This window comes from Enoplosus armatus, chromosome 12, assembly GCF_043641665.1.
Source record: "Enoplosus armatus isolate fEnoArm2 chromosome 12, fEnoArm2.hap1, whole genome shotgun sequence".
In the NCBI taxonomy this organism is placed as follows: Eukaryota; Metazoa; Chordata; class Actinopteri; order Centrarchiformes; family Enoplosidae; genus Enoplosus; species Enoplosus armatus.
The window spans coordinates 16,734,751-16,793,046 of NC_092191.1; the positions used below are offsets into that span (position 1 = coordinate 16,734,751).

At 42.1% G+C, this 58,296-nt stretch overlaps 4 protein-coding genes across 8 annotated transcripts; 1 reads left to right on the forward strand and 3 right to left on the reverse strand.

Annotated features, from left to right (window-relative positions):
• Window positions 1-408: 408 nt before the first annotated feature.
• On the reverse strand, window positions 409-30,643 carry slx4ip (SLX4 interacting protein). Its single transcript, XM_070916449.1, has 8 exons — window positions 30,564-30,643; window positions 28,645-28,690; window positions 21,866-21,955; window positions 21,469-21,595; window positions 11,248-11,325; window positions 9,341-9,429; window positions 1,297-1,403; window positions 409-1,201 (listed from the first exon to the last, which is right to left on the reverse strand). Exons 1-8 carry the CDS (start codon window positions 30,641-30,643, stop codon window positions 409-411), a joined length of 1,410 nt encoding a protein of 469 aa, XP_070772550.1.
• Window positions 30,644-33,777: 3,134 nt separating this feature from the next.
• On the reverse strand, window positions 33,778-35,827 carry srd5a2b (steroid-5-alpha-reductase, alpha polypeptide 2b). Of its 2 annotated transcripts, none has more exons than XM_070916289.1 (5): window positions 35,553-35,827; window positions 34,445-34,608; window positions 34,209-34,310; window positions 33,976-34,126; window positions 33,778-33,844 (listed from the first exon to the last, which is right to left on the reverse strand). In XM_070916289.1, exons 1-5 carry the CDS (start codon window positions 35,825-35,827, stop codon window positions 33,778-33,780), a joined length of 759 nt encoding a protein of 252 aa, XP_070772390.1. The 2 variants fall into 2 exon arrangements, with proteins under 2 accessions (XP_070772390.1, XP_070772389.1); XM_070916288.1 differs by having other exon boundaries at window positions 33,778-33,877; window positions 33,949-34,126.
• A 3,501-nt stretch (window positions 35,828-39,328) lies between these two features.
• memo1 (mediator of cell motility 1) lies at window positions 39,329-45,185 on the reverse strand. Of its 3 annotated transcripts, XM_070916073.1 has the most exons (9): window positions 45,125-45,185; window positions 43,556-43,637; window positions 43,387-43,455; window positions 43,090-43,202; window positions 42,464-42,575; window positions 41,414-41,556; window positions 41,195-41,271; window positions 40,922-41,026; window positions 39,329-40,150 (listed from the first exon to the last, which is right to left on the reverse strand). In XM_070916073.1, the coding sequence occupies exons 1-9, from the start codon at window positions 45,183-45,185 to the stop codon at window positions 40,019-40,021; spliced, it is 894 nt and encodes a 297-aa protein (XP_070772174.1). In that variant the 3' UTR covers window positions 39,329-40,018. The 3 variants fall into 3 exon arrangements, with proteins under 3 accessions (XP_070772174.1, XP_070772175.1, XP_070772176.1); XM_070916074.1 differs by lacking the exon at window positions 43,387-43,455; XM_070916075.1 differs by lacking the exons at window positions 42,464-42,575; window positions 43,090-43,202; window positions 43,387-43,455.
• A 1,621-nt stretch (window positions 45,186-46,806) lies between these two features.
• Window positions 46,807-50,724, forward strand: LOC139293953 (spastin-like). Of its 2 annotated transcripts, none has more exons than XM_070915658.1 (16): window positions 46,807-47,120; window positions 47,211-47,294; window positions 47,373-47,459; window positions 47,576-47,742; window positions 47,833-47,966; window positions 48,083-48,176; window positions 48,270-48,344; window positions 48,480-48,551; window positions 48,661-48,736; window positions 48,845-48,936; window positions 49,061-49,140; window positions 49,234-49,276; window positions 49,404-49,483; window positions 49,571-49,641; window positions 49,745-49,785; window positions 49,894-50,724. In XM_070915658.1, exons 1-16 carry the CDS (start codon window positions 46,997-46,999, stop codon window positions 50,017-50,019), a joined length of 1,446 nt encoding a protein of 481 aa, XP_070771759.1. In that variant the 5' UTR covers window positions 46,807-46,996; the 3' UTR covers window positions 50,020-50,724. The 2 variants fall into 2 exon arrangements, with proteins under 2 accessions (XP_070771759.1, XP_070771760.1); XM_070915659.1 differs by having other exon boundaries at window positions 47,376-47,459.
• Window positions 50,725-58,296: the final 7,572 nt, after the last annotated feature.

Below are 58,296 nucleotides of genomic sequence, written 5' to 3' on the forward strand. Positions count from 1 at the left end.
TGAGAGCCATGACGTACTGCATGGCTCCTGCCTGTCTGAAATCCCCAATCTTTAACACAAAACCAAATCTAAACTCCAATTAAAGATTTTTGACTTTCATTTGCAAGCCTCTCTTGACCACCACTACTTATGGGTGGAGGCAAAGTCTGTTTCAAGTATTTGACAAAGTGTAACTCAAACGCTCATGTATCAATTGCCATAATAAGTTCAGCATTTGATCTGTGTGTGTATGTGTGTGTGTGCGCTGCATGTACGACACGTGAAAAGAATAGATATTGTAGTAAAATGTGACACGTGTACAAATGCATGTCATGTGAGGAGACTGCATGGGGTAAACATGTAGCCTGACACAATATCATCTCTATCTCTGTGGCGTCAGGCATCTTTACTGTAGCTTGTCTCTCCCCTTCAGGACCTCTTCAGTCGTCGTAATCTAGAGGTTCTGGGCACATTTTCACTCCCCTCCTCTCCGAGTGTGGATCTGGAACTAATAGAGGAGCCTGAGGATGCAGGCTTGACAGATAGGCCCCTCAGACTTGCGGCCAGCCTGTTTTGGTTTGTCTGTGCCGTGTTATTGCTTGTGAGGGGGAGCCTCTGGGCCCGTTTCCCTAGAGTAAGCAGCTCTACTTCCAGTGTGGTTTTCTTGCACTCGGAGACTGGGAAAGCCTTGGACTCTGCCTTGGCTTCCACTGGAGGAAGGGGCGGCAGAGGAAGGAGGTCATGCTTGGATGTTTGTATGGAGCACTCGGTGGAGTGAGTTTGCATTGGGGCTGGAGGTCCTCCAAGGCACGTCCTCTTGGCCCTCTGTGGGTGAGGGTCTTCCCCTGCATCGCTCGGCTTGCACCTCTTGCTCTTGCTTGTCTCCTGACTAATTTTAAGTTGGCAGAAAACAACTGAGGCCCCACTTGGGTTGATGCTGTCTGGGGGACTGTGCTCAGTCTGCTGCTCTGGGGTCAGGCCCTGCTTTTGTGTAGTCACAATCTGAGCCACGGCCTCATTTAAGGCACTGGGGCAAGGAACCTTGTGGTCTGCCCCTGGGAGGGCCTTCTGTCCAGAACTGGACACAGTCTCTTTTGGGCTTGATTCTGACTCTCTAGCTCTAAATTCCTCTCTTTGGTTTTTGGGACAGGAGGTCTGGTCAATCTGCTGCTCCCCCTTTCTGGAACCATAGAGCTCTCGCTGGACACTAGCTTGCTTGGCTCTGAAAAAGTTAAAAGGATGAGAGGATATGAACAGATACTTGAGTGTCCTCTCTGACTGGTGGGGTTGGAAAGTTCTGCATTAGATCATACTTACATCTTTTGAAGCACAGTCTTCTTTGTTTTTGTGGGGCTGTTTAAAGGCTCTTGGGTTTCTCCCACTCTGGAAAAATATTCGGATCTGCTTTGTTCGCTCAGCTCAGTCTAGAGAGGACAAACAGAATCGGTGTAAACAAAAAATATTATTCCTGGCATCCCCTGGAAAGGTTTGGCTCCACAGCAGACTGCTGTCATCATCTGGCTTTGTCAGAAATTCAAAAACATTTACTAGACTGGTGTAAAATTGATAATATAATGAAGCAAATTAAAAGACAAAAAAAAAAAAAAAAAAAGTTTATATAAATATATCCTCTTCTGATCCTGAATTTTAAATGGTGTTGTCGCCTCACTATTTGAACTATGATACAGTACAAGAGGAATGTTTTCTATAATGCCTTTAGAGACACTTAGTAACCCCCCAGCTAGTACAAAGAATTAGTCCCCCACTTAATACTGTCCAAAGCAACCACCTCAAAGGCTTCAGAAAATAATCACCGGCTTGTTATAGTGTGACGTGTGTTTCATAGTCTCCACTGTCTGAGGCTTGGAGTGATGCTTGCAGCCTGAGGCAGAATTACGAAATGGTGAAACCATGTTGACAAGTTAAAACAGCGATTAGAGAAAGATCATTAATGAGATGATGGAGCAGGGCAGAGGAAAAATACAACTGAGGCATGTAAATGGAAAAATGCTAAAATGTGGTGAAACGCATCTCGGAGGACAGAGAAAATAAAAAGTGGAAGTTAGTGGAAGTAAACTCATGGTTAGTAAACTGTAGCAGGATTTTGAGTTGCAGGTTCACTGGTTTAAACACACGGTCTCTCTTCACTCTTAATAACTACCATTTATGAAACTGTAAGGCTTCATGTATGAATACTTATTTGTGTCAAACCGTCACTCCATATGCTAACATACACCTGAGCTTCGGTAAAAAGCACATTCTTAGTTGGCTAAAATGGTTAACTATGGGTTGAAAGTTCAATATACCCACATACTCAGGGGACCCTCTGAAGCAGAACAAGGAACGGACCAAAGATTGGATCTCAGCAACATGTGCCCTCAACAGGCCACTAATGAAGGTTAATCACGGGTCTTTTCCTTGGCTGACCTCGAACAGACTCTGGATTTATGAGAGAACAAGAGACGCTGCAGTCAAATTGAGCAGAACTCAAAAGGTCGAGAGTCTGTCAATTTATTGTAAATTAATTTTAGAAAGTTGGTGAATATCAGAGTGGCTCTGGTTTAGAGATTGAGCCGAAGTACAGTTGTTTAACCAGAATAAGGTGAAGAGCTTCATGATTTGAGGAACACGCTGTAAACAAGACTAAGAGTCTACAATGATGCTGGCAGCTCTATGAGACTACTTGTCTCAAGCTAACGTCAGCATGCTAACATGCTCACAATGTTTACCATGTTCACCATCATTAACTATATCATAGTTGTAGTAGTATAGTAGTAGTATATTTCACTGGTAAGTAAAACAATTGACCTGCTGGTGGCGCTAGACCGACTAACAGACCAACATTGCCATCCATAGAGCTAAAAACACTATAGACTACTGCAGTGAGAAAATACTGCCAGACAGAAGTTAAATCTTGGAAAATTTGAGGTTGTAGCCACTATGTTTATTTAATATCAGCCATTTTTCAGATCATTATTATTCCATAAACTGGTTGGTAAAATGATCAATGTGCACTCTAAGACGGGGAAAGCCAATGTGGTAAGCTCTGGCATCCACCAGTTGCTGTGAACACAGAGAAAAAATCATTAATGTCCTCTCCCACATGTCACGATACCAGTGACAACATATGACCCGACACAAAAGGGGGGAAGAAGTAATTGTCCCAAGCTGCAAGGGCAAGCTGGGGCATTGTGGCTTTGCACTGGGTGTTGAGACCTAGCAACTGCACTCTGGTCTGTGGTGTGGTGGACAGAATAAAGAGGCCAGACAGAGGGAGGGGAGTGAATAAGGAGGCCGGGCAATAGGGAAGTAGGCGGAGACGACAAGAAACAAGGGACGAGATACTACGGAATGAAAAAGAGAAAGAGAGAGCGTTTAGAGGGGAGCACAACAAAAGAAGAGGCACCCCCCAGAGTAATATCGGCTGACCTCAACAGTCTCTCCAGCATGCCCACAAACACAAGAATCCTCACACAGGAAGTTTCTCCACAGGCTGCCCTTTGTGTAGAGATGGAGTCATGCTAGAGTGTGGGCAGAGGTTCAGCCTTCACGCTCTCTCATGTCCAGAGCTACAGCTAGCCTTGGGTTTGGATTGGGGACAGTGACACACATTCAAACTTGTATTTGCCTACGCACTCACACACCCACCCCAACAACAACAATTCTGAGAAAGAAGTGGGTGCCATCATTTGCATTGTAATGCCTTGATATTTATTCTCATCTGTTTAATATGAATAAATGCTGTTTGAAAAGAAACTTGAAAGAAAAATCAACAAGAAGGCAATGGGAGGTTCTCTGGGAAAGCTTAGTGCCTTACTGTTCCTGTCGGCACGACTTCAAAAGAGCGAGAGAGTGAAAGAACAGAGTGGTGGAAAGGAAGAGGCAAGAAGAGAGGAAGAGGTTGGATATACATAGCAAGCAGAAGGAGAAAGACAGATAGAAAGTCAGACAGAGAGAGAGATGGTGCATGAATTATTATCACCAGGGGTCCAGGGCTTGGACATTCTGTATATAGCAACTAGAGAAGAAAGTAGAGGGATTAAAGGTAGAGAGAGGGGGGAGAGAAAGAGAGAGCTGGTGCATGAACAACATGAGAATTATCACAAGCTATGTGGATAAAACAGTATCAAGTATTGTGTGGGAACCGAGGTGGCCTAATCTTGTACGGAATGATGCAAACTCGCAATCGCTGGAGAGCGTCCCATGAAAAAGGAGGGAGAGGTGGTGGTAAATAAGAACTTCTACCCGCCACCACCAACTCTCCCTCAGCAACAAGGATTTAACCCCCCCACCGCCAGCAAGTCTGCTCGCCCCCACACAAAGCCGCAAAACACTTCTTGTGATGCAACACGTAGAGTAGACCAACAGTGCCCTCCCCGGCCCCGGAGCCTCCAAAACAACACGGCTCCACCACGGGAGCTGCAACGAGACAGCACATCTGGATGTCAGATTATAGAGATAAGCCTGGCAAAAGGGCAAGGAGAGCAGAGAGAATGAATCATTTGGTTTAAAAGGATACCAGTACCGATTCTAATAGCTTGCCCCAACTCTAAATGACTCCTTGAAACGACTTCAAAAAGATAACCAACTGCAGGCTCCATAAAATACAGGGAATGAACAGTTTCTCCACTGCCATCTAAGATAAGGTAGGGACACAGATAGGAAGATTATGTCGGTTATCTTTTAATGCAGCTGCCCTTGAAAGTAATGCACTGATATAAAACATAATGTTATATATAGAAAAAATTGTCTCTGAGTAGTTTAAAATACTCCACTGCTGCTGGATGACAAAACCTCTCTTGGTATCCAAAAACATTGCTTATTTAGAATCTTGAAGCTATGTTGACATATAATCTACATAAATGCCCATGGTCATTCATCTGTACAATACAATAACAATTCTGCTGGGTAAAAACATCCAAAACAGTCTTTCAGGAACCAAGAATAACAGGCTATTTTGCAGCTAGATGACCATGCATTTAAGTTCATCCAATGGGTTTGGGAGGCCTTTCTCAACCCATCATGGAGGCATTGCAAACTTTTAGTTGAAGTTAAAACATGAAAATTACCAGAACAAAAACCCAACAAGAAGTCAGAAAACAGACCAGCATGGAAATCTCCAATCAACCATCAACTCATATTTGCTTGTGATCTGCCACAGTGGAAGCCAGATTGTTTGTTCTTGGATTACTCTGTCTTTGTACCTCACCTAACACACACAAAACCAGTGAGATGGCATCTTATGAAGCCAGTTCTTCACTCGTCTGTCACAAAATAATGATTCATACCACTTGAAATGCTTGAATCCCTAAAACTATTCGAGTTATAAAAATGGAATCATTATTTCCACTGGAGAGCCTTGAACAGTTTTGTGATGGCACAACTGAATATATATTGTCAGTAAAACTGTTGGGGCAGAAATACCTCCTGCAGAGATGTTCGTGAAAAACCTGTCCACAAATTCCACCCCTCACCCTCCACCCACCCTGCTCCCACAGAGGAAACATGCCGTGTTTGTCTAAGCTCACCACATCTTCCCTGCAACAAAGTCAACAAACATGCATGGGCACATACTTGTCTAAAATAGGGGACAGTTCTTATCCCTGAACAATGGCAAAAGTTTTTGGATCCACCCATGTGTAAGGATTAAGACAAGCTGTTAACTGTTTGGACTCACTTCATGCAAATCAATGAAAGCAGCTTAAGACAGGATGGAATGAAGGGACGTGATCATGTACTGTAAGAGATCACAGCCATGTATTTGGCCGTGGCGGAGAGGAGATCAGCAGACACTGGACGCTTGGGAAAGCACTGTTGCTAGCTGTTGCGAGCTGTGAAGAACAGAGGCGCGCTGAGGTCATGAGTAAACACACAGGCTCGTCCAGAGCTCAGAAGAGGGGGGGGCTGGAAACACATCTGCTCTGCCTTTGATCCAAACTTCTGCGGCCCAGCACGCCACTCACCTCAGCTGCCCACTCTGTGCCTGACTAGAAAACAATGGCCACAATCCTAAACACTAGCTCTTCCTTCCCATGCTGCCCTCCTCACTGTTGGTGCTGACTCACAATAGGAGCAACTTTTTATGAGGGACTTGAATCTTCAAATGTCAAGAAAAAACATTGTCTATAACAGATGCCTTTCGTTTGCTTCCCACGGTCTCGTGCAAACGTAGTAGTTTCGCTGGCTCTACCTCTGCAGAGCAACAGTCAGTTCTAGGTTTCTAGGTTGTCACAGACCAAGTACATCAGGCTGATATTCGTCTGTTAAATAGATCAGATATCAGACTGTTAATGCCGCCCCCACGGATGTGGTGGACGTCAGGATTCATTTTACTCAACAGTCAGACAGTCATGACTATAAAGGTATCAGTATATTCAAACTAAAGCACTTGTCTGATGGTCGAACAGCATCTGAAACCCTCTCCCCCATTTGTTTCCGACGACGAAATTGTGGGGGGCGTGTCCGACTATTTCTGTAACTTTCAGAAAGCGACAATCACGCTGACTTCTCGCAGCGATTGGCCAGGTGCGTGGAGGTGAGAAAGTAAACAGGGTTGGAACTTTTCTACTAAGCTCTCTTTTTTCCCTCATTTACAGAACAATTTCTTCTTCTTTTCGTGTTTATAACAAAGTGTAACACTATGAATGAATGAGGAGAGACAATGTTTGATGGAACAATTAGCACAGCTGGCTTTTCAGGTTTTGCCTTGTCATACAAATGGTTTGTTTCGAGCATACCCCCACCTTAAAACTGCAAATTAGCTTAAACCTGCTTGAACAACGAGCTAACCATTAAACCTACATGAACTGATATTTTGGCCACTTGGGGGGAAACAACCTGTAAATCCAACATTGACATATTATCACCTGTTAAGTTGTTATGACAAATTTCTTGTTAGCAAGTCCAACATTTACTCTCCTTTTAGCTTTGTTGTTTTTTACACTAACTCCTGAGGGGAATATCTGGCTTACTTGCTCCTGGATGCTCCAATATGTTCATCTGCTAGTTGCTCAATTTGTCTGTCTGCTGTTTGGTGCTGGACGTGTAGTGTACATGGGGGTTTATCAGAGCTTTTTGCTGAAAACAGACGCCTGCTGCTGCTGGAAATGGTGCTGATGAGAGATATGAGACTGAAACCGTAAAACCAAAACAATGTGCTGAAAGAAAACGCATGGACAAACACGCAAAGTTTACACAGTTAGCTGATGATTCTCTGTGGGTTCGTCACTATGAGAAACCCCTTTGACATTACACATAGTCATTTGATTCATTGTTGATATAAAATGATTGAATATGTCAACAAATCTAATTTGTTTGTGTTAGCAATGAGAGTTTTATTCTCATTTGATGGTCCCTGTTTCAGATAAGATGTGGTAAAACTGCACAAAACATCAACAAACTGTAGCCTCAACCCAAAAATCTGGGTTTCAGTATTGACTTTGAGTACCGAATCAATAATAACTGGTATCCTAGTTCCTTCTACACGACTGGAAATGACTAAATCTCACCATCTCCTCTTCTAACTGAACCACAGCTGAAAATATGACTAATAAGAGTGCACAGTATACAAGAGACATGCAGCATGCTCAAGTGTGGGAGAGAGACGTTGGCTCTCACAGGACAGAAGGCCAACCATGATGTCACCTTAGTTCCCTCACAACATAACCCCTTGACCTTGTGAGAAGTGCTGATTTGATGAGTCTACGTTTCCACTGCGGTTAAGGATTTTTGTTCAACAAGTCACACAAACTGAATCCTAACAACAAAACTGAAACCTCCCTAAATACAGGGAAACGTGGCATTTATTTGGGACCAGCAGGCTGGTGCTGTCAAGAGTTGTGGGATAAAAGACCCCTTCTTAAACATATGACCAACTGTGACACAGAACTCCGAAGACCCCATTATTTTTAGACAGCAACATTATTATGCAGAGCATCAGTTGTGACTCACTGCATAAACCTTTTTCGTTTAGATTTTCAACTTTCTTGGCAACATTTTCTTGCGAACACTCCCTTTCTGACAAATTAGAACAGAGCGAGGGACGTAAACAAATAATTGTTTTTGTCATGTGAAAAACTTTAGTCTTGCAGTCTGGTATCTTTCCCTTACAAACCACGTTCGAGGTTGGGCTAGCGAGAGCTCCACCGCAAGACTCCCACCCTCCAATTCCCTCTGCTTGTACTGTATGAGCCCAGAGAACCACATCCTGAGGAGAGGAACGCAATCGACAGCAATGCCTCCTTGAACTGGAAAATTGGTTACACAATCTGAACTTTTCACTGACGACTGTGTTGCTCCACTAAAAATATTACAATCACTGCTTTCATTGGAAGCCAAACTGTGGAGAGTGCAGAGACGATTCGAAGGGAAACAATAGCAAAAACCCCATAGAAAAACAGCAGGCCACTGATCATGGGATGTGATGGGAGAGATGTCTGTCCTTGATGTGAGTGCCAAGGTAAGAGGCTCCACCACCATTTCCCAGAATACTCTGGGGAGTTTGGGATCAAATGAGCACTGACCAAAGGATAGTTGTCTGTAATATGAATGGACAAAAAAGAACTGCAGTAGTAGGTCTTATGACATGGGCAAGAGTACAACATAATATACAGAGCATGGACTCTTACAGGGAAATACCCACTGAAACCAACTTTATCTCCAATCAGTCAAGGCACATGACATTTAACTGCAGACAATCACATTAACTGAAACCTCCCTTAAAAACCCAAACAATGTGTGTGTAACAGAATGATAACAGTGTTGTTGCAGAATATCATATATTAATTATACATTATTTTAACTGTTTAAGTGTTTACACTTAAGCGAGGTGGTTAAAGGGTACACAAAATGGTGATTTTTATATAAGATGAATGTTATGTTTTGACAATGTCGATTGCAGTGCCACAACGAGCACATTTTTCCAAAAACAGATCTTGAGTGTGTGAGTACTCAAGAGCAATGTACAAAATTAGTTTTGGCTACACTTTTGACTACCCATTAATGTTGAGGTTTACAACAATCCAATGTTTGAGTTTGAAAAACAAGAACTAAAACTGTACAGCTGGGGTGAATTGGCAGAATGTGGGAGCAGTGACTTTTCAAAGAAGGGGTGACTTTGCAGCTTTGGACCCCACCTCACTCCACCCAACCCCCTGCCATCCTCTGTTTCCCCCTCACTAGGTCTCCGAAAAAGCCCTGATCAGAGTCAGTGCCCCCTCCCACCCCCTCACATAAAGAGGATCAGCATATATAAAGTGAGAGCACAATTTGGCAACACGTCCCTATAATAACACACAGACCCATGCAGGACTTTTTGCCAGGCGACTGGAAGAGGAAATAGAGGAGTATAAACAGCACTCACCGCGGCCAGGCTCGGGTTTCCATGGTGCGCTAAGGCATCCTCTGGACAGCTCACACACACAACATAGCGTTCGGGAAACACACGCAAATCTGAAAGCAGGCAGAGAAACAACACAGACCATGCTAGCTAATAACGTGGGCTCACCTCTAATTATGAGTCCAAGTCAGACAGAGGGAATTGTGGTGGAGGTTTGAATTTACATCTACAAACACCAAGTATTTACTATCCCTCAGACCAAGGAGAAAATGGCAGTTTACAGATAATTGCTGAGCTTTATGAGCCGCGGAAGCAGCATGAAATATTAGAAAATCTTATATTAACAATGGCTCTTGGGAGTAATATGGCTGTTTCATCGGCTTCAAAGGCAGAGACCATTTACAAAAAGAATACTATTACATGTATCATATCATAATAATAAATCTAACTGACCTCAACATATCCCCTCAGCTACACGGCCAAGCTGGCCAATATCTGACCTATGGCTTGTTACATAGCCTCCTGTATGCACAATTTGTACGTTACTCTTTCTTCGTCATGTGTCTCATGACGAAGAAAGAGTAACGCTTAATGAAAAATACTGATACAGTAGACGGTATTGATGAAGAAGTCACTGAACAAATGAACAGGCTTACTGGCAAAATTACAATATTCTTCATCTTGCATTCTTGATCCACTTAGCCTACCATCTTCTGTTGAAAGGTTTTACTGTAGTGTTGAATTTAGTCCGTAAAAGCTCATATTCCTCCTCAGTGGCCATTTTAAAAATATTGGTTTTGCTTCAGTTGTGTGGATTAGTGGTTTATAAACACTATGCGCACACTTTTGTTAAGTGGGCACAGAACTTGTATTAATGTACGTACCTTGTGTGGCGTATGTAACGAGGATGACTATGGATGACTAAGGATGGCTGTGTCAGGGGGTGGGTTTGGATATTGACGGATTGCTCAACAACTACTTGCCAGATGAAATTTGCTGTGGAAATTCTTGGCCTTTGAAGATGAATTCTCAGGCCACTATCTCAAAAGTTTACACATATGATATTTCATAATCTCACGGGCAGACTGCCATGAAATTTGCTGAGCACATTTATCCACCAAATGAAATAAACCATTTTCATTTTAATAACCTCATGGCTGTTCCTGTAAGGCTAACCTCAGGACAAACTTTACCCAACTGATAATAGCCTCGGTGAAAAAAGTCAGCTAAATCAGAAAATACCACTACATTCTGATTTACTAATTATAGTTAAGTCCCATTGTGTTTTAGCCTCATAGTCTACCCAGTTGGAATTTAAAATTTGCCATTTGCAATATATAACTAACCAATCAGAATAAAATACTTTTTAACCATCTGTTTTATAGCTGATTGATATTTTTACATGACCTGATGACCATGTACAGCTAACTCAGTGGACCAAATTACACAACCTTTGACCCCAGGAGACAGGGTCTAATTTGATGTGTAACGGACCTGCTGAGTGAAGCCGTCATCTCAGTCTACAGCAGGTCAGTGCTGCTTTAACATCCAGGCCCTTAGGGAGCAGATATTAACTTTACTGACAGGAAGAGAGCCATGTTAGTCCCATGAAAAGGTGGCCAAGGGTCACAGGCACTAGATGGGCCATGGAGATAGATTCTCACTGCCCTCCATAGACATCCCTCCAATCTTTCTCTCTCCCACTCTCAGTAGCCTCTCAAGGGAACCACTTAATGGCTGCCTGTTCTCAACAACACCCTGAGCAGGTAGGGACAGGACATAAAAACAAGTGAGGGGGAGAAAGATCAACATGCAGACCACAGATGACTTGCTCTTTCTGTGGGAAATTTGGCTGAGTGTGTGTCATTGAGATGGCTATTTCTGATTAATTTCACTGGGAATTGATTCATTGAAAACATGTAGTTACATACCGCCGTAAAGCTGCTTGACAATACATCTGAGGTTGAAGTGCCGTTTGATAAAATTGGCGACCAAGTTGAAGTTTTTCCCTGTTAAAAAAACAAGAGAAATACAGTTAAGAGCACAAAAGAGCAGAAAGACATTTAAGCAAAACCATTGTACATGTGACACCATTTCCGAGGCTTGAAATCTGCTTTTGGATGGGATTTTCTGGATGGTGCGTGCTGGCATCGTTGTCATTCCCTAATACATCGATTTACCATCATGACACAAAACAGCCACTGTTGGCATTCAAATCAGTTTTGCTGACGGAAACTGTGATGTTATTCAGACAGTGAGATAAAGTGGTTAATCAAATGACAAACTGTGCAAATATTGTTGATCCAATATAAAGCCCTTCATATGATGAGCTCCACAACCGGCACTACTACCACCACATACTGTAGAAGTAGGCTAGGCTAGAACTTAAAGTGAATATAGGACTAGAGATCAAACTTGTGGGAATAAGCAGCTCTTCTTCCTTAACACAAAAAACAATGCCCATTCCTACATATTATGGTACTGTTAGCTCTGTATGGCTCTACATGCTTAGATACATCCCATCAATTTCCTACTAACCATAACCTTCTGCTCAGTCTACGGGCCAACACACTACAAAACCATTCATTCTCTGTTTTAATTTAACTGACCTCCCAGTTTGGCACAAGCAGAGAAACCACGGCCCAGGCCTCTGCTCTATTTGTCATGGAATGTTTGTCATGGTATGTAAGATGTGCTGGGCAGAAACAGTGGCCTGTTGCCTAATCTGGTAGGAATTTGTTGACTTAAAGCAAGGGTCTGGCTAACACGCTATCCAGTTGTTCTTTGTAAACAAGACAACAGTGCTGGGAAGCTGACAGAGCATGCTCACCCTTTCATACCTTCTTGGTACCATTTTCCTCTTCTAGATACAGTGGCTGTACCCTGCTTGACTTTACCACCACCTGTCTATTATTTCTTATTCTTATTCTCATATTGCTGTTGCCATGTGAAAACCTCATTAACAGCTAACTATGGGGATTTTAGTGTTTTAACTTCAATTAAAGGATTATATGTCTTCCATAGTTTGAGAAAATCCTGACCTCTTGCACCCAAGGCTCTTTCAGAACTCCCTGGATAATGTCAAAAATGCACCGTCATCAAGCTAAAAATGAGTCTGTCTTTGTCTCTGAAAAGCTGACAGTCTGGAAGTAGGGACGTTTTCAGCCTTCGGCAACAACACTGACAGTCACTCATCAATAAAACTTGGAAAAACCTGGACAAGTCTCCACAAAAAGTTGACCTACAAGTAAGACAAATATGTCCCACGTGGTGGTTTAGCATGAACACACAACACGCAGAGCAGACAGCATGTTAACAGCATTGGCCCACACATAAGTGTGAAGGGGCCTTTGTGAACATTGCCCTTTCTCTGTTAGCTGATGTCATCTCAGCACCAACTCAAAGCATCTAATTATCGTCTTCAAAAAGAAGCAGTCTTGTCTTCTTTGGATAATGACATGCAATTACAAAGACAGTTTGCCACAAAACTGCCACAGGTATACGCTTAAGTCCACTGGCCAGTGATTAATGGCACCACCTCTGCTTTCTTTTTCTCTGTGCTTGTGGCTGAATTCGCAACCAGGGTCACTACTTCAGCAAACACCATATATACTTGCAAAAATATACAAACATACAAAAATGAATGGAGGAATAAATTAATAAAACAAACAAACCAAGCCCTATCTGTCAACTAAGAATTAATAAAGTTAAGCCCAGTTAAAATGAAACTAAAGTGAGAAATCAAAGGGTTATTAAGGCTTTAATATTTTTCTGAAGATAATATAGTAAAATTATTACCTAGGTGACAGGCTATAACACTTGTCAGTTAAGCAGCTATGGGAATTCATCTGATCCTCAAAAGTTATTAAGTAGAAATTTAGCCTCCAGCAAAACTCACATGTTAGACAATGTTGGACAGCTTAGTCAAGATTTGAGGAAAATACATTAAAATCTCTCAGAGACAGAATAAAAACGAAATCTCTAATCTGCGTAATAAAAAGGAGATTTATGAAGAATAAGCATTCATTTTGTGTAAGACTTGGCATCTAATGACAATGCTCGTTTGGGCTTGCTATGCATCAGTTTCACAATGAGTCTGTTGATACCATTACAGTCAAGCGCCTTATTTACATTTTAGTTTCATAATAATAATAATAATAATAATAATAATACATAAATCTATACCAATGATCTCCTTTATTGAGGTGGTATTTCCCAAGATAGGTTTCTTAGGCCAGTGATTGTTCATTGGCCCCATTATTTTGCATTCTAGCCATCTAATCAGGGACACCAACTCAAAGCCATTAACACACTGTATGGTATGTTATGCAAGTTTGTTGTTAACAATAGCAGCATTCCTTTATTGGAAAAGAAATCTGATACTGTTGTTCTTTAAATAGAAAAGTAGTGATCATCTATCATCAATCTGGATGTCTAACCGGAAAGGAATGCAGATCTGTATCTCTGTTTTGTTTTCTCTGCCCATTCTGGGTCCAGGAGAGACCAGGAAGCAAGCATATTTCATTGCACATTCATGGCTTTCTATGTTTTTAGAAGCTTTGATTTAGTCCGTTAGTCCGACTCTTTAGCCTCATGTCTAGCTCTACAACTATTCTCATTGCTTTCCCTGGTGGGTTGAGCTTGCCAATTCCCAGGACAAGTTTGATGGGGACGTCTGGACACAGAGTTGGGAACCAGTGCAACGCCATGGCCCGAGACATCAGCTGTTGCTCCAACTTTATAACGTCCTGCACAGCGCAGAGTTGCTCTTGGCCCTCTGCCCGGGTTCTCTCGTGCTAAGCTTACATTCATGTTTTTCTCTCACAAACAGTTTGCTAGAGCCTCCTCTGGGAATGAGTGGCCCCTTTCTGTGGCAACTGTGGCCCACAGTGGTGCAATACCCAAATCTGCAGAGTAGAGACTTTAAAGGGTTTCATTTGTACTTCCTTCAAGAGAAGATGGTCTTGCTTAATTGTTTTGAAACCCAATGCACAACAATATTATGACAGGTCAAATCAAACAGCAAACAAGACAGCACGCCATGTTTTCAGAAATGTGGTAGATAATATTGTAACTGCTTGTATGGGGAGACTTCTACCATCTTGTAATATCCCACAGGACAACTGCAGAAAAAAGGCACAGACTCTACAGGGCTGGTGCCAAGGCTAGAATACTGTACTTTCGAGACACATACACACACACACACATACACACACATCCCTGCAGCTTTCACCGCTTCCTGGGAAAACAATGAGAGGAAAGAAAAGTCAACAAACCAAAAGGCATCCAGAGTGACTAGGACTGTAAAATGGAACAGACAGGGGTGAGAGGCATTCAGACCAGGGTCAAAGGCAAGACCCCATGGAACAGACTTCATTAACTTCAGTCATATCCTGAGGAGATCATTAAAACAGCCATAGAAAACATAGCCTACTTCTTTTCGCCATCCACATTCCTGGCAGCCCATGCTGTCGTGACTCCTGCAGGAATCCATAAGAATTTCTGCTCTGATCTGGAGGCTTTTCTGGAGCTCCTAGCAGGTCCTGGCCACAGTGGATCCAGGGCCTTTAACAGGAATACTCCAATGAGTGTCTTCTCTCTTACGTGATTACTCTGAGCTTTCTGCAGTAGCCTTCTTTAACATAACGTAAAGGAGAAACCAGATTTCCATAATCAGGATGGACAAACCAATTTCTTGGTCATGTGTATGTTTAACTGGGTTTCTCGCATTATTTTTTATAAGAGCAGATGCGCATGATGATACTTCCGACAGGATCATCGTGGCAATAGTGCCAACTAATGAAAGGAAACATCTAAACTGGTGGCGATGCATCTAGTATGTAAATGGTTACATCCAAAGTCTGACTAAAATTAAAACTGAAATGAATAAGTTAAAAATTCAGGCTCATGTGCAATAAGGAAAAAATGAGGGGCCTCTCAGTCAGTTGGTCCAAATGTTTCCACCAAGAAAGAAAAAAAATTCTTCAGGCTGCAGTATTATATATCATTAATACACTTAAATTATGCCAGCACTGCTTCAAAAACATGGCACTGAGAAGGAGAGAAATCTGATTACCCACCAGCTGCATGTAAACGCAGGTTTTACAGTAACCTGGTTATTGCAGTGCATGTAAAGGCATTCTCCAATTTCCTGCCGTAACCTGATTTCTCCCATTAACCATGTTTCTAGTGTGCACGTAAATGTAGTGACTGTATGTCAGGAGAACTGCAATTCCCACGCAACCCCTTTATGAACAGGAGTTGAATCAGCAGGACAGTCAGACATCAGTGCCTGAGAATCCTGCTCTTTTGACATTTCTGCTTTGATGTGGACCCCCTCCTTCTGTCCTCAAGTGTGGGTGGAGAGTTGGGGCTTAGAGCAAGAGAGAGAGAGAGAGGGGTGGAGTGGTGAAGGATGAGAGAGCATGAGGAAGTTACCCACATGTAAGTGGGGGCTTTCCTGGAAGGACATCACTCTCTGTGTGTAACTGTAACTACGGCCGTAGTGGAGCACTGTGCCTTATCATCCTGCACAACGTCCACCTGAAACAATATTTGCACATGAGTGTTCAATTTAACATTTGGGTGACCCCTTCATCGCAGTTACAAAATACGCCGCAGCATGGTAGCTCAGGCCAACCCATAATGCAGCATGTGACTAAAGTGGTGGGGAGCATTTTGGAGCACAGAACAATTATCAAGGGAAGAAAATCTAGTTCTCAGAAACATAATCTGATGAGAGAAATGCAGTCACAATACAAAATGTCATATTTAATCATCATTATATCTTAATTAGCCCAAGAGGCCACAAATCTCTCAAAAATGCTGCCACTGTTTATATTAAAGAGCATTCAGAATGGGGAGGATGCAAACTGCTTATTTTGCATTGAGCTCCTTGGGATTCATGTTGTGCAGAGCAGTTTGTGGACTTGAGTTATGCACTGTGCTAGCCTTTTAAAACTCAGATCAAGGTCTCATTGGAAGCGAGCTGTCTGTGCTTGCTGGGTCCTCTGCAAATCTGATAGTCTGTGTTTATAAATCCAAATAGATGAACCATGGCACACATGGCGATTCTATCTAAGTTTTGCTACCAGTGACTAATGATAACATGCGGGTAAGGCCATGAAGAAAACTTTTAAATGTTTAAATGATGTAACGCACTGAGCTTATGTGAACAAAATGCCTGGAAACCATTAAGGTCTACAATTAAACTGTGTTGCTGTTGTTAAGGCCATCCGAGGCTGGCCTTTCCTGATAACACAAGGGTTAGGGTTAGGGTTAGCAAATTTGGCACACAGCACTACAATGACATCTGTCCACAGGAAAAACCACAGAGCTCACAGGAGCACATGGCATGGGCCCGTTTCTTTAAAAGTGAAGCAAAGAGCAGAGAAAAACAACGATATCCTCTGAAACGTTTCAGTAATTCCTAAAACAAGGCATTCTGGTCAGGCTGAACACTTAGCATGAGTTCAAGAGAGAGTGTGTGCCATCTCCCAGACCAGATTGTGGTAAAGGGGAACAGTCACATGAATGTGATCCGTGCTCAGGCTCAGGCTCAGGCCCTAATTATATGGGAAAAGAGTGTGGTGTGACAGCTATGGCGGGGATTGTGGTTGTGTCCTAAGAGACTGCAGCTGACCCTGCGGAGGAGGAGAAGGAGAAGGAGAGAAAGTGAGAAAACATAACTAGACGACATGAGGAGAGAAGAGCAGACACGGAGGGCACAGGACAGGAGAGAGTGCATAAAGGACAAAGAAAGAAAAAGAAAGAAAGTGTGTGTATGTGTGCAATAATGTGTGTGTGTGTGGGGGGGGGTTAACAGTGGAGTCAGACTGTCCTATGTGTTGTTGCTGAGTAAGGCCGGGGGCTTACAGGAAGGATTTAAAGAGCCACAGCAACACCACAAAGCACCAAGGGGAAGGGGGTTGCCCGGCAGGGGCCAGGGGAGGGAGGACAAGCGGGGAGAGGGGCAGGCTGGCTGGAGTGGCTACTCTGATCAGGATCCATTTCCAGCCTGGGCCTTGGAATTCCTTTGTTCCTGTCACAGGTCTCCGTTTCCCCCTTGCCTTAATCCCAGCCTGCCTCACGCCCAGTAACACAGAGGAGGGCAGGTAACTCTGCCACAGGCATGCCTCTCTATTTACAGACCAGTCCCCACATAGCCGCCACTCACATAAATAGTAATAGCTGTGGTAGCACTCAGAAGAAACAAGGTGGGTTAATGCAGGTTGTCACTGCAAAAATGCTTCTGTGTCTCCAGAAAAGTGCTGTGAGCCATCACTGAAAGAGACTAAAAGGTTGGCATGCATCAATTCTTCCTAAAATGGACATCTAACACACATGTAAATATTTGTGCATTTTGTACACAGAAGGTCTCCATCATATTATGACTGAATAGGTTTTTGATAAACTGTTTTAGCCTGGGGCTGTAGCCCTTCAAAGCCAGCGAAGCCAAACAAAGCTAAATCTATGACAGGGCAGTGCAAAAATTAACCATCTCCATTTTAGTCGCTACACATCCTCCGCATTCTTCATTGGGAGGGAGATGGTCACTGGTAAACACATTCTCCAACAGTAAAGCTATCCAGCAACACTTGTGCTTTTCCCGCAATGGCCGTGGCCAGGCTGCCTTAAGCCCCCTTCATAGGGCTGCCAAGAGGAGTCAGTGGTACACTGTGCAGCACTCGCAAAGCCCTCTCCCACGGCTATTAGTGACCATTCATCTGGGGAGCCTGGGAAAATGCCTCTCCAGTCTGCCGTGGCCATGGGGAAACAGGCTGGCAGGTGTTCCCTCCCCCTAAGCCCTGGCACCTGTGCAGGGAGAGGAAGAAGGAACCAGCTCTGCCATGGGCTAAAACGGATTCTAGGTGCCACTTTGCCGTGGGCTCCTCTGAGAGTCTTCCTACCAGTCAGAGGAGTTAAACACCAGGCTAAACTATACCCGAGCTCTGCCTCACATGGAGAGATCAATGTGGCTGTATCAATACTAATAGTAGGCGTCAGACATCTGGTAATGTGCTTTGGCAGTTTGAAATGGCATGTTAACTAAATCCATGCAAAATGGGCCTTCTCAGTTTACACTCTACACATACACACAAATATATACACCATTATGGACTACAAAATCAATGTACCCATGGGGTAAAACAATACTAGACCAAGAACTAATGAATATCAAGATATCAAGAAGAAGACACAATCAGCAGTTTAAGCAAATAAAATCTAATCTAATGCAAAAAGCAGTGGTATATATAGTAGTAATGTGTGGCAAACAATCTCTTGGGCTGTACAGCATGTTGTGTTGTCCAAGAGGGCCATGTCTGAAACTAATAGGTTTTCTTTGTAGGCTTGTTTTCTGCAAAGCAGTGGCATCTTCATGAAGACAACTGTGACACTTATGCTGTCCTTACTCAAATATCATATCAAATGACAAAAATGTATTCCTCAAAGCACAGAGAACCTATTATCCACTCATTTTCAATCTGTAATTACTCTGAGAAATGTGGGTGTGTTCAACACGGTCTACCAGGGAGAATGCAAGAGGCCTCTCCCAAGCTCCCCTTCCCTGGGTTCCTAAAGTCTAGCATGTCCATTCTGCTTGTCCGGAGCCAAGATGTTTGGTGGGAAAAGTTCCCTCTGTTCATCTCTCTAAAAACATAAATAAATCACATCACTATGAGCTAATCATGAAGTCTCAAGTAGCCTGGGTAAAAAGAAAACGAGGGGGGCTGGGGGTTGACAGTTGGAAATTGGCCTCTGCAGCTGAGATTTGAAGAGATGGCTTTGGATTTATGTTGGCAGAAGACATGGGATAAGCCCCTCTCTGACATGTTCACTGGGTGCTATACACACACATATGCACCCAGCACAGCATACATACATAAATACAATAACCCATAGAGATAACTCAAATGCAAACACTTGCACTAGAGGACCTTGGAATGTTAAAAGCTGTTGATGGCTCATTTGAAGTGCCAACAGCTGAGGCTGTTACGCTGTTCTTACTGCTGTCTGTTGGCGGAAGCCCCTGTGATTTCACACTGGCACCAGCTCAAACACCACCTCATACAAGACCCACAATCCCCCTCCCATACCATCCCACACATAGCACCACACTCCAACAGCCTATTCTTGGCCCAGACATCAGTGCTACCCCGCCTGACACCTTTCTCTATATGCAACAACATGCATGTACACGTGTTCCAGCACATACACACGTCTCACTCCAGGATATCCAGCTTAATTCTGCTCTCAAATAGCACAATGCTGCACACAGATGCAAATAGGTCTTCTGCTGAAACAGATACAAGCAGAAAACCAGCTTCCACTCACTGCTATGGACAGTCTGAAAGTCCTGTGAGGATTAGCAGGTTAGTGTTTGACCTGCTTGCAGAATAGACGACCCCTATACTTAATACCCACCCTGAGGTTTGCTGGACTTCCCTCCCTAAGCCTATAGTCTGTCCTCCCCTTTTTATGGCTCCGGCCTGCCTGCTTACTTCTCACAGTCACAGTCTCCACCTTTACTGCTCTGCCGCCTCCCTCACATGGGACAATGAAAAGACCAAGAATGTCATTACACTCACTTAAGACCTTTAATAGGACTAGAGCACATGAACTGTGTAGGCCTGTTTTAGGCGCTATACCTTTTCATGTTCTGAGAGGGGAAAATTCTGCGATGTGGTGTGGAGTCATGTTCCACTGGTTACATTCTTTTTGGCAACGCTGCGAGGAGCTTAATCATTTTTACATGCATATTTCACTGCTGAAATACTGATAGTCCCCTTGTTCACACAGTGGAGTGAATGTGTGCGTGCAAGTTTGTGTGTATGTGTGTGTGGAGCCTCAGTCTGTGATCTCCATCATTAGAGATGTCTGTCTCTCCTCAGTCTGTCCTGGGAAATATGAGATAGGCTTTTCAGTAACCTTACACTGTCAGCCTGTTCACACCTAGCCCAGGGGGAGGATATATCTCTCCAACACACTGTCGCTCCTTCTGATTCTCACTGGTTCCGACGTGTATGAGCGCTGGTGTGCATGCACACACACATGCATGCAACCCGTGTGCCTGCTTATGACGACTATATGTTTATCGAGAAAATGACAGAAGAGGAATAACGTGTACGCATGCACCTGTGTATGGAGACAAATGAGCGCATGGACACACAGTTTTAGAGGACGAGAAGACTAAGTGGAGGGGAGTAGCGTGAGAGGCAGAGCTGCAGCCATAGGAGAAACTTTATGGGGCCGACTGCCCTGTAATCCCACTCTCACAGTCAGGCCTGCCCTGCTGAGTGAGCCCAGTTTAACTGCCCTTAACTGCTACCTGTGACAAACCTGTCTGCCTTACAACACGCAGCTGGGGGTTCCTCTGAAGCTAGGCTTACAGTGCTTCAAAGGCATGTGTGTGGGTGGCTGGAGGAATGTACTTGCATTGGATAAATAGGGATGATTTGAACTGGCTTATTCACATTGGAGCATGACTTATTGATTTTTCCCTCTGTGAATATGTATCGAGGCAACTGTTTTTGGTGTCATCCAGTTAACTACAAGTACAGAGAGTACAGGTGTGCCAACATCACATTAAACAGAAGGGTAACAAACATTAGCCATTTTAATGGACTTACATTTCGTGCCAAGTTAAACACTGCAACACAATATAAGAACTGCTATCAGCTCTTGCCTCCAGGTCACACCCTGGGCGTAGAGAGCCACCGTGTCCCAACTAGTTCTGTTGTCTTTCCTCCCACACTCTCCTCAAAAAGGTAGGCATGAAATTCTTTTTAAACTGTTTTGTAACTGCATTCCCATCCTCCTCTGAGCTCACCTCCATGCACACGGCCATATCTCTGCACTGAGATCCAAGTGCATAAATAATGGTTTTAAGTTCATAGCCAAAGTAAACCATTTTACTTCACTAAGAGCTGACGAAAGACACACCTAGGACAAGGGAAGACAAAGATGACTACATTCCAGAGGAATGAGCAACAGTGAAATCAAAACAGAATAAATATAATGTGTATTAATTACCAAATAACAATTTAAACTAATACTCCAGGTAAACACATGAAGAAGCAATGTTATATATTATATATATAGACTATTTGGCTCTATTGAAGTGTAATGAGGGTCACAAGATGGTGTGGTACCTTTCACAAAAAAGGCTGAAGCAGGTGTCAGCTCCTTCTTCTGTTTAGGCTGTCTTCTATTGTGGAGGGACTCTGAGTACTGCTTGACCCTCTGGTCCACAGCATCTCGAACCAGGGCTGTGACCTCCTGTAAACAGTGTGCAGGTATTTCAGTGAAGTGACATGTTGTTGAACTGCTGAGAGAACACATGGTTTGATGAGGACAGTAGAAGTCTTGAGTGAATGGCCAGTAAGGCAACTCCACAAGTGAAAACCCCTATGAAGAATAGACAGAAGGCTCAAAGTCATTTCAGATTCCACGCTGCTGCCGTCTTTTGAAAAGGCCCCCAGCCGAACAGAAGCCATATATTCACCCACACACTTATTCACACCCACGCCCTTCTCCCTGCATCTGTACCTCAATGTGGTCTGTAGTAAACCAGCTGGCGTCCTCTTGGCCGCCCAGGGGCAGAACGTGGAGATCCACCAGCACAGCAAAGTTCCCACACTGTAACACAAAGAGGAAGGACAGCCACAGGTTGCTGAAGGGCATTGAGCTTACGGACAACAAAGGAAATCAGAGTGTGGGTGATTGACAGCGAGACAAACCACAACGACCCCCTGTGTCCTCAAACATCACCCCAGGCCTCTCACAGCGGCCCCCTCCCTCCTGTCTCTCTGTCTAGCCATCTCTTTACCAATCTCTTTACAAAAAAGTATGGCCCTTGTCTGTCTCCTCATATTTCCCCTCACTCAGCGTAAAGAATATTTTCTTGCTCTATACATTTTGTAATGCAGTCACTGTCTCAGGTCACAATAGGCTGCACAAAACAAGTTTGAAGATGGACCACATAAATGAGGATTATACTACTTTGTCTGAGAGTGGCGATAAAACTCCATAAATCTACCTTAAAGTACTACATGTTTCTGCACTTCTGCACTACAACTTTTGAGTGCTGTAGAAAGCTGAGTAGAGGGCTGCGGAGTGGATTCCTGAAGCACTACGTCATTGTGTCAATGACAATAAGCTACAAGGGACAGAGAGGCCAGAAATGCCGCGGCTGGTTAAGTTGCTGTTACATCTTTCTCAGGCTAGCCTGATTATGGTTTACACATGAGTGCAAAAGCTGCCCGCTGCAGAGAGCAAATGGATGTGGGTCTCGTGTGAACTTCGCCTCTCCATGGACAAGGTAGTAATGGATGGACTGAGACCACCCACAACATGACAGAGGAGCAACAAGTACTGCCCTAAAACCCAGGGTGATAATGCAAGAAAAAAAAAGAAGCACCGAACTGAATGGGGTAGCAAAAATACAGAGTTATATAAAGACAAAACCTGACACAGATTTCAGGCTCACGGCGTAGAACTTGGAAAAGAGTGTGGACAAACAGAGGAGGTTATTCATTTAGTAAAAGGGAATACATATGCAGACTACTTGTTTTGAGCCAGGCTCGTCCCCTGGGCTGAAGGATAGCAGACAGAATGACTAAACTCTACAACCCAGACTTGAGAGATGTTCCTACGGCCTCGCTCTTAGGATGACACGAGAGAATGAATTAACACGGTGTGTAGGGGAAGGCTCCCTGCTACTTAGGTCCTAATTCCAGACACAAGCCCTACACTTTCCAAACACACTCCCGTTGTCTCCTCCTCTAGCTTAAAAAGGAGTCAGGTTAGCTCCTTCGTCAACGAATAAAATAAAAGTTGGGCTGCGAACTTTTAGTCAAGTGACATTCAAAGGCTGAATACTGGCTGTGAGCTAAACAAGCTATCAAATATTTTTCTTTTTTCATTTTCTTTTCTCATTGTCTTTCTGCGAATAATAATTGTTCTTCTGCAGAATATGTCGATATGTGTGCCAAGTTGTACTTGAGCATGTCTCTGTGATCCTCTGACTCATCACTCCATATCTTGAAATAACTGAGAACAAGACAGAGTACAAAAGATAACCACAAACAGAAGATTCCTTGCACAAACTCTGCAAAAACGTAAACAAAGGTTATTGTACAAAAACATGCTTTCACAAAGACAAGAATCCCATGGACCAGAACAGAGCCCCCCCTTATGTGCAAGTTCCTCATGTATAAAATGTGTGCACGTTGCCTGTCAGTATCAGCTCAACCCTACAGATCAGTATTCTCTCTATCCTCTGCCCTTTGTCTCACAAGCGGTCCACGGATGACTGGTGGCCTCAGCTGACTGCCTCCAACAATTACCAGTGTGTGTGGGAAAGCCTAGCAACAGAGGGTCAGACCTTGTCAATCAAAACACAGGGACAGACCAGCGGATGAGCCCCACAGTGGTGTCTTGGGGTTGGACTTGACACATGCTGGATGGGTTTTGCTATCCTGACTTTAGTCTCTGACTTTTGAGACCTAAGAATGGCTTTACAAAGGAGTATAGGAACTCTACCACTATGTTACCAGTTGATCGGGTATAATGGCCCTGCAATAAATCCTGTGAAACCTATAATGTTCAAGTTTGTTGACAGAGAAATGTTAATTCACCTCCATGGTCATTTTTGAGGTCATAGTTAATGGTGGTGTGGCATTGGACTGCTTTATAATGAGAGGACAGGGACCACAAGATCAATCTTCTAGGGTACATGGCTCAAAATTACACAAGCTAATGCAAGCTCTAAAGAGCGACACAAGCTTAATTTGATCAATATCCTGGAACACAGAGAGCAGTACAGGGAGTGCGGTCCTTATGGAGGGACACAGCAGGGTGAATCCCCTAAAGTGGTTTCTGAGCTTCTGATTGAGTCTGTGTTTTGGGCAGAAAGCCAGACATCTAGCAAGCCTTAGACTAACTTCCTTTTATCACATTAGAGCAGCAGACAAGAGTCAACTGGACATTAATGATAAACATTGGTCTCAACACAAAAACAGCATGTGATGCCCTGGGCTTCTCAGAAACTGAGAATTTTGTCAGGAATGCAAACTAATGCAATCACACTAATAAAAAAAACTATTCATTTGCTCTGCAAAACTGGCAGTTTGGTGGAGGCGCAAATTTCCTGTGTCAATCTTTTGAATCAAAGCTGTGCCGTTTAGGTGCAGCTACTAGAGCTTTAACAAAGGATGTTTGTGTTGAGTGTGGCAGATAAGACAAAGAAGCAGCAGAATCTAATTTTACACAAAGGCTCTGACTACAATCACATCATGTGGTCTAAATTTGTCAACTCCTCGCACAAAGAGTGACCTGTGGATCTTTAAGCTGAACTCTGTCATGAACTATGACCTCCACGTATCCCCCCTTGAAGCTCAGCTATGTCCCCTCTTTAGTGCGATCTCTGCAAGCAGCACAATACTTTGTAAAAGCAGTAATACAGACCACAAGAACCTTAAACCCCATATAATTCAGTATGCTCACTGAAAGGGAAAGATAAACAACATCAAAACAGCAAGATAAACAACATCAAAACAGTCCTCTGAGCAACACTACCACATATACCTTTCTCTACAACACTATCTCTACAGCGTCATAAGCAGCACCGGAAAACGATTTAATTAACCTGACATATTCATTCATCAAATTCATGAGCGATCCCACTTTGTGTACTTTGCATTTAAGGCAAAACTCTGAGCAACTGTCGCTGTTGTTGGTAAGAAAGGTTTGATAAAGGGCCAAGTTCTAGAGGAAGTTACTCTTTTCATACATACTAAAGTGGGCCAGCACTGCTTTGTTCTCCGTCTTGCACAGGCTTTTTAGAGTTATGAACAGAGGCTGAAAGCTGAATGAGAGGCGGCAAGGAGCGCTACTTAATACCAAATCCTTTATTGTGCCATCTTTTGTGTGCTGTCGCACAGTGAATGAATAGGACTGAGTCTTCCTGCAGGCTAAGCTCAACTTCTCTATCCTAATTCTCCCCACTGCCAATCTGATAACCATGACCTGCAGGAGAAAAAAGGGTTAACAAAGACAAAAGCATTAGAAACATTTGAGCCCGAAGCTGCCCACAGTCCACAGCACAACATGAGAAAATTCCTTCATATTTTCTGTCTGTAAATAAACAAATCCTCCTGACTCAAACACACTAACGGCTCCTTTCCCTTTCTGGCCTTCGGGGCTCTGGTCTATATCACTCTCAGTTCCCAAAACACTCTCTACCTTCCCTTATCTCTCTCCCAGACCCGGCTCTCCATCCTCCCGCCTGTGTTTCTCCAAGTTGGGCACAGGGCCCAAACGCTACGAGCGGCTTCACCCGCCTCCCCACCTCGCTGCCCTTTGCCATTGCTATCGCGCCGTATAAGAACCAGACCTTCTCGGACTGCACTTAGCTCAGAGGCTAACACTAACCAGCCGCAGATGTTTACATTGGGAGAGAAGGGGCAGCAGATGCGGTCTCACTCAATAAAACTTGCATCTCTCCCACTCTCCCTTTGTCTCTCTCTTTTTCTGACTCTCTCCCCCTCTTTCTGCAAGTCTGCAAATAACCCAGGGGAGCTCTTTAGATCTGTGGGTGTGACAACCTTGCTCTTTATTTGCCTCATTCCCAGCTCTCTCTGTGCTGTGAGTCACCTGGGTTTCCCCTTTAAAAAAAAAAAAAAAGTCTCTTTTCCAATTTTTCAAACTGCCAGACACAGAGCAGTGAAGCTTGAGACTTGATTATTATTGAGGCGAATGTTATGTACAGTTAGTCCGCGCTGTGTTTTGTATGCAAAGCTCCCGTCATTCAGGTGAATGTTAGCACACCTGACTCCTCTTTATTTGATGATAAAAAGAGACACAACCCAAGAGTGGAATTCCAGCAGCAAGAACAGACAGGAATATCTCCAGGTAACACTCGGCAAACAAAACTCGGGCAGACCCATCCTTGAGAAATTGGTAGATAGAGAGAAGTAGCAGGCTGAGAAGTGTTTGGCCTCAGTAGGAAAGGTGAATTCTGTGCAACAATGTAGGGCAATGCTGAGATGAAAGGTTTTTTTTTTGCCCTTGTCAGCTTCTCTTGTGAAAGATTCCCCAAGTTAGATAGTGTCAAAATGTTTCTAATCAGACTACAATGATTTTGTACAGAGGCATGATGTGTGGTCGGATATGAGCTCATCTACGACGTGACAACAACACTAAACAGCACATAAACCTCTGACATTAAACTACTCTGTGATACCTCAATCTTTGTATTCTTAAAAAACACTTTGGTCTCTGTCTCAGCCTACTACATTAGATGGTTAGAGAGTCAGCAGTGCATATTGCTAATAGAAGGCAGATTGCAGGGCTCTGCAGCGGTAATGTACTGGCAGACAGCGAGCGCTTCAGTGGATCAGTGTTTTAGCCTGCAGGCCCTTTTCAGGAGGTCTGAGAAGTGGCAGGTCACTATATAGCCTAAGCCTATTTAAGAAGGAGCATACCAGCACCTCCTGCAGTTCCACAGACCAGAAAGGGAGCTGCTTTGAAAACATCTTAGAAGAAAGGATCATAAAACACAAAGCTGAACAGCCTACTAAACATGGCATGGTGAATCCAAGAACGTAACTCATAATTGCTTCAATAATCCCCTCTCTGTGCATGCTGGCAAACACATGCCTTTGTGAAAACAATGTCTCTGTGCAGATTTTTGTTCTTTAATATTCTGAGAAGTTAATTAATTCATTTAAAAACATGGTGGTAGTGCCGTTTGTTTTGCGAAAGACAAGCCCAGGGTAGCGCCTTGAACGCTATTGTTTGGACTGATCCCTTCTAACATACTTGTTTGTGGTTAGTTGGTTAAGCATGGTAGAGGCTGTGTGCATTTTCTCATGCAGTAGTAACACAACAGTATCATTATGTGCCCAGTGGGAAGGAACCTTCCGTGAACCTCCAGGGTTTTACTCTCCCACAAGCAACTGAGGGGGGTGGAGGGGTAGCCTGTATGCAGGCATGCATATGAAACAAATAAAGGGAGTGAATGCAATATCTGGTCAACTAGGCACACATGGCATTACGGAGGATGTGAGAGATCAGCGCGAATGTCTGCAGCCCTCGTCCAAAACTCTCAATAAATGAAACATCAACAAAAGAGAGACCAGCGGCTTTTCCTGCACTTAACAAAAACATCTGATGTGCATTATTCCTGACAGAGCACCAGACTGAGGATGAACAGCTTGGCTTTCTAATAGAATGAGTTTCCTCTGCTCTCTATGGCTGTGTCCATTAACAAAAGGCTCTCAGGGAGGCAGTCAGTTGAGATTTGCAAAAGGTGACCAGAAAGTCTGAATAACGAGTTCTAAAGGATGAATAACAACATCAGAATGTGGAGCCAAGACCGTTGAAACATGTACCTGTGCTTCCCTCTAGTGGCCAAAGAATCTGTTACTGAGAAGGACAAAACAATGAACACGGCCAACATAGAAGACACTGCAACAGTTTAACATAGACTACAATAACTCAAGCCACTTGCTGGAAGTAGCACTTCTACTGTTTGGCAGCAACACAAACATACTTGTTTATCATGAACTCTGACAATAGAGGCTGAAAATCTTTAATCAAATGCAGATTTATCTCATTCTTTCGTATCTTGTGTGCATTTTATGTGGGGAAACATTCTGTTTAAAGTCATTCTGAGGCTTTGTGGTCAGTGAAAAAGCACCCAAAAGCTATTTTGCTTTGAAACAATAGATTTTCCAACATCTGACATATGTACATGTTCACAAGAGACTAAAGAATATGATTACCATGTGTTTAGATGATAACCTCTTACTTTTGGTCAACATTTGTCTGTGATTACACCATCTTTCTTTGTTAAATGTGTTCCTGCCATACTGGACACACAACATTGCACTAAATAAGTTAGAAGTTTTTACAATGTAACATGGGTACAGATTAAGGTGTACTGAGGAAGGTTCTGAGTAAATATAATTCAAAAAACTAAACTGAAAGTCATACAGAACTTGTCCAAAAATCCTTCAAACAGACAAATACATTCAATATAAATGTTGGCTTAAACATAGCACGTAGTGTTATTTATTTTTCTTGAATATGTGTTGAGCTTTTACATGCAAATTCCTCCATGTATGTCCATTCTCAGCTGTATTAAAAATGGTAGGCTCACAAAACGAATGTAAAGCCTAAAGTTTGAATGGCTGTTGCACATAAATATTTGACATATTAATATAACATAATACTAATTTAATGTAACGCTATAACATACAGTGTATTGTTTTAATATGACACTGCACTACAAGGATCGCTTTACTGTATATTTCATACCTTACCTTAATGACAAATTTGAGAGGAGCCATTACAGTGAACACAGCAGTCAGCTAGTCACCTGAAACAAGAGTATAGTCGTGGATTTCACATGGTGGCCTAAAAACAACACTCTCCAATGATCATACATCGACCGATCGATAACATGGACCATAAACAGATAATAAGTTTGCTGTCTTATCATAGGCTGTAATGGAGTATCTTTGGTACTCCGCAGTAAACCACCCTTAGTGTGATATTCATCTCTTGCGGAGATAACTTGGTAGGTTTGTTATAAGTTACACAATATTCAATGTCTTACAGATATTTATTAGGTTTCTCCTAAACGCAATAGACTGCAATGTTAGTCCGAACATTCATTCACTCTAATATGATCAGGTTGTGCAGACCAACTTAGACTACATGAACGCGTTCTCTTCAAACGTAGCCAGATTAAAGCTAAAGCATTTTAGCTGTAACTGAGTTGAGCTGCCTTTAACTAGTTGTTGGAACGTACGGGTTTACCATACAGCTGAACAGCTGGGTTCACAAGACGAAAAATGACTGCTAAGAAACAACATGATTGCTCTAACGTTAAGCCATTATCAGCAAATGATACGTTGTGGCACGAAAAAAAAGTGTAATAAACAAATTTGGTGGATACAACGTTGTGTAAGTAGATTCAAATTAGAGAAAGAGATTTCATACCGCCAACAGTTTTGAATGTTTGTCAACCGATGAGGCTGCGGGATATGACGTCACATTCGATTTGTAGTCCAACAACTGCAAAGCCAGCGTCAGTCAGAGCTTTTTGGAAGGACTTTTGGAAAAATGAATACCTCGGAAATACTGAGTGAGGTAGCAAAGCGACTGTCCGTCTCTGTTATAACACGGAGTAGTGGAGTTCTGGAGATTTAGGTTTATTATCTGTCATGACAACAACAATTTCTAAAGACTGGCCAGAAAATGCGACTGTTTGTCGAATAGGACCCCACTAGGACCCACCGCTGTGACCGCTACCATGGAAACGAGTTGTGCGTTGAAAAGCCTGTATTAATGTCGAGATTATAGATTGTCGAATTGCATCTAAAAAAAATTTTTTTCACACAAAAGCTCTTATACTATCAAATCAAAATCGCTTGATTTTATTTAGTGTAGTATGATAACGGGTGTATTCAAAATGTGTTTAGTTTTTGTCAGGGAATGCTATAAGTCTCACTATCAGTCTGATGGCAAGCAAAGGCGCTTAACATGGAAGAAGCAAGGTAGTGTTATCTGATTATCAAATGTCTCTTATAACTCGTCTTACTGTCGCCACTGTCTAACGTTATGTCTAGCGACTTCTGTAACGTCAGGCTGTCGACAGTGGTCCTAAGGTGAACCTGCTGCGCCAGTGCCTAAGTGATGTCTCGACTCGTCAAGAAATCTCCATCTCTTTGTACGGATCTACCACTGGACAACACTGATATTTGCAATAAGCTTAGTTTGCTGAGGCAGCTTCTGAGATCTTGTTTTGGTCCGACAGGTAGACTCAAACACGTTCATAACAACATTGGAGGGCTCGTTGTAACCACCTCAACCTCCTCAGTCCTCCTTCCAGCCATTTCCTCCTCACAGCCTTTTATCAATCTGATCAAAACCTCCATTCTCAACCACGTTTCTCGTTTCAGTGACTGTGGTTTGTTTGCTGCCATTATCTGTTCGTCTCTTATTGAGCAAGCAAAGCAGTCTGGTCTCAGAGGAAATGTGGCTATAAGAGTGAACACGCGCCTGCTGGGTCTGTGCACCACTTACCTACAAGGAGAAGACTGTGCATGTAAAGTGAAGCTCGACTTCTGCAGCAGCCAGAACTTGATCACATTAGCTCGCAGTGTGATCTCCAGCAAACCAGCATGTGTGCTAACAGAGCCAGAGACATTTCACATCAGCAAGTTGTCTGTACAAGCTTTTTTGCTGACTGTTCCCTGTGACAGCCCAGGTATAGTCAGACTTGGCAGAATAGTGACCGTCTCTGTTGCAGGCCATCCTGTGCTAAAGTCTGCAGTGTTTCCAGGTTTACTGGTGGACATGCCTGATGTCTTTTGCTTTAACAAGTTAGAGAACCTGCATTCAAACCCACTGCGCATGGTGTTGTTCAGTGCATCTCTTGCTGGAGACCTGTCTGAACTAGGAGATGGAATGATTGAGGTGCGCCCAGGTGTGGACACAGACTCACAGATCCTGGATCAACTCCTGGAGCTCGGCAAACAGGTGGCTGAAGATGAGGTGAAGCTCTTTGTATGCCAGAAGGTCATCCACCCAGTCCTACAGCAATACCTGAAGAGTCATGGTATCATAGTGATAGAGAGACTGGGAATCACTCTCATGGAGCCACTTACTCAGCTGACAGGTAGGCCTTCAAATGTCTAAAAAATCCTGGGTGGATCCATCGTTTCAAATTAATACAAGCCCTTAGAAAACACAGAGCTTTTGAATTTATGTCAAGACCCAAAAGATACCAAAGACATTATACTGAATCACAGAGACTTTATTACATCTGCCATAAATTATACAGATATGTGTGATACACAACCACTGGAACTAGCAGATGCAGAATATACTGTATATGAAAATATTTTATCCAGCTTTGAAGCTACTTAAAAAATATGGGGAATATTAGGGATCAGAATACTGAAATGTGTGTAAAACTATTAAGACTAAATGCTTTCATAGAGCTTTGCAATATCTGCGTTCTAGATGTATAATTGTGAATGTACATATGTATAGTGTAGTGTCCAGACAGGTATTTGTTGTACTGTTACTTTGCACTGTGTGTGAGGGGTCCTCTTTCATTTCTGTCCACTTTAACAAATAGGTGCTCAACCTGTTGCCACATTACATACAACAATCCCAGCCAAGGCCTATGGGAAGGTGAGGGATCTCAGCATTAGGCAATTCGGATCCAAGACGATGCTGCATTTGCACCCTCCTGCGGAGTCAGCGATCTGCACAATGGTCCTCTGCCACAGAAACGAAACAATGTTAAGTGAGCTGAAGGTAAGATAAAGTGAGGCGTGTTGGGACTGTACTGTTGGCTTCTGGGATTTAAGATAGATACTGTAGAGACAGAGAGAGTGAGAGAGATGGATGGATGTGAAACAGCCAGGTGGAGAGATTCAGTTTGCTCTACAGCACTTTTGATAAAAGCAATCATTATCTGGCATCACATATTTTTATAAACCTATTTTAAACTCAAAAACATTGCTTTTACACACAGACATCAGCTTTGAATGTCCATCAACAGGAGGCAAGTGTGACAGAAAAACCAATATGTTCATTTCTGTTAAAGGTGGTTTGCCAGAAGACAGAACACGTGTTGAGGCTCTCCCTGAGGGAACCTGCTGCCTTACTTGGAGGTGGCTGTACTGAGACCCACTTAGCTGCTCACGTCAGACACAAGGTGAGATCCAATATTGAACAAGTCCAGTTTTATTGATTTCACATATCTTCACAGCTATGTCATTAAAACTTGTGATTTTCAATGTTCATCTCAGAGCATGAATGAAGTCACAGAGACCATATCGGCGCTAGGGTGCTCCCAGACAGAGTACCTTCTTGGCGTAGAGGGGTTCTGCCGCTCTCTGGAGTCTGCGGCCGCGGCGCTGCAGCACGACAATGGGAATTCTTTAATCGATCTGACTCGTGCTCACCACTGGACTCTCCCTGCAGATGCCATGAAGGAACACATGGAGGATAGCTTGGGCTTCTGTGGCTGTGGACTGGTGGAAAGTAGCCCAAATCAGAAGTGGACTTATCTAAACACTAAATACCCACAGTTCTCACCTGCAGCCCTGTCTAGAGACTCTGCTGTGCAGCCACGTGTGCTTGACTCCTTCACGGCTAAACTCAATGCTTTGCAAGTGGCTGTAGAAACTGCTAATCTTGCACTGGATGTGCGATATGTAATTCAAGATACGAACTAGCAGGATGGGCATTTTATCCAGCGTGGAACTGGATTTGTAATGATCAAAATGAGGAATGGATGCTGTTTTTATTTATCAAAGTAATATTCAGTTCAGACAATAGGTGTTAGCATTGCCTTGGAAATCTGATTGAACCCTGGTGTCAGTCAGTGGGAGTGTCCTGCCTTTGTGCTGTTGTTGTTGTTGTTGTTGTTAAGTCGTTATTGTCAGTGATATTACTAACAAATACTGATTACTGTACCGATTGCTTTTATTAATGTGTTACCCTTTTGTGAAGCTACTGACTGTAATTTAGCAGCCTTGTTCTCAGCTCACATACATGTGTATCCTCTGCGTTTGGTGTTTGGGCTGAGCAGGAAACAACCTTTTCTCCATACAGTCCATTACATCTCCACCTCCACTTCCAGTCAATTTAAAAGGACCTTATAAATGAGGTTTGAGATTTATACAAATGTAGTGAATTCAGCTTCTTGGGAACTATTTGTCAAAACCTTCTCCATCACGAACCAGCATGTTTCTGCTGCAATTGCTTTTGGTCAGCACTAGGAGGTGCTGCAAGTGCCACTGATTTATTTTGTTTTGTTTTGCTAAGATAGCACCAAAAAACCACCAGCAACTGGCTGCTATTCATTTTCCGCCCTTTTTTCATTACATTGTGTTACATTCAAAATGTTTCCAGTCTGAACCTGCTGATCGGTAAACTCACTACCTGGCAACCATAAAAATGCAGAGATGACCTCAGGCAATCAAACGTTCCATACTGCCTTATGTTCACAATGTTTTCAGACATGTTGTAGACAGTCAGACAAGCTGAAATCTGAACCAAGTTACATTCAGTGTAATGAGAAGTATTATAAGTATTTTGTCATATATAGTTTTTACATTTAGTATTTGCATTTTAATAAACTTATTTCTTGTCACAAAATCTCTTCCTATGAGCTACAAGTTATTTAGTCAGTTTCTTTTTGCAAGTTTCCTCCACAGCAGTTTGTATAGAAAGAGATGAACAATGAATCTGTTATAATGGTTTTGTACAATGCTATATAGTAGTAATGACTGCAAGCAAAACCAAGACAGATTCTTGTGCAGTAAAATGAGTGTCATTTCTGTTAAAAATACAACAATAGGGGTGCAGATTCCCATGCTCTTCTTCTGCTGTCGTTTCAATTATTGTCAGACAGCCTGATGCCTTTTCTCTCAGAAGATGAATGGAATCAAAGCCTTTCGTAACTTGGGATAGTCTTTGAATTCCTCTTGGTAAAACCTGTAACGGAGGAGCAGAAGATAACACCTGTCACTCAGAAATGGCATAGGGTAATAATGTAGGGAGTGTGACAGGTGAGTGTTTATGTACTGTGTCAGGACTGCTTAGCTTTTCGATAATGTCTCAGGCACCTGTGATGGTAATAGGCTCTTGGTCCAATAAAACACAGGCTGAACACAGCAAAGGAAAGTGCTGGAAGGGACCAGGTGGCGACAGCATAGCCAAACCACTCCACTATCTCTCCTAAGTAGTTGGCACCAGACACATATTCAAAGAGACCTCCTGCAGGAGATTAAGAAGACCACGGGTCACTACAAGCACAGGGTGGATGAGAGGTTATTCAAGTGCGATCTCTGTTTCTTACCTGTAGGAATCTTGTAAACTACTTCCCCTGGTTTCCTCAAGTTGCGCAAAATATAGTCACTATGTATATTGATGGCCATTCCAATGTAAAACAGCAGTAAACCTAGAAGAAATTGTTACTTGCATGTTATTGGCTTTTAAAAAGTCACTCATTTTAAATGTTTGCAATGCATGAGGCACATAAAAGGATACAATTCATTAGGCCTTTCATATTCTAAAAATGAAGGTTTTTCCTACCAGTTTTATAGCGATAGTCAGCTGACCATTCATCATCAAACTGGGCACAGTGCAGCAGGTAGTGTCCCTGCAGGAAGCCATTCAGAGAGCAGAAGAAACCTGCTGCCACCATCACACCCAGTGGGAAAGGCCTTCCTCTGGTCAGTAGTGAATAGACAAATGTCCTGTGGTTGATAAAGCAATAGTAGACACAGCAGGTGGGAAAAGAGAGAGAGGGGGGGGGGGGGTAATTTTATCCATGCTGGTACATGCAAAGAACATGTTTTACAACCAGGCGGAGAGATTTTCTACAAATGATTTAGCATTTAAGTGCAGGCAAAAAAAGGCACCATTAAGCCCCATTCTTCCCAGGAGGTTACCAATGCATTCCTCACAGAGTTTTAGACTTCAGATTAAAGCAGCAGGAAATCTCCTTTCCAAAGCTCCTTTTTCAGTGTCTGCATCTGAAAATGTGTTTGTAATTTGGATCTGGCTTTCACATCTAGCAGCTGTAGATAGGATGGCAAAATGATGATGATTATAACATTTTTGTTGTTTTCTGTCAAGAAGAACAAAATTATAGGTTGCAATCATTATTACTGTACATTAACAAGTTAACAAAAAAATGTATTCAGTTAGTTTCACATTTCACTGGAGGATCAGTGCCATAATACATTAATATGGAGAGAGATCAAGTAATGAACTAGATCCATGGTCAGTACATTAATTCATAGAGTATCCATATACTGTAAGTATACCTTTGATGTTCGTACTGTACACAAACAGGCTAAGTAAATATGAGATAAGTATAACAAAATAAGTCAATATAAGAAACATAAGTTAAAATAAAAATAGGTATAACACAACATAAAACCAAATATAAATGTAAATCTGAGAAGAAATCTGAGAAACCAGTGTGTAAGTAACAGATATTAAGCTGAAATAACAAATTAATTTTCAAATGTGACAACCTGTCCTGCTGACTGTATTTTGTCTGAATGGGGCTGTGTACCTTCCTACACACAACTCCAGACACTGCTCTACATCTTAAAAGAACACTTTCACACTTCCCGGCACAAACATTGGCCAAATGGCCAAAAACCAACCAGGCTTCTGTGTCTGCGTTTACCTTTGGAAGTAGTGCATGCAAAAGGTCCCAAGCAGCTGGTACTTCCCCATACTGGAGGGTGTGTGCGAGGTGAGCATTAAAAGTAGGGGGATCAGGAGAGCTGGCATCTCCTGGAGGAACCAGGCTAGTCTGGCTGGGACCATCCTAGCCAGAGGAGAGGGTCCCATGTGTCGCCCATAGGAGGTCTGTGCCTTCCTGTGACAGACCAGGTGCCGGAGTCCAACCAGGATCATCCCACAGCTGAGATAGTTGACCAAGTGCCCATAGCAGTGCATCCTGCAGGTCTGCGCCTCAGTGTCGGCGAGTATTTCAGTAATCTTTTTCCTTTTATACCTAATCTTAAGCGTCCGTATGAAGTTAAATGGATGTAAACAGCCTGTCTGACTCCTCCCAAAGCAAAGAGAGAGGTGTGTCAGCCTGCTGAAATACAAGGGTGCTCATGCTTTTTCACAGCCTGGGTACAAACATTGCTATATGAGAGGCTATGATGATGCCGCTGATGCTAACTTGCTGGATTTCACAAACAATAGGAGAGAACAGAATTGCATGGAATATTATGATCATGAAGACAGCTGCTTTTGGTCTGAAGTCAACCTAAGTCCCTTGCTGAAAGCCTCCTCTGCCTGTCAGACAGCAACATCTGAACCAATCTCACATTATGTAGCTCTGTTTGTATTTGTAATATTTTACTTAAGGGTGTGAGCAGATTTGCAAAGTGGAGGGTGAGCTACCGACTTTAGATGAAGCTCAGCAACTGAATATTGCTGAAGGAACAAATGTGCCTAATATACTGGTGTTTCTGTAATAATCTGATCATTATTGTCACAGGAATTCTGTGATCTGTGATTATAGTTAATGTGAAAGCTGAACTAGTACTGTGTTTGACCTAAGACAAGCTTCAAACATATTCCGGTAGCTAGGGTGTTTCTGGTTCACTTCAGTTTGGACTATGAAGCTTCCTGCCTCCAACTAATGCTGCTGGTCTGGAAACAGAAAGCAGAGGACACTTGGAAGGCAGCAGCATTTGGTTGGCCTTGTCGTATAACCTCAACCATGTTTTCCCTGCATTCAAATTCATTGATCAAATTGCGGTGCACATATTTTCTTAAAGTAAATTATCCTAAATAAATAATAAAAATGTGATGAATTAGCATGAGGTAGAAATGCTGGGTCAAATTTACAGAGTAATATATTCTGTTGTAGTTTTGTACACACAAGTGCACTCAGATGCCAGTTTATTGGGTACACCTCACTCAAACATATGCACAATGTTGTGTTTTTGTTGATACTGTAGTTTATGGTGGTGTTGAATTATATTGTGTTATACTAACTGACTGACTGAGGTGTTTATTATTCTGTCAACCCCATCTTTATCAATGAGGGTAGGCTAAATAACAATAATGCAATGCAGTTCAACAGCAGCACAAACGTCATCCTCCAAAAATGATCATACAGTTGAATCAACACCTCTCTAAAACTGTTTCAACTAAAACTGAACATTATAACTTGATGAAGGTAGCATTTATTGCAGGACCGCATTAGTTTTAGCTAGGTGTTCCTAATAAACTGGCAACTTAGGGTATATATGTAGAACATACAGTTCGTTTTTTGTTCCTGAAATGAAGGAAGTGTGATCTTTCTACTCCAACCACCTGGCTCCCTCTGCTGGTGACATTTCTAAATGTCTCAAAAATGTCTACAGGAAGTCTACATTAGTAGTATATGCAGCACTGCACTGTAAACATGTTACCATACATGTTTAACAGTGTACCACCAAATTAACACTTTATGCTTCAGTGCTAAAAATAAAAGATTATCTATTGCAACTTTGGAGGAATGAACATGTTCATTAAAGCCAGTGACTAAAAAATGAAATACGTATACCAAGTCAAGAGTTTTCTGTGATTGTAAATACATGAAGAACAAGACACCAGAGCAGACATGCTTTTCAGTACATTTTACTTGTTTTGTAACATGAATCCACGGCCTTATCTGAAGAGCCTTTTGGGATGCTTTGTCAGTGGAACCTGAGATAAAAAAAACTCCATTCAGGGAGTAGTTAAGTAGTATATTTTAGGTTTGTGACATGTAAGTTCCCATTCTCTAAGCAAGAAAGAAATAATACAAAAAAACTTTTCTAAAAGACAAACAAAGATCCATAAACAGAAAATGAACAGTGTTGAGGTTCAGCCTTTGTCTCTCTACAGGAATGAGGTGAGGTGGAGAAAACAGAACACCACTCCCTGCTGGAGAAAGGACATAACAGTTGGTGCCATTTGAGACCAACAGATGAGGGGGGACAGGTCACACACCCCTGGAGTGCTGGGTGAGCTGGAGACATTGTTGGGCACTCCGCAAGGGGGAGAGGGGTACATGTGGAAAAACAAAAACTGAAAGTACACATTCTGGAAGAAGACTAAAAATGAGAATATGCTTTAAATGTACATGTGCAACAGTGATAAAAGGCACAATAGCACAGTGTGTCATGCTTTACTTGTTTCCCTTAAATTAACGTCAGAGGTCAAGTGAGTCTGGGGATTCATCTTTCAGTCAGTGCCCACTTGGTTCAACCAGACATTGTAGCTTAATGCTAAGTGCGACGCCAATGTTAGAGGACTGCATCATTTGAAAAGAAATAGTTATTGTCAGCAGCAAAAGTCAGTCAGTGATATTCAAATCTCAAACGACAGGACAGCAGAAGTTGTGTGCCGCCTATATCATATTGTCATTAGAAGCTTATACTGCCACTATGAATCATCAGGTTTTTGCATTCACCTTTTTGTATGCGGTTTGCTAATCTATCTACTTTGAAAAACAAACAAACAAACAAACTTTTGTTAATAATTGTGATCCTCGTGCCTGACATTTCACTGTGCAAATTTCTCAACAAATTCGGATCCAATGAATCCAAATCGCAGCAGGGAGCAACATCAGTCACTTCCTGGATTCTTAAACCTCATAGCAAAGCATTATGACTTTGTGCTGATCTTAAAACTTGGGCCATCTATTACTTGTTTTAGCTAACCACGTCTAATTGATACTCCTACTGCCTCAAGAGTCCTTTTGAAGCGAATCATACACGGAGAAGCAACTAAACTGGAAAGCAAACCTTTAAATAAGGATGAAGACTTCAATCTTCCCAATAACTTTTGGCATTGTTAAATCTTAACAGATTAACAAAAAGAGCTGTAAATGACAACCTAGTGAGCAGATATAATAACTGTTCCTACAATTTAACCAGACCATCAAGGCCTTAACCACTTCATCAATTTGTTCAGGCCAAAAGAAAGGCTTACAGAACTGAATGTGTAAAAAAAAAAAGAAAGAAAATACATTTTCTACAAGTCTCGCAAGTCTCCACTTGAGTCTCCCATACAGACAATTCAATAACCACAGAGATTCAAGGTGGCAGTGTAAACAAAGACTAGAGGTGTCCGTGTTGGAGTAATTTACACAATATCCAGCTTTGATTACATTTCTGTTGCACCCTCAACTGCAGTCTGGCCCTGGCAAAACATATCTATAATGCTACAAGTATATAATTGGAATCTGGGAACAGGTGTTGCACACATTTATTGGGTAAACCATGTTGATGGCTTCAGAGTTTAAGTGACAACACTGCTCTGGTTCAAATCTACACACTACTTGAGTAAATACTTTCACATCTAATAAAACTATTAAAAAAAGGAGAAATAAAAGGAATAAAATATGAATAAAAGATTATATTTAATAAACTGAGAGTAATAAAGTTTTTGGTTTTGTACAGTAGGGGGTTAGTGAACTTTGTTGGGTGCAGCCCTTTGTTAGCAACTACCATGTGTTGAGCAATGGTAGTAATTACTTATGACACTGTTTTCATAGATGGAGTCGCATGTAGCTTGAAGCAGTCAGTCAAAACACTCATTTCATTTTCTTCTGGCAACATTTCAATATTCTCCATTAAGATCCGCAGTTTTATTTTCATTCCTTTCATTCCTCCTCTGAGGCAGATTACATGAGCACAGATCACCAAGAGTCCAAATGTAAAGATTGCATTATTACAACTCAAATCTATCGTTTCGTCAGGAAAACAAAAAAGGGACTATGAGGACAACTACAGTCCTTGCAAAAACCCAAATAAGATTTCCCCTCCCTACGCTTACTCCGAGCCAAAATAATATGCACTCTTCCCATCTCCTCTAACCATTTGCTCCGATATAATCTCAAAACTGCACTTCAAACTAAATGCTTCAACCGAAAGCTCTGAGACACACTTCAAACTGAGAGGAGGGTGGAGAAGGGCGGAGGAGAGCTGAGAGAGAGAGACAGAGAAAGAAGACTGTATTGGCTTCGAGTGTCTAAGTCCTTCCTGCAAATAGTGGGCGTAACTAGGGGTGGGGTGAGAGGGAGGGTGTCAGGGTCAGGTTATGGCGATAGATAGTAAGGGCAGGGCGGCGGCGTTGCAGAGGCCCCGGCGAAAGTCGACCTCAATGAACGATGAGTGCCCCGGCAGCATAACTCACGGAGCTGTCCTGCCAGTTCCTGCACTCACTTGACTGGGCGTAGTTCAGGAAAGAGAAGTTCATTTCTAAACCAGACTTCCTCAGCTCAGCCACAGCCTGCAAAACAGTAACGTCAGGAGCATTATTTTTATTGATTTATTATGATGTATTATTATTAATATTATTATTATTACTGTTCTTACCTGCCAATTGACTGTTCACTAAGCCCCTCCCCTGAACAGTGATTGTCCAATCATAGCTTAGAAACTCTAACTAGACATGGCAGGCCTGTTAAGCTTTGGATTTCTCCACATGTTGAAGCGGCGGCCATGAGGCTGCAGTAAGAGCGATACTTCATATATAAAGAGTTTGAAAAGGTGGTGTCTTAATTTAGCCTTTACAAAACTCAAAACACAAGAACAGAAGTCTCTTATGTATGCTGCAATCGAATCATTAGCATGTCTGGTTAAATGGCTAACTACCTACAGTAGTAACCAAGCGTTACTTCCAAGGCCAAGAAGAATGTCATTAACTAATTCCATTAGTTTGTGGGTTACGGATTATGTTAAAATAAAAACAGTCGAACTACCTCTACACTGCAATACAGGAACAACGCTGTTTCTTTATTTCCATGATGTTAACTTTTTGCTTGGGACATGTAGCTTTGACCTTAGTCTTTCAGCACCATATAATGTATGTAGTCATCAAGTTGATGATGTTGCCATTCAATAATAATCAACAGTCGTTGGCAAGAAATGAGAAGCTCTTTTTGTTGACCTCTGTCTGAAATCAGCCACATAGCGTACAGTCAACTGAACCCCCATCAACACGTCTACATAATGTTAAATACCAATACGGCTGGCGAGGCTCTTCTTCTGTGGTACTTACATTTAGCAGCACTCCAATAGGGTGACGCCCACAGATGGTGTTGCGGTACTTCTTCAAGTAGTTGGTGAAAGACATGGGATCCAGCTGTTCTATAATGCCCATCCCCTTCACAAGCAGAGAAAAACCAAGTTGAACAAAATTATTATAGTATTTAATATGTATTTCATTACCATAATAGCTGTGCATGTGGCTGATAATAATCAAAAACTTTTCTTTATATATTTTAACCCACAAGTGATCTAACATTTGAATCACATACATCACAGTGCTTACCATTTTATCAAGATGCTCAATAGACCTGTAGATCTCCCCTTGAGATTCATCGTAGTACGTGTAGCGGAACCGTTGCCCTTCAAGAGAGAAATGGACATCAGTACAGAGCTGGAAACAGTTATGACATTCAGGTCGAGTTATCACAAACTGTACTATTAATGGCAGAGTAATCTCAGAGAACGAGTGTCATTTTCACTGCTTTTATTTGTCGGTACCTACCCCAGTGGCAGAAGTCAGATGAGATAATGAAAAGATTTGAAGGGTCTGCCAGGTACTTGCTGAGCAGCTTCCCATATTCCTGCTCCTTAGACTCACTCAGGGCACCCACAAGCACAGGGACGATGCTAAACTCGTCTTTGTGGCTGCAACATCAGATTATTGATTATTGAAACTTGAGTGCAATAACTGCACCTCACTGTCAAAATTCTGTCCAATGGACATGGGTGGAAACAAAATCTGCATTAATTCATTTTTCAAAAAGCATCCATCAGTGAAAGCTAATGGGAAACCTCCAGCCTAATGCACGACACCCTATATGGAACACCTAGGTTACAAATGTTTCAGTGGACACCACAGGTTTTAGTTACACTTAGCGTTGAGCTAATGTGCTCGGTTCACTTCATACTTTCTGATCCCTGCTTTTCTGAACTAAGAAAATGCCTTTGACTCCTGCCAACCTAACAGAAGGCTGTTATCAATTATGCATTATCACACTTGTGACACCATGTGTCCAATGTGATTGCCAATGTGATTCTGGTTTATGTATAGAGAGGCAATGAAAACAACTATTTTACTATCTTCTTGTTTTGTCAACAATAGTTAACAGTTCCCTGTGGAGCCATTTTTCTATGAGTGGATCTCTGTTTTGTTTATCTCATGCACACGCACAGAGGCACACATGCATGATGCGATGCACATTCCTTCCAATGGTGTCGCACTATTTCACTGACCTACAGGTGGCGGTAACATACGACAAAATATGCTGCAAAGCGCCAGCAAAGACAGGGAAGAAGAAGACTGCTCGCAAGTAAACATGGATGTAAACAATGCAGGATTAAAATATTTGTATGTTTTATGAGGAAGGAACTGCATTCAACACATTTTTTAGAGCTCAGGGATGCACACAATGCGTTTTGGTGAGTAACAATGAATATAAACATAACTTCACAACCTCCACAGGGAAAAAGCTTCATTCTGTGAGACCGTTGCCTCTGAAAGTGTATAGTGTCGATTCTTTAGTTCAATGAATGCCACTCTGATGTGCATTACCTCTCCATGGCTTTAGCAGTGTAAGGCAAGTGCATTTCAATACTGTGCTCATCTTCATCTGTCTGCAGACTCATCCGCTCAAACAACCCAGTTTTCCAGAGGTCCGCATAAACTGTAAAACAGAGGTGAGTTTCACTTTAATTTGTGCGTGTCATCATGACCATGTCTACTGGTTAAGTCATTTTTGGAGCTGCACACTCATTTAAATCCTGGTCGGTGTCTAGCTGAGCAAAACCTCATCACTGAGTCAGGAGATCTCAAGAGTCAGGGAACTGTCTGGTCCATGGAGGATGATTAAAAGTGTATCACCTCCCAAGACTGCTTGAGGTCTGCATGTTGGAGCTCCGGTCAGGCTAGACTATAACAGTCACTATGAGGAAAGGGTCAAACATAGCACTTATTTCATCAATGATCCAGAATGACTGAAAAAGGGGGGTTTGACTCATTTGGTTTTTGGCCTGAAACATGCACTACATTCTACACTTAACAAACCTACACTGCAATCCAAACTGTGGTTATGTTACTCCCTACATAATTAACCAGTTAGCATGTGTTAACATGTGTGACTGAGCAACAAACACAAATGTGAAAGAAATCACAATGTCATGAGTGAAAACAGTAAATACCCTTCTGGTCGATTCTCAGGTCATAGAGAGGTGTTCTATAGATCTCTGCAGGTGACAGGGCACAGCGGGAGAGGGGCACATGGTGTGAAGGTCCCAGGATGAACACCCTACGACTGAAGGGCAACAGGACTTTATCTCACTCACTCTGTTCACAAAAGGCACACCACCAGCACTATATTCTACTGTCTAAACTAACATCTGTTCACTCTGTGGGGGGAAATTGAAGATAACAAACAAACAGTCATATAAAGCATTTTCTTAAATTAAGGAATAGAGATAGAAAACTGAATGACTTACGTAACAGAGGGATCAACCTGCTTGTAGGCATGTGCTGCACAAGCACCACAGTAAGTATAGCCAGCATGCCTGCAAACAAAAACATGTCAAGTTAGGATTAGTCAGCATCACAGATACCGTCTGACATGTTCAGATTATATTTTTCTTCTGTTTGTCGACGTGTGCTCACGGCGCTATGATGGCTCTAGCAGGTCTGATCGTGGACTGCGCTTGGGACAGCCAGCCTTCGAGCTGTGCGTTCAGCTGGGATCCTGAAAAGGCAGAATATTTGTTTTTAAAAAGGGAATTTAAAATCTAATTTTATTTCAGATGAGTAGATTAAAAGGGGAGAGGCTGACACATGCTGCTCTACCTATGCTACCTTACAAGACTAAGAATGACATAATGGGCCAGCACTAACAAATAACATTAAAATCACAATATGTCTGATCAATATAAATAGGATTTGACAGACACAGGAAAGCTACAAGCGTAGATCACTAAAATCAAGGTTATTTCTTGAGTAATAAATATGGCAACAGTGGTTAATTTATCCTCGTTAGTAAGTGTTATTTTGGGTGAGAAATAGAGATGAAGTAGAATGAGCTTTAACATATCCACCCCATCTCTGATGACACCTAATACAGTTGGATCTTTTACTGCCAATCCAGATCAGACCATATGTGTTCTGGTTTATATTAAACAATAAAAAATAAGCTACATTTTAAACTTGCTAAATGTGGTTGACTATACTGGAACAAACTGCCTGTATTACTGTAAGAACTACCAGTGTCCACAGCTGCTAACGTTATGTCAACATCAGACAAACATAGCTGACTGATTTCTATAATTAAGTCTGCAGGAAAAACAAACAACCAGAGTAATTAGTTTAGTAAAAAAAAAAAAACAAGGACATCGAGTGGATTAACGTTAGCTCAGCCTTCAGATGTAGCTTACTGGCATATAATAGTTTAGATGCAATATAAATATCAGTAATGTTTAACTATTGTATGTGTTCTGTCGAAAACGGTTATTGCTAAGAAGGTCAGCTGAAAAGGGATAAACAGGGAGGCTTGCGGGGTTTAATGAAAAAAGAAACAAGCAGCTAGCTGGTGAAATGGGGGAAGGGGTGCAACGTGAACCTTCAATTTTCTGCCCTGCCCTACCCAGTCCTTTGTTTCATGGCAGGGAGTAACTGTTATTTCTGCACTTAACTTCAGCGAGTCAGAGACCAGCAAGACCACAGCAATACTAGCAGTTTAAGTTTAAATGGTTGATGGCAGACTGTTTCGCGAAATGTCCAATCTAGCCACATAGCAGGTAGGCCAGGAAGTTCTGCAATATTAGCCGAGTTTAGCGATTGTCAAATTTATACCTTTGTTTGCTTGTCGAAAAATGCTGAGCAGCAGATGTCAGTTTGTTTTGAAACATTTTCCATCGACCATCCGAGGGGGAAGTGCTGATTAAGCTCAAACCAGCCATGCACGAAATGGGATAACAGAGATGAGGGAGTCAATACCTGCTACATGTTAGCTAGCCGACTTTTCATCAGATGGATTAACGTTAGCGTTACAACCCTAACGTTTGCTGTCATCGTCTGCTGTGGCAAGTGATGAATTCGGCAGTTTTTGATTTCAACATAATTATGGTTTTACAAAATAAAAAGGCCAACAAAACCAATAAAAAACATGTCATGAGAAAAACAACAACCAGTTAGCATACAGCGTGCTAACGAGGACGGTGCTCTGTTGACAGTTACCCGAAGCTGAGTACCAGCTCCCGGCGTGACTTGCTTCTCTGCACACCACTCGGTTCGACATCTTGGTTCCCAAGCCGCCTATCTTGGTTTACTTAGCTCTTGTCAGGCGACAAAAGTAAAATTGCAAAAGCCGGTGTCAGCTAACCCAGAGAATGAACAACGCCTGCTAGCTTATACAGACAAAGGGTAGTTCGACTGGAGAGACAGCTGGGCTAGCTGGCTAACAAGCTCAGTGTTCCGTCAGCTGGCGGTTGTGTTGTTACCGGTTAATAAGTTAGCTGGAGATAGCAGCTAACGTCAGTCAGTTTGACAGTCTGGCTATATTGTCATGCAAATTTAGAAAGGCACAAAATACAAAATCTTTGTAATGTGCCAATATTGAACTGCCAGAAAAGCAATAACAAGACCAAGAGCTGTCACAGTCGGAATTCGAAGAGTATTGGTTTGTCTGTCGAGCCAGGTAAGGGGCGTCTCAGAAACTGTCATCACAATGACGTCAGAGCATTGCGATTGGTTGCTTGATTAGCCAACATAAAGTGATTCGTGGAAAAATCCAGGAGGCGTAGCCGTTACTAAAATGATTGTTTGATTATGAAATTGCACTGCCCGTCAGGTGAGCGGGTACAGTGTGACACTGGACGCTGGACTGCCAACAGGATGTCAACCGTACTTCATCTTCTTGCTCATCACTCAAGAGAAAACTAGTGTTTGCAATTGCCTTAAATTGATGAGAAAATTATTAAGTATTGAATAACACCGCTAAAGTGTTTTATTCACATATTTAAATAAAAAACAAAAAACTAAACACTTGTTTTCTGTATTAAAAAAAGACCTTGTGGACAATCGTCTCAGTGCTTTAAGACTGTTGAAAAGGACAAATACAAAGGCTCTCCTCAGGGCTTATTCCTTCTCATCTAAGAACACATTTACTGTTTTTCCTCTGCCTTGATATTTGTGAATGGATCTTTTTACGATACAAAAAAGTCTAACTAATGTCTAGGATGGGAAAAGCAACACGTGAGCTGGGAAAATATCACATGTCAAGTCAAAGGCCCATTGTACAATGTATCATTTAATTTTGTACAGAAAAATCTATCTCTTTATATGGACAAAGACGTGGAAAAATATGTCATCAGTGATCAATTTATTTATTTAAAGCAAATCTCTTCTAGAAAATGTTGATGTTTTCAGGGTTATTCCAGACCACTTTATTGTGGACATGGCTGAGTCGGCTGCCACTGAGGCTATACATAAAATAGTAGCTTTTTCAACGAAAAACGTATTTTTACCTGGAACTTATTACATCTGAATCTATAAGAATAATCATTTGAACTCTAAAGCCATGTACCTTTAACTGTTAATTTACCCATACTTGCATATTTTCTTGCTTTCTTCCACTATTTCCATTATCTGATATTTGCCAGATATAATTGGTCAGTTTGTCAGAGTTTATTTGTGTGATGTACTCAGAGCCATATGGATGTACTTTCGTCCTCACACAGCGATTGGATTGGCTGAGAAATATTCAAGAGATGTTAAGTTCAAAGATGTTTAAAATTAAGTTCTCCTTTATTATGAAAACCAACCAGAAGTTAAATTCCTTGTTTTTCGTCAGCGGAACGGAACGGGAGGGCGGGGACTGCTATCAAGCGTACACACGGGAAAGCGGAAGCTAGCGGGAGAGATATTTGTGTTGTGATGAGGCACCAGAGTTACTGAAACATATGCGGAGAAAAGGTCGCTTTGTAAACCGCAGACTTTGGATTGGCCAGCTTATAAATGCGATTTAAAAGCTACATTTTACCGCGTCCTGTTCAATAAGTGGCTAACTCTGAGTTACAGCTGAGAACAAGGTAACGTGAGAGTACGTTAATGTCGGTCAAAATGAACGCAAGTAACGTTAAAGGCAAAGACAGCGGTGAAGTTATTAGAAACTACCATAAGCAGGCGTTTGAGTTCGTATCGAAGGCTTTAAGGATCGATGAAGATGACACAGGTTTGATTATGTTTAAAAGTTACTAGCTCATGTGTTGTGGTGTGTGACAGCTTGCCATAAACACCCCCCCCCCCTCCCTTGTGATGACAGGAGACAAGGAGCAGGCTGTGCAGTGGTACAAGAAAGGGATTGCTGAGCTTGAAAGGGGTATTGCAGTAGAGATCACGGGGCAAGGTAATGTGCAAACAAGCGTCCGGATGTACAAGGTGTGCAGTGTTGACATGCTTAACCTCATGCTCCATGTTCCGTTAGCAGGAGATCAATATGACCGAGCAAAGAGACTTCAAGATAAAATGGTCGCCAATCGCACCATGGCAAAAGATAGGCTTGCACTTTTGGGTAAGTGGCATCTTGGTTGTCTGACATGTTAAAGTCTAGACTCTGTTTTACCAAACTTATATTGTTACCTAAACTGAACCGGGATGCTGAAGATCAATACTGTTCTTCTCTCACAGAGGCAACATTGGCGTCTAAAAGGAGAAGTGATCCTCAGAAGACCTCAAATCATGTTCTTCCACAACCGAAGCCTGTGCCTAAAAGCCAGCCTGCAGTGCGAGCCGTGTCCATGAACATCAGGCCCTCCACTGCTGTCAGGCCCCCATCTCGACCCACTGACCCAAAGGTGAAGTTTTTTACATTTAGTTTTTGTATGCTTTTTCAAGATGTCTCATTCTGATGAAGTGTGTAATGCTTTGTGGATGTTTTTGTTAAGGTCACCCCACGTGTGGGAAGAGCTCAAAATGGAAAACCTACAGCTGCGAAACAGCCCCCAAAGAAGGATATGAAAAATTTCAAGAATGTGGACAGCAAACTGGCCAACTTGATTCTGAATGAAATTGTTGACAGGTATTTAGAAGCAATGCTATTACAGCACTTATACATTTTGCTGTCAGTGGAATGCAAATTATAAAAAATAAAAAAACCTACACTGCAGTTCAAGTAGCTTTCTGTGTTCATTGCAGCGGGGCGTCTGTATCCTTTGAAGACATTGCGGGACAGGAACTGGCCAAGCAAGCACTCCAGGAGATTGTCATCCTCCCTGCCTTACGACCAGAGGTGATCACTTACAAACACTTTGTCTCTGCCTACTTTGTTTCTACTTCAGATTTCAGATTACATTTCATGCTTTTTCACATTTTTGCCATTCAGCTCTTTACTGGCCTGAGAGCTCCGGCACGTGGTTTGCTTGTATTTGGTCCGCCTGGAAATGGGAAAACCATGCTAGTGAGTCAAGTGCTCTTTCCAACACAGCAAACCGATTCACTCAGATCGTCCTGTGCTTTACAATTTGCATATAGCTGTTGATAGTCTTGGCTCAGTATTACCACCTGAATCTCTGCCTTTACTTCCTCTCACAAGGCCAAAGCAGTCGCAGCAGAGTCAAAAGCCACATTCTTCAACATCAGCGCCGCCAGTTTGACCTCTAAATATGTAAGAAATCACTTTTTTAATGCTCTTTTTTTCTGGAGTAGGTCTCCACACAACACTAAATTTAGTGTAAGTTTTGTCTTTTTAACCTTTCCTGTCATCACCATCACAGGTGGGAGAGGGCGAGAAGCTAGTACGAGCACTGTTTGCTGTTGCCAGAGAATTACAGCCCTCTGTCATCTTTATCGGTTTGTGTCACTCTATTTATAGACTAAATGTGCCCTGGACACCAGTTTTTATCCCCCAAATTTCAGCTCATAAATAAACCCCTCATTTTGTTTTTGTTGTACATTCAGATGAAGTTGACAGCTTGCTCTGTGAAAGGAGGGAGGGAGAACACGATGCCTCTCGGCGATTAAAGACCGAGTTCCTCATTGAGTTCGATGGGGTAAGAGCAGCAGCTGTCGCTCTACGGCCTCTGAAATCTGATCATGAACCAGCCTCAGAGTGTTTAAGTCGCCGTTATCTCAGAGAACATATCTTATCTTCACAACAGTGCTTCTTTGTTTCAGGTGCAGTCCAGTGGGGATGACAGGGTGCTTGTAATGGGAGCGACCAACAGGCCTCAGGAGCTTGATGAAGCAGTACTAAGGTGCATGGTGCCACTCCACAAGCTGCACAGTTATTATTATTATTATTATTCCTACAAGCTCACTACAGTTTTCCTCTTTTGGTGCTCTTACAGGCGATTTGCAAAAAGGGTTTATGTGGCGTTGCCGGACGAGGAGGTATTTACTGTGAGACCATAATCACCGTTCATCACTACTAATCAGTGTCTTTGCTTGCTTTCAAATGTGAATGGTGCGACATCTTTAAAATTCACTGAGTGTTAAGATGCAACTCTCGTCCCTCCAGACACGATTCACGCTGCTGAAAAATCTTTTGGCAAAGCAAGGGAGTCCACTGAGCAAAAATGAGCTGTCCTATCTTGCGAAGTGAGTTTAATATTTGCATGCCACACAGCCTTTACGGCATTGTTTTTGTGTTAACTTGCATTAATTCCTGGATATGTAACTTGATAGAGAGACTGCAGGATATTCAGGAAGTGACCTCACGTCACTAGCTAAAGACGCTGCACTCGGGCCAATCAGAGGTAAGACGTCTTCCTCACATTATGGTATGGTTCATGTGTATTTTAACCTTCATGATGAGCTAAATGGGCTTCTTTTTTCATGTGACAATCCTCTCCTGTACAGAGTTGGGACCAGACCAAGTCCGAAGTATGGCTGCGAGTGAGGTAATGCTGTTAAAGTACTCACACCACTAGATATATTTCCTTTATGCCTATTTAACTACCATTATGTAACCGTATTTATCTGTAATGATGTTTTGTCTGTATTCACAGATGCGTAACATCAAGAAGAAAGACTTTGAGGAGTCCCTGAAGCGCATTAAGCCCAGTGTTAGCCCACGGACTCTCGATATGTATACCAAATGGAACAAAGATTTTGGTGACACAACAGCTTTTTGAACTTGATAGTTCATTTTCACTTCAGGTTTCACAAAAACCTGAACATAAAATAAATAGTTGATTCCTCAGTTTTACTTTACGGGTACCAGACGTCATTAACACGGATGAATTTAAAAACCAGGAGCAAACCCTTTGCAGGTTGGTAAAGCTACAATGTATAAATATGATGACACATAATTGGTGCATTTCCTGTTTTATGGGAAGACTTTGCTAGTGTCTTAACTGTATTGTTACACTCCTAAAACACTTGTCTTGCTGCTTGAAACCTTAATTATTTATTCTCAAGAATGTCCTGCAAAATCACAAGTGATCTTTCTCTTGCCTCAAGGGGGCAGCAGGTTTCTTTAGATCCTGACTTAACCTCACTGAATCAGATTATTTTCCTCCATCCAGTAGTTAACCTGACGCATCGCCGTGTTGATGGTATTGATCACCAAGTGCTCTCTGTACTTGTACACATGCAAGAGTGACAATAATTGGGAGATTTGCCAACTTGGGTGCTTTTTGTATTCTAAGAAAGTTTTTCCATTTGCACTTATAGTTTGTAGATACAAATACTAATGTAGACCTAATGAATTGTTGTGTTGGCCAACTCTTTTCCTTTTTTGTCAAGAGTTATGACATTTAGTTAAAAAGTTTTGTTGTGCAGAACTGTAATGGCCTCCCACTTTGCTCATGCATCAATAAATACATTCGTTTCACCAGCTTTATTTGTTTTTTCCTTTTCTTTTAAATCAGGTAACTGCAGTATCATATACAGATGAGCGCTTCACCTTTTTTTTTTAGATCCTTTTTTGCCCCCCAAGAGCAAACATGTCACATCACTCCCTTTTAGTTTAATGTAATGTCAATAATAATTACACATAAAAAAGAAAAGAAAGAAATTGAACAAATAGTTTAATACTGTGGGTTTTTTTTTTTTCAACACATCCTCTGAGCAAATGCATTGGGACCCCAAACTTTATTAAACTCATTGGGGGTTTTCATTTGTTTGTAATATGGAACAAAGGATACCAACTCATTAAATCATCTTTCCAAGAACACTGAAATTAACATCTGCCTTTATTGGTACTCTTAAAGTGTCCATGTTGTTGGGTTGAAAGTATCCCTGAAAAGAAAGAAACAAGGTTCTGTGGGTATATTTTATGATTATTGTAAATGGTAAATGATCTCACTTATATAGCGCTTTTCAACCTTCACGGTTCCCAAAGCGCTTTACAGCTAAGTCTCATTCACCCATTCACTCACACATTCACACACCAATGGCGACCGAGCTGCCATGCAAGGTGCTGGTCTCCATCGGGAGCAACTTAGGGTTCAGTGTCTTGCTCAAGGACACTTCGACATGACGGGGCCACCATGCCCCCCTAGTAGTCAAGGTTTCAACAAATGAGTACAACATATGCATGAAAGTTCTCACTTCTATAGTCTGGAACAAGACTTGAGAATAGTTAAGGTTCACAGAGTGAAGCATCTCTTTGTGCTTCACATTTGTAGGTAGATGGTGCAGCTGCTCTGTTTCTACCTGTTGCGCAACTCCTTCCTGCGGCTCAACCTGCATCTAGAATGAGCCGATACTTTGCCTGCAACCACAGATGTGTGGAATGCGGTAAATTGCTATTAATGAAAATAAAGTCCATGTTCTGCTGTGTTGCCTGTCAGGTTCAATGATGGATTGCATTGAGTTTGCTGTTTTGTCAGTATGTCTGATAGTTACACACTTGTAGGAGCCTCGCTGTGATCGTGCACATACATGTGAGTGCTTTGGAGAAAAGGTCACTGTTGATAAGTGAAGTTACATTATTATACAGCTCTGTGGCAGGCCTCCATCTTATAACAAGGCTGGAGACCCAGCTTGGACAGAGGGCCACCAGCTGTCGGGGCATGGCTGATTCAAGCTCAGTAAATGCTTGTGGTCAGTCATAGAACTTCATTTCAGTGCACTCCAAAGTCTTCCACTGAGAAGTTTGACTTAAATCCTACCTCTCTCCCCAAGGCCCTTCCTCTGGTCAGCTGGTGGTGTTGCCTGTGGTCTCTGTGGCCCAGCAGCTGCATCGTCTGTTCCTGCATGTGTTTACAGACTCTGCAATTCATTAAGGCTGTCCTCTTGAGTTTTATTTCCACGCTGCTTGGAGTTATCATGAGAAGAAATTAAAAAAAACAAAAAAAAACAAGAGCTCCACATGAAAAAACACCCGCTCCCGCAGCTGCAACCACACCTAGGACTGCTCTCTTTTCCTCAGGGGAGACATGTTGGATGGAGTGTGTTTTTTAACTTGTCACGAACTGAAGAGCTTCTTTCATGATGCCCGAGAGGAATGAAGAGTGTTAGGGGCTGGGGTTTAGTCATCACCTTATTTTCCCTGTTTACTCTTCACTGAGAGCATCCTGCACACTAAACTAATGGTCTGTATGACGGACCAGTTGCAGAACCATTTAGTCACCTTTCAACTAACACGTCTGAATATAAAATAAATGCCTACAGGTGGTAGAATGAGCTAAACACCTCATATCAACATTCTTACAAGTAATTACTTTTAAAACAACTTGTAATTACAGTAGAGAGCAATGATCATATGTACACGGTGTGCTTTAAAATGTTGAAGCTGACAGAAGACAGAGCATTATTGAGGTGGGTTTAAACCTTGCAGATGATTGACAGCTTCCCTTTTTGGTTGCGTGTCAGAGGCCTGCACCTCCACAGTGGCTCATTGATGCTTTGACTACTACATCCACTCAAGGGAAAACAGAATAGGTGATCATTTGATACCTCCAGTGAAATAGCCCACCCTGTAGAGAGTAGAATAATAGTCAACACAGCGAGGACCTCTCACTGACTGAGCAAACAGTCGGAGTGTTTCTTCAAGTGGCCCATTATGAAAACAGTATGTGGATGGGAGGGTTTTGTTATAGTGAGTGCATGTGTCTCACTTTAAGGAGTTTGTGGAGGTATTAATCATAAACCTGATGTAATTTGTCAATTGTCCTGCCTTACAGCAGAACAGTAGATGCTAAAAGACTAAAAGACAGGGCACTGACTGTATGCAGAAAATGGTTGTAAATTGTTGAGGTGGTGAAGAAGGATTTCCCTCAAAATTTTATCGGCCTTGGTTTAAAGATGTGTTCAGGGCTTATACAGTGGCAGAGTGTGTCCACTCTCCAGCACTGGCTGCCACTGTTCAGCTGGCCTGCACACCCAATGCATAACTGAATTTAGTATGGGAGTGTTATCTTTCTCTCTCAGGGGAGGCTACAAACCAAGTCTAATCTTGTATCCAATGGCAACATCTGTCTTTTATGAGCAAATTAATTTTTCTTGCACGTTGTTTATTTATGGTGTGTGTATCGGAGGGTGTGTGTGAGAGTGGGAAAAATGGGGTATTGGTATATAGGCATAAGTACATATATATGTGGACATGGGCTTATTTATGCCATGTCGGCCTTAGTTTGGAGCAACAAGGACAAAAACTGGGCAATCTAGATCATGTGAAGTTAAAAAAATATTCAACATTTTTAGAAATACACTTACCCTGACCCCTAAGGTCGATATCACTCTCATGTCTGTACAGTAAATATGAAACTTAGCTTAGTATAAAGACTTGAAACAGATGGAAACAGCTAGCCCAGCTCTGTCTGAAGGTAACAAAATTGGCCTATCAGCACTTCTCTAAATGTCATTTGTTTAATCCAAAAAACTATTCAGGTGTATAACGACAGGTAATTCTTTAACAGTTGGGACCAGCTGCCAGTTACGAACCATTAGAGCATATGCTTTTGGCTCATCAGGAACCCTGAGGAGATGTTTGTTTTTATATTCATGGAAAGAGTTTACAGTAACCATCAGACTGTATGTCTGTTGAATGTTCACTCTAGCAGTGTGATAGGGCTGTGGTACAGTCAGTAATAGGTAGTCTTGCAACTTCACTATCTTATTTGGGAGGCCAGCATCTTTTTACAAGGTGTAGAAGGGAAACAGCTTGTGGAAAAGCAACATTTTCAAAAATGTAGATGATTGATCAGCTGAGGGAGGGGATTTTTTTAAGCCATGGGGGATTTAGGACAAGCGTTTTTGAGTGAATTTATCTATGTCTGCATGCCTTGGAGTGAACCAAGTTTAGCTCATGTATTTTCTCTCCCACTGCAGCCTGCAGCCACAAAGCTGTAAAAGACAGAGGTGGACATAGGGAGTGAACTCTCTGTCTTGCCCACACATGACCTGCATAGCCATTAATCTTAGTAACCTCTGTAAGGTGATCAGGAGTCAAACTCTTTCCTTTGACTTCATAGAAACTGTGCAGATGTACACTATTAGACTTGACATCAGTCAGTGCAGCTTGTCAACACATCTCTAAAAAGGTCTTTCTCACATCCGGATGTCCCTCTAGACAGAACATCACAAAGGAGTCGTGTAAATAAGTAAATAAATATCCACCCAGATGATGCTCAGGATATATGTTGGTATTGGACTGAGGTGGACATGTTGAGACGTGGGTTTGACGCAGGGAGGGGCAGAGAGACGATGCTGAGGGGAACAGTGCACTGTCAAGGTGAGGTGCAGGCTGCCCCGCGGTACATTCCTTCAGCTCGTGTGCAGCCAAAACACTTGATGAAAAGTGAAAGTGCAGCGAGGACTGAGCATTTTCACAAGAATAATGCTCTGTCTTTCTGTCATTCTGCTTTTCCCACTCCCCTTGTCCTCCCCTTTTTATCTCTTTGTTGCCCTTCCCTCGGGTCATTCATGTGAGGACAGGAGTAATGGTTCAGCTCCACCTCTGAATGGGGTCAGGTTCACTGTGCAGCCAATCCATTCCCATCTCACACTACTTAGTATGAACCCTGCCCTCAGAGTCCAAGATTAAAAACATCTAATACTTAAAGAAAAGGTGATCTGATGATGATCATGTCATATATCATGTTATAGGTGATGGTAGAAACATGTTAGAGTCACTTGGCAAATGTCTTTAATTGACAGCGATGATGAACTTCAGCTGCACTTTTGAACCAACACAGGACAGTGCTAAGAGTACTTAATTATCACCTTTTTACAGCTACGTCCACTTAAAGCACCAGACCAGATGCCGGATTGGGTGACTAAAAGTATCTGAACTGATATTGTGACATTGGTCAGTCATAGGCTGTCTGCCATTTGTCCAAATTTTGAGTTTGTTAACGCTTACGATATGGTGCACTCAAAAATTCCACAATGGGATGAAAAAAGTAGTATCCATGGCATGTACACTACTTTTTGCAAACAATCCCACAATGCAATACGCTGCATTTTATAGAAAAAGTGTCAGTGATGACACAAAATGATGATGATAAGCTTCTGAAATCTCAATTTGATACTCACTATAAAGAAAACCTACTACATAGTGAGTACATAGAAGTGTCCTTGAGCAAGACACTTAACCCCGCGTTGTTCAAGATGGGCAGGCCAACACCTTGAATTGCAGCTCCTCCGTCATCGGTGTGTGAGTGTGTGTGTGTGAATGGGTGAATGACAGGAAACATTGTAAAGCTCTTTGTCCGTTAAGGTAGAAAAGCGCTATATAAATGCAGTTTACCTTTTTACCATGAATCAAAGTACTGGACAACTTGTAATTTTGACCTGGTGGCACTTGATAAAACGTCAGAGGCTCACCAAAGTCATTAGAATATATCCTGTAGGGACCTCAAGTGCCTTTACTAAATTCCATGGCAATCCATCCATTAGTTGTCGAGATTTTCAGTGAGGACCAAAAATGTTAATCAAGAGGTGTCAAGTCAGGCAATCACCAAAGTCAGTAAGATTCATCCTCTGTGGACCATGAATGTTTGTACAAAATATCATATAAATCCATAAAGTCATTAGAATATATCCTGTAGGGACCTCAAGTGCCTTTACTAAATTCCATGGCAATCCATCCAATAGTTGTTGAGATATTTCAGTCAGGACCAAAGTAGTGGACCAACCAACCGATATTACCATCCCTAGAGCCTCGCTGCTAGCATGGCTAAAAACTGAACCTGATCACAGCAAATTGACTGAGCTGACTTAGAGAAGGACGATCAATCAGCAAATCAGATCTTCTTCTTCATGAAATAATACATTAAGCATCTTGTTAATGGCCTTCTAAGTCTTTAAAATCAGGATCACACATCTGCTCTTAACCAAACACTCTCTTGTATGTGGTGGAATAGGTATGTGCAAATATTAAAGCAATTACATGAAGGCCTTTTGAATATGATTTGCTTTGGCAGGTATTGAGAGAGTTGAGCAAAACACACATTCCTGTCTTGGCATTAGCAAAAGAACCAAAAAGGACTGAAGCGCTTTGCAGAGTCACAGGTTTGCAGATCTGAACATGTTGGCAAGCACACTGTAAGCCTCCTTCAGCCGTTAGAATAAAACATACAAAGGAAGGTTATTTATAGATTTCAGTCCAATGAAACAAGCGTCAAGAAAACCAAAGAGCAAAAAAGCATCTCTATAGAAGCTCAAACTTTTACATTGTGCATTCCCTCATGATAGAAGCCAGTTTTATTGTGGTAAATCTCATGTGTACCTATTTATCATGATTCAAGTAACATACTGTGTTCTCAAGCATTTGATTACACATTAGTGTTCATTTGTGCAGGACATCAAAATCTATCAAAGATGTCCTGCTGAAATGAGCCGAGGGAGAGATTTAGTTTCATTAGGATGTTTCAAAGCAGACCGTCTTGGCCACACGCCCGGGAACAGGCCTGGAGCTCTTTCATCTCTCCATGTCCTACAGCATCTCACAGTGTCTCACAGCAGCACTCACAACACAACACACATCACACATTTTGTGGTATTTTGCAGATCTTTACTTTGTGGTACACTGTGTCACTTCGTGGCTCTGTGGGGTAACTTGAAGTGATTAAAAATATTCCCTTAGGGTCAAAATCCATGACTTTTTCATGCAAACACATTTATATTTCTGGCAACATTAATTTGTGGAAGGAAGAAAGCTGTATTATGTTTGTCTTACCAGGAATGACTGCTGTGAGAGAAAATCTCACAGCTGGATCAGGCTCTGTGCTGGAACCTGGACATTTGAAGCTGGACTTGTTGTCTAGGAGCACTTTGGTCAAGGAGCAAGACTTTGACCTCTGTCACGTGACCTGTAAAACAGAGGTCTCCTTATCCACAGCATCAGACCATGAGGTGTCTGCTGGGGGATGGGATGGGGAATGGGGTCACTCTGAGATGTTGTTTTGCAAATCTATCACATCATCTTTCACGGTGATTCTCTGAAAAGACTGAACTTTGGGGCACGGCAAACATAGACTGGCAGAGTCAACTTTACACATGCAGCATATGTCAAAGAGGATAAATGTATGAGGGCTGAGTCACAGGATAAGCTGCATCTGGAAACTACTTTTGAACTGATGCCATAACTTCATGAGGAACAGGAAGACAATCTTGAGCTAATAAATGACTGCAGTGATCATGAGATGTTTTAGATGTTGATTTTGATATATCATAGGGTAGCACAGCATCAAGGGTTATAAAGTTTAATATGCACCATTGCAGCATCCTGTGTAAATCACTGTGTAATTTGAGTAAAGTGTGAATTAACCTCTGCAATGAGCCCAGTTTTACCACTGATAACTGGCATCATATTGCATAGCCATCCAAGCCTGGCAGCCACAGAGCTTGTTACCACAGTAAGAGGTGTATTTAGAATCTTTGAAAGAGCATTAATAAGAATGAAGGACAGAGCACCTGTGTCATATGTGGCTGTTTTCTGTGATTATGAGGATATTCAGAACATTGGAAACAATGTGAAAGGAGTCGCTACAGATAATTATCACCCAAATCTGCAGCTCCCCTTGGCTTTATGGAGCTTTATCGGCTACAACTATATCGTTTTGGTTCACCCTAACTGGTCTCAAGGCGTCCTTTTCGGACAAAGCAGGCAGCTGTGCTCAGCACCAAACAGCAGACAGATACATTTAGAGACTAGCTGGTGAATATAGTGGAGCATTTAGCAGCTTAAGAGACAGATATTTTCCTCAGGTGTTGGTAGAGACCAAAAACAGAGATAAAAGAGAGTGAATATTGGATTTGCTTTCACCAGGTGACCGGAAACATGACTCCTCTGTAGATGCTGAATATGTAAATAAGCAACCGTTTGCCAACAAGTTCATATCAATTTATAGATGATGATTCAGTTTGTCAGTGTTCACAACTTGTTCGCGCTGCCCCAAAGTGGCCAAAAAATCAATTATTGCAGTTTTAAGAAACTGCTGCAGGTATTTGGCTTCTAC

Excerpts from the sequence above, each read along its gene's own strand:
- slx4ip (XM_070916449.1), bottom strand. The coding sequence starts at position 30,643 with ATGGCCTGCAACAGAGACGGTCACTATTCTGCCAAGTCTGACTATACC. Across the intron at positions 21,596-21,865 it reads TTACTACAGACCACATTGAG|GAGGTCACAGCCCTGGTTCG; the intron begins GTACAGATGCAG and ends CACTGTTTACAG. Across the intron at positions 1,202-1,296 it reads AAGACTGTGCTTCAAAAGAT|AGCCAAGCAAGCTAGTGTCC; the intron begins GTAAGTATGATC and ends TAACTTTTTCAG.
- srd5a2b (XM_070916288.1), bottom strand. The coding sequence starts at position 35,827 with ATGCACTGCTATGGGCACTTGGTCAACTATCTCAGCTGTGGGATGATC. Across the intron at positions 34,609-35,552 it reads TGCATGCACTACTTCCAAAG|GACATTTGTCTATTCACTAC; the intron begins GTAAACGCAGAC and ends TATCAACCACAG. Across the intron at positions 34,127-34,208 it reads AGTTTACAAGATTCCTACAG|GAGGTCTCTTTGAATATGTG; the intron begins GTAAGAAACAGA and ends AATCTCCTGCAG.
- memo1 (XM_070916073.1), bottom strand. The coding sequence starts at position 45,185 with ATGTCGAACCGAGTGGTGTGCAGAGAAGCAAGTCACGCCGGGAGCTGG. Across the intron at positions 43,203-43,386 it reads CAGGTTGATCCCTCTGTTAC|TCGTAGGGTGTTCATCCTGG; the intron begins GTAAGTCATTCA and ends GTTGCCCTTCAG. Across the intron at positions 40,151-40,921 it reads CTATTGGAGTGCTGCTAAAT|GCTGTGGCTGAGCTGAGGAA; the intron begins GTAAGTACCACA and ends ACTGTTTTGCAG.
- LOC139293953 (XM_070915658.1), top strand. The coding sequence starts at position 46,997 with ATGTCGGTCAAAATGAACGCAAGTAACGTTAAAGGCAAAGACAGCGGT. Across the intron at positions 47,295-47,372 it reads AGTAGAGATCACGGGGCAAG|CAGGAGATCAATATGACCGA; the intron begins GTAATGTGCAAA and ends ATGTTCCGTTAG. Across the intron at positions 48,937-49,060 it reads TCCTCATTGAGTTCGATGGG|GTGCAGTCCAGTGGGGATGA; the intron begins GTAAGAGCAGCA and ends TCTTTGTTTCAG.